We start from the raw sequence: 60081 nt of genomic DNA, 5'->3' as shown, positions 1-60081 counted from the left end.
TTACGCCTCTGATCCCCAGTGAAGATCAATGGCCCTTTAAGCTGTTCCAAGGTTCCACTACCCTGCTAAAATAATAATTTTTTCCTAATATCCATGTCAGCCTGAGATTTAAATAGCTTAAAACAATGACCCCTTGTCCTGTTTTCAGTACTAAAACTTCAGCCCCGTAACATCCTTCATTTTAATAAATTTAAATAACTGAATCATGTCCCCTCGGTCTCTTCTTTGCTCAAGACTGTACATTATATTTTTCTGAATGTGAAAAACTATTTTTTCGTCCATTTATACTAAATGTAACCGAAAATAATTCATTCTTTTTCTCTTTCCCTTTTAAGTTTGCGCTATCTAACATCATGTATGTAAATACATGTAAATAAAAAAGTCTATTCTTCATTTTTTTTAACGGAAACATACTTTCAACCTATTTATTTTTTTTTCAAATGTTTATTACAAATAAAAAAGAATGAATACGAAGAAAAAAGAGGACAATTCGTCAAGAAAGCCTCGCAACCATATTTTTATATTTAGCGTTGAGTACTCGTACAATTATGCACTAGATGGCAGCATGAGGGATAAGAAAGCAGAAAACGAAAATATTGCACTTTGCACCCATGGAGTCTCTGATTGCACCTTACGTCTATTGAGATTTAACCGAACGTGTTGCGCGTTTATTTGATTTTAAGTTATGAAGTGACAGCTCTTTTTTCAAAATTTTCCTTGTAATATTTTGTTTCTAAAGTTTTATATTACAGACATGACTGCTAAAGCTGCGTACTTAGCACATTACCTTGATAGTAAGTTTACGGCAGGCAGTAATTTTTATTGTTTTCATTCGTTTTGTTATGAAGTTATATTTTACATTCCGATACATTAGGACATCGCAATGCAAGAAATTAAGGTCTAAATTAAAAGAGTTTGTGAATAATAGCCTCGAATGTAGTTGAAATCAAAGTCATGCTATGTTTGGCTTGAAAATATAATAATGTGAAAAAAAAAAAAAGATATGTCCATAGTTTCCTTTGAGGAAAAGCCATATTCTTCTAGACTACAAACTTGATTGAAAAAAATTTAAACATGATAGAGAAACTTGAAGGAAGGTAAATAAGGTTGACGTTTCAAGTGTTTTCCCCACTTTGGAAAAATATAAGATAGTAGTGCTTCCTCCTCCAATAACTTCAATTGCAAAATAGGGCTGTATGAAGGGAGGTGAGGTACACTTGATCAATATTGGCCCCATCCAAAACTAAAACATATTTGCTACTGGGATGTTTAGTAGGATCTTTTTCTCTTTTTCGGGAGGCAATCCTTCAGGAAGGTGCTGTGTAGGGTAATTCAAAAATACATGTAAAAAAAAAAAGTTTCTCTGAGATAACAATACACCCCTCAATATTTTTAGACTTGTGGAAAGTAATATACTGGAAGAATTTTAGCTTCCTATTTCAACTGAAAGAGGGTACTCAATCCCCCCCCCCAAACATCATACGTATGGAGAGGGGGGATAAAAAAAAATACATTGAACTGAAAAAACAATGCTATATATTATAATATATGCCAGTAATATGCATATACAATGCAATAAAATAATTATTTGCAAAAAAACAGCTGGGGAAGGTTTCTAAATTTGTGGCATTTTTTATGCTACTACTAATGTTAAATTGAGGGGTCATTGAGCACCCTCTTAAAATTTGAGTAGAAGCTAAAACTTTTACAGTATAATGCTATTGGGAAGTCTAAAAAAAATAGGAGGTGTCCTGGACTGTAGCTGAAAAAAAGTTTTTTGGAACCACTCTAATGCTGTGCCATTGCTGTTTGGGGTGTGAGTGAATACTACTGAAGACTTTGAATATAAAAAAAATGGTCTTGGTAAGTTAGGTTTAACTCTAGGTACTTACAATATACCAGACAGCCCGGTTATTACATCCAGAGACAGCAGTTTTGTTTTTATTAGAACTCATCAGTCTGGATTAGTGAATAACAGAGCTGGAGGTAGATGTCATCTCATTGAAGGGGAGAGTGGCAACAACAGGCCCAGATCTATAAATTATAGGCTCCCCTACGAAACCTCTGTTTCCAAATCCCCCCCCCCCCCCCTCCGGCCAGCAGTGTATATTTGAAAACTTTTTGGTCTTAGTGCTAGTTTAAAAAAAAAAAAAATTCTTGAGCCATTGGACCCCTTAAGAACTTACCCCCCCCCCCCCCCCATGCACTGCGGGTACGCAAATCCACGCCTGACCAGCAAACTGGTAGAAAAAGTAATTTATCTCACCAGCAAATATACCCAACATGGTGGAGAGATCAAAAATAAGAATGAAAGATTGTGTTAACTAATGAGGTGAATCAAAACTATATTATTTTCATTGTTTTTCCATGTCAGATTGATTCCTTAATTAAATTTTTGTTAGTGAAAAAATCTTGATTAATTTTGAGAATTGTCTTTCTATTTTCCAAGGTTGTGTTTAATTAGGATTTGGTTAAGCATAAATGGAAATTTAAATCGTAGAGCCAATGAACGTCTGCGGAATTGAATGTCTTTTTTATATATTGCCTGGAATCATTATCAACAGTCGAGTTTGCTTTTTTGCAGAAAGTATCGGATATATTTGATATTTTTAAAAATATCATTCATAATCATTGATTGCATAGTTAAAATATCAAAATAAATTATAAGTATTTCTTTTTAGTAGAAAATAGTAAAAATATCATTCATCCATTTCTTGGCAATGTTTGAATTCTAGTGCAATGTCAAGAAAAAAATGTTCCAATCGTTGGCCATAACTTTTCAAAGTAGAACCCCCTCGCACAATAGGTGTGAAGCTTATTGTAGATTCGTCCATTGGGAGTACCTCTGGCATGACTTCTCCCCTCCCTGTCCTCTGATTGGTTGGCAAGTTTATCATGCCTTCAAAGTGGTAATCCTAAAGCTAGCTTAGATGACTGAGAGACGTCGAAGCTCTTAGTAGCCAGGAGAAACTTCGCATAAAAATGAATAGACATCATCAGAATAGGAGAAGTCGAATCGGAATGGAATACAAGTACAGAGCGTTTCTTCTAAACTTCTTTGACAGTAAGTTTACTGCATGCATTTTGATTGATTTCAATTGTTTTATTTATATGTAAAAAAATAAGAGAACATAAACCAGTTGTTTTTGTAAAATGCTAGCGCTAAAAGTGTTGAAAAATCAATTTAAAAAAAAAAAAATTAAAAACATATGTATAAAAATAGAAATTAATTATTTTTTTTTGATTAAAATCTGATTTTTATAAATAAGTTCATTTACTCTTACTTAATGTATAGTGTTTATCTCAAAATTAGATTGTTGCGTATTTTTATTTGCTCACTTTCCTGTAAAAGTAAGTGTAATTTATTCACTCTTGATATGAATAATTACTGTACACATTTCAATATTTGCTCTTTAATCTTCAAATTTTTTGCTTTACAAGGGTTATAAAACATGTTTTTATTTTAGTATTTACCTGTACAAAGTTTAAATTTTTTTTTTCTAAAATTGATAACTGTATTTGATATTTTAAAATTTTGTTTTTTCATTTTATATTAATGTGCGTACAATGTAACAATCTGCCTGCCTCATTTGCCACCAGTTTTCTTAACAACCCCCTTTTAGTGTAACATTTAGATTGTCTGGGAGTGTTTTAATTAACCCTGAACGGGAGTATTTATGTCTGATCATTCTTGGGTGTAAACTTGCAGGCAACCAAACACTGCCCTTTGATTGTCCTCGAATAAGTTTTGATGAGTTTTGTCGTGACATTTTTTTCTATGTGTGAGCATACGTATGTACCTCACATAATGCAAAAACGTTAGTCATAGTAGTAGGATAAAATTTTGTATATAATATATGCTTTGTACAGCGTCAAGTTTGGCACTTCCCTTTTAAATTGCTATCGGATATTCCAAAAAAACTTCGTTTTTCCTTTGAGGCAAAACAATGTTTTAATTTCAAGTTATTTTTTGTATCAACCAACTGTCTACTTTCTCCAAGGCTTACTTAATCCATCTCTAAGAGTCAAAGAATATTTCATGTCACTTGGCAAGTGTTATTGACGTAAACCTTTCAATTTCTTTTTATTACCTTATTGTATATTAGTAGGGAAGTTCTACATCACAAAATATTTCAATTTTCAGATTAAAACAATTTTTTTCTATAAAAAGTATACCTTAAAATTAATAGCAAAGCACCTCGGATTCAGCGGAACCTCAGATTTTCGAGACTCTACTGTATAAATTTTTTTTCAAACCTAGAAGGTGGGGTAAATTGGTCCACTTTTGATCGCCCCCCCCCCCCCCCCAAGTAATTGAAAAACTTTTTTTTCTTAAATCTCAATTTTTATAACAATATTCTAAGTTTTGTATATCAAACATTCATTTCATGTTACACATGTTTGAAAATAATAATAAATTAGAAGAAAAAAGCTAAGGTATATTTCCTAATTATTTAACAAAAATTATGTTAAAAATATTTTACCAAAAGATGTATTTCATGTCTGCATTTTTTTACTATTCATCTTTTCAAAATCCATATTTTCATTCTTTTAAATTTTTCCAAACAATTGTTAAAGAATAAAATACATAATACACATTAAAATAAAATTCCTGTATTAAAAATAAATTTTTGCCAGACAAGCTATCTACATACATGAAAACAAAATAAAACTAATAATTGATTGAAAGCAGAAAAATGTATAAGCGTTTTCTTAGGCTTATCTAATTTTATTTCTGATATTTAATTTTAGAGCACAAAGATATATTACAGTCGAACCTCCATGTATCGAACTTCCACAAATCAAAATTTTCTATATATCGAATAGCAAATTTCAATGTTCATTACCGAGAAAAATTGTTTCTATATACCGAAAAAACCTCTATCGAATTTTTTTTTCGAGACAATCGTGGATTTTATTTTTTCACTGTAGACTGTTTGTCTCACGAAAAATGAAGGGTTAGGGGAGAAAATTATGTTCGCACTAAAGGTTGCTACGAAACTCATAAGGAATCTGAGGTTGAGGGGTGTGTAAGATAGTTCGTTGTTAAATCCATGAGGTCTTAAACTCCCTCAAATTTATTTCAAAACTTAGTTGTAACCAGTAACACTCTAAAATCAGGGTCAAGTTATAACTTTTGTTTGTTAGTTATCATTCCTAGTCTTTTTTGCTTCAGTTAAGCAGATTGATTTTTTACTTTTCTCTCAATTACATTGTAAAATCGAAAATCCCCCAATTTTGCGGATCAAGTTGAATTACCGAAGAATGAAGATGTATGAAGGCGCAAAAATGTAATTTCCGTTAATTTTTTAATTATTAACTTTCATTTAATCCGATACTTCTATAAATTAGAAATTGGGTTTAACACACAAAAATAAGCTCTAATTTTAATATTTTAGTTGATTTTTATATGATAAAATAAGATCGTTTCTATGTATCGAAATTTCTATATATCGAATTTTTTTCCGGCAATTTGCTACTTCGATATATGGAGGTCCGACTGTATTACTTAAAGATGTCAATTTTAATGTACTTTTTCTCTGAAATATATAATTATAACAGAGTTCTTGGTCTTTTTCGAAGTTTCATGCAAGAAAAAAAAGCTTTTGCCCTTGGCAAATATACGATGTAACTGTGCAATAAAAGTGACACATGACGTCTTCCAGAACCCAGTGTCTGCTCAGGAAGTAGCACTTTTATGTTCCCAGATATTATTTAACACATATATTTCGTTAACTTTAATCTGCATTTATTTTCTTATCAATATTCAATAATGAATTTCTCTTTTGATCTTTAAAAAATAATTATGCACTGGTAGTGAATGCTTATTGCGGTTTTTAATTAAAGATAGTTTAGGAATTAAAATGAATTTAATATGTTATATTGATATTTAAACTTGATTTTTCATTCTACACACAAAATAAAATGAGTTAGTTACAGTATTGGATAATATTTATCACTAAAATTATTTGCATAATACAATCTAACATGCCCCTTGAGGCGAACCAACATACACACCTTGTGCATGGGGCACGTTGGTCCTCTTTACAGGGTTCCATTAAAAAATGAATATAAAAAAGTTAACAAATTCGACATTTTCAAAAGAAAATCAGAGATGATGATAAATGTTTAGGGAAACTTACTGTAGAAAATCAAATTGCTCATAAAAATTTTTGATGAAATAATAATGAAAAGTAAAAAACCGGACCAGCATGCCCTATCTCCTCCTACATCATCCTTTTTGTTTGAAAAATTTCTGTCTTGGAAGTTTTTACAACTTTCACTCCTGGGTGAACTGGCTATTGATAAAAAAATATGGTGACTTACTTAGAAGCATCAACTTACTGCTAACTAAAAATAAACTCTCTGTTGTAGTAGTAGGAACTTACAGGGATACCCAGAGCTTCCAACTTTTGAAAATCCAAAGTAGTAGCAGCAGTGGGAAGGGGGGGAGGGGTACTGTTGCTGAAACAGTGAAGAATTGTCTACAGCATACAGAAAAAAAAAGATATTTAACAAATTTCAAATATGATACAAAAAATATTAATGTGAAATAATTCTTCACGGAATTTTTGTCAGTTTTTCCGCTTTTTTGCTGAAGATTCAATGACTGGATCTCTTTGCACCATGCAACTTTTGAAGAGCGATGCTTCTCAGAGACCGTCAGCCCAAGTTTAGAAGTTTGATTTGTTGAACTTAAAGGTTTAGTTTTCATGCATATTATGTTTTTGGGGGGGGGATTAAAAGTTTAAAGAAAAAAAACAGAAAATCGTAATTTTTGGACCCGCTTTCGTAGAGTCATAGTTTAAAGCTGTAATTTGTAGAAACTCTGATTTTTTTCATAGCAGTTGGTAGCTCTGGGGATACACATGAGGCAGGTGGGGGGCAGTCTGTCCGTGGCACAGACTGTATGTCATTGAAACTTTTCGGGGGAAAGGGTAGTTAAATGGGTCTTTTTCTGTTTTGGGGGGATGGGCTGATGCTCCAGCATATGTCTACCATACTCAGTGGCCGATACAAGAGGAGGGTCAAGACCCCTCTAAACCGTCGACAATAGTATCAGTCCACATTGTGTTCAAACACTTTATGAATAAAATGTAAACGATTTAGTAGTTTTTCAATTCATTAAGTATTTTTGAAAGTAAATATTTGAAATATTACTTCCTTTTGTTGCTTGTGAAACTAATTCGTAATGTTTATGCCTTATCCCTGGACAATTTGGTGCTTTTTATTGACACCTGAGTAGAAAAAGTTTTTGTACCCAGAACTGTAAAGTTTGTTCATGAGGGAGGGGGGATCATTCTTCAGAATTACCCCCCCCCCTAAAATGATAGTCTGTCTAAGGGGTCTAAAGGGAGTGTGGGAAATTATAGACCTGTGAGTCTAACTTCGGTGGTTTGCAAAATTTTTGAAACATTGATAAAAATTAAGATAGTAAATTTTCTAGAGACTAATAATCTATTGACTAGTTTTCAGTATGGTTTCAGGAAAGGCAAATCTTGTGCAACTAATTTATTACATTTCTATGACAAAGTTACCATGGCTTTGGACACTAAGAAGCCTGTAGATGTTGTTTACATTGATTTTCAAAAAGCTTTCGATAAGGTACCGCATGTTGCTCTACTTAGCAATTTAGCTGATATAGGAATAGGAGGGAAAACTTTCATTTGGGTAAAAAACTGGCTGACCGGAAGGAAACAAAGGGTAGTTGTAAGGGGAAATTATTCTAATTGGAGTGAGGTTTTAAGCGGGGTTCCTCAAGGATCAGTGTTTGGGCCTGTTTTGTTCATTGTTTTTATGAACGATATTCACAAAAATATTTCTGGGAACATGAATTGTTTTGCTGATGATGTCAAAGTTATGGGGACTGTAGATAATGAAGAATAAGCAAAACAGCTGCAAGAGGATCTAGATCATATTACGGAGTGGGCTGATAAATGGGGTATGGCTGTTAATGTTGGGAAATGTCAAGTGCTACATTTAGGGCATGGAAATAAGTGTACAAGTTATTATTTGCAAGGTTCAGTCATTAGTCAGGCAGACAAAGTTACTGATCTGGGGGTCTTAATAAGTCAGGATTTAAAGTTTAGCCAACAGTGCAGCATTGCTAGTAACAAGGCCAATAAGATGCTTGGGTTTATCAATAGATCTATTTCAAACAAATCTAAAGAAGTTCTTCTGCCCTTATATAGAAGTTTGGTAAGACCTCATTTGGAGTATGCTGTTCAGTTTTGGTCTCCTTATCTTAAGAAAGACATTAATGTATTGGAAAGGTTTCAAAGGCGAGCTACAAGGCTAATAAATGGACTTTCCCACTTAGACTATGATTCCAGGCTTAGAAGGTTAAAAATGTACAGTCTTGAGCAAAGAAGAGACTGAGGGGACATGATTCAGTTGTTTAAATTTATTAAAACGAAAGATGTTACGGGGCTGAAGTTTAGCACTGAAAACAGGACAAGGGGTCATTGTTTTAAGCTATTTAAATCTCAGGCTAACATGGATATTAGGAAAAATTATTATTATAGCAGGGTAGTGGAACCTTGGAACAGTTTACCGGAAGAGGTGGTAATGAGCAAGGGAGTAGATAGTTTTAAGAGGGCCATTGATCTTCACTGGGGATTGTAAATTGACTAGGACCAGTCTAGCTGGGCCCAGAGCCTGTTGCTGGTTGTCACTTTTGTATTTGTATTTGTATAAATGTAAGTGTACAGTCAGACCTCGATATATGGTCACCCACTTCGAAGGTCACCACGCATATAAGGTCACTTTTCTAAAGTCCCGGCTTGCTGAATAGGAATTCTATGTTATGTATAATCGGATATATGGTCAGGTCATAATACATTAATCGCTTATAAGGTCACTTTTGCCTGACTTCTTTAAATGATTTCATTGCCTAATCGATTCACTTCCAAGAATTTTACGCGATATACGATCCTTAAAAAGTGAAAAGTCATTTTTCCTATTAACGTAGTAAATTAGCAGTAGAAAGTGAGTGTTACGACAGTGATACTAAATATGAAGCAGTAACGTGAGCACTCAGTATGTACATATCGCAATTTTTTACCAGTCATTAGAAGCCGAAGAAAATTTTCAGAAGATACTTAGAAACCATTGTGCTTAAACTAAAGAAAAAATGCATCAGTCCTATATTAATGTAATTTTAAGCGAGGTAAGTTGCACATCAGTTCTTTGCTTGGGCATATTTGAATGCAGTTTTATTCTAAATTTAAGTTTTAAAAAAGCATTTCAAAATTTCTTATTACAGTAGAAGACCGTTATAACACCGAACTGTATAACGCAATTCTCTATTAACCACACTACTTTTCAAAAGTAAACAATAGGTTTTGAAATTTAAAAAATCCCTCTGTTTTGCTTTGCAAAAATAAAAATTGTTAGGCAAATTAAATTTTGAAAGTTTTTCATCTTTCCATCTTTTTTCAAAGTTTTTAAATTGAAAATTAGTACTCATTGTAAACAGAAAATACCAGATGGCTCTTGAAAATGCAGCTTTTATGCAAACCATGAAGCTAGCAGAAGTGCAGGATTTTGATTGTGAAACATATTATTTGTGAATAGCTAATTGTAATATTGGAGCTTTAATACTCATTGCAGATAAAACTAACTCTGAAGTGCTAATATATAGATATATTCTGAATATTAGCTTTAAAATTTGAAATTATCTATGAAACGCAAAAACCTGTATAATGCAAAAACTCTGGTCCCAAGGTGTGCGTTATAACGGTCTTCTACTGTAATTCCAAAAATTTCAATTGGTTCAAATCAATTCAACTATTATAATTTAATTAACTGATGTTTTTGGACGAATTAAATTTTGAAAAGAATTAATGTATACATCCTTGTAAGAACATCCTTATTTATCAATAAATATATATATGAATCAGTTATAAGGTCACCCCGCTTATAAGGTCAGTTTTGTGAAGTCCTGTGGAGTGACCTTATATCGAGGTCCGACTGTATTTTTGTGAATAAATATTGAGCTAAGTAGCACAGCCAGAAGTAAACTTCTGGGAGGTGAGGTTAATAACGATTCTGACATGATGCAATAGATAATATTACTTAAAACCAAGGTTTCTGGGAATTTGGAACATACCCCCCCCCCCACAAACACACGACTACACCCCTCACTCTGACCATTAAAGAAAAAATGAATTATTTCTCACACTATTGTATTTTCCTGCAATGCAGGTAAAAAGGAAATAACATTGAAGCAAAACCCCTCCCTTTATGAAATTCTGGGTACGTGCCTGGAGGAGGTATGCCTTTGTTGTGGGAGGGGGGGTGGCAGATGAACACCACTGAAGAGTTTCAATCTAAATGAATAGTCTAGGTGCTAAGTATAAACCCTAATCAAAAGTAAGAACGAATGATTATATTGATTAATGAGGTCAGTCAAGTCTATATTATTTTGAGTTCCTTGACATATATGAGTGAATCTTAAATTTTACTTTTTTCTTAATACGCAAAATGTGCTGAATTTTTAAGAAGGTTTTTCTATTTTCTATGGTTTTATTTTATAAAAATTTGTTAAACATAAAGCAAAATTTAGATTTGAAGGCTGAACTCCTGTGTAGTTTTATGTTTATAAATTTTCTGGAATTGTTTATCAGCAGTTTAGTCTGCTTTTCTATCAAAATACCAGATATTTTTTGATATTTTCGAAAATATCATCTACATTTCTTGATTACATAGGTTAAAATACAAAAATGAACTATGTGCAGAAAATCTTTTTAGCAGAAAATGGTAAGTCTGATTTATTCCCCTCAGCAATGTTTGAAGTTTAGCATAACATCAGGAAAAACAATTTCTCAGTTGTTGCAATACATTTTACAAACCTGGTATCCCTAGTGCAATACTGAAGTCATGATATGCACTGGAAATCTCAATTTAGATTCGTTGAGTGGTGGCAATTCGGGGGGGGGGGGACACTTTTTATGGGGGGGGGTTCATTTATTTGTTTTATTTTCCAATTTAGGAATGAAAACTAGAAACTATATAAATAAGCATAAGTGTCAAAACTTTCAGATCATAATTATTTGTTTTACTTTGTATATCTGTTTACGAAACATTGTTTAGGTATTAGTAAATCAATACTTTAATTGTTAACATCAATTACCACTCATATGCCCTAAAAACCAGACTTAGTAAATTTTGTATACTTTATTTTATCTTTTTTTTTTTCCCTTCATTTTTTTTTTTTTTTTTGCAGTAGCTAAAAATCCTATGGCTTTTAAGTGTCATTTTTTGCCCCCTACCCCCTTTTCAGTCCCAATCGCTGTATTCGATTGGGAATCCTCTGGATTCGTGCATTGGAAGAACCTGAAGCTTGGCCTCCGACCTCCTTGATGTCCTCTGATAGGTTGGCAAGATTGTCATTTGTTAAAAAGGACAAGCTTAAATGATAGACTTCGAAGTGATTCTTTTCATACTTAGCTACCACAGAGGTAGGCGCACAATGTATTCTGCTCATAATAAAATTTGATTTTAAAGTTGATTTAAAGTCAGGTATGCAAAAATCATGCTTGTTTCAATTCATGCATTAGTTTAAAAGTATTCTTATTAATGTTCAAACTGTATGATACCCTAAGATGTGCAGTTAATCGGAACACCAGGTGAAACAAAAGGAAACTTCACATACTAAGAAATTCCCCATAAATGAATGTTTGGATATTTTTAGTTGCCAATATATTTTTTGGAAGATAATACCATGAAGAGTTAGTTAAATGAAATTTTGTCACTCTAAAAACACAATTGGATATTTAACAAGACTGCACATGTAAAGCCAAGTAGCCTCACTTTTTCATCACCAGCAAAACTCTGTATGGTCAGGCTAACATGAATATTAGGAAAAATTATTATTTTAGCAGGGTAGTGGAACCTTGGAACAGCTTACCGGAAGAGGTGGTAATGAGCAAGGGAGTAGACAGTTTTAAGAGGGCCATTGATCTTCACTGGGGATTGTAAATTGACTAGGACCAGTCTAGCTGGGCCCAGAGCCTGTTACTGGTCGTCACTTTTGTATTTGTATTTGTATGTAAATACTGACCTTTTCGTGTTCTAAACTTAAGGAAAGTATTTTACTAGGCACAGACCTGCACAACAGTCTAACATCTAAGAATATGCTGCATCATAAAAAGTGAAGCATTCCTGACAACGCCACAGATTTAGGTTTTACAGGCAATGTGTTTTTTTTTTTTTTTTGTTCTGACTCTTTCCTCAGATCATTGCAAGGGTTTATTTGACCACACAATAATGCTTTCAAGTTATACGTGAAAATATATGCATCTAAGCCCAATGAGGAGGGAGGGGTTGGAGGTGAACCCTGTACCGAAACTTTATTTTTTAAACCATATTGCCAATCCTTGTGTGTTAGTTTTTTGAATGTATGAGCCTGATGCCCCTCTTTTCCCCTCAAAAGACAAAAACTGGCTGATGTCTTGGTTAAAGTTTGTTTTAGGAGAGAAAAACAGAAAAAAAGGTAAAGGAAGCAAAAAAAAAATACTCACAGAAAACCATCATCTAAAGATACCCCCCCCCCCCCCAATTATTCTATTCAGCAGAAGCTCCAAATATCCTATTCAGTACATTAGCTCCAAAAGGTTACTAAAGTTCTTGGGAAAAAATCTTGTACCGACTCTGTGTTGCCAAAATCCTGTACCCAAAGAATGACAGATTTGTGGAAAAAATTTATAAAATGATGTACAATATCTGGATACATTATCAATCGGAGGAGGAAGTAATGTGCTTTCTGGACAACATCATAAAAAAACTTCAGTTTGGCTGTACTTCAGCCAAATGAAAGCATTAGAAGTGTTTGCTCACTTCAAGGACATGATAACTTTAATAAAAGACAAGAAGAATTTTATTTATTAAACCTTTATATTTCAAAACTCAAACACATTTTTCTTACGATTTATTTTAATCTTAATTGAGTTCTGAGTTTTTTTTCATATTTTTTACAAATGTCAAATAAAAAAATAACCATTTTATTTGACAGTTACTTCCTCTTCATTATTATTTTTTCATAACTTTATAAAAGAAGGCTGAATCGTTACAGATAACGATTTTTGCGCCAGGCCCGTGTCCAGGATTTCACAAAGGGGGGGGGGGGGTTAAAGATCTTTTAAAAATCATTTCGCTCAGTGGCATGAAAACACGCCTTGTACCAAATATTCGTTTCTGTTTTATGGTTATAATCAAGCAACGGAGTACTTTAGGGGTCAATGTCACATAGCCATTGATTTTTCTATTCCTAGAAAGTGATAACAAGTGAATCGGTTATTTCAGAAAGGGCGTAAGTCCTACGGGGAGCCATTGGACTTGTGCCCTTTCTGAAATAATCGATTAAAGTATAGTATTATATACAAGTAGGGACGTTTGGGTTTCTCCAATTTGGTAAATTCTGGCTTCGCTAGTGGATATAATATGTTGTTTTTCAGCTTCTTCAGAATCAAGCCTTTTTATCTATGAAATACATAGCATATTGCAAAAAGTATTAAAAATTTGATACTAATATTTTGTTCATACATGCTGTGTATACCAAACAATATTTCGTATAGGATGTTTTGTATTGTCGGGCTATTCAGTGGCTCTTTTGCCACTGGTTTTCTAAAATATAATTTTAGTCAGTGAAGAGTGGGCACTCGTAAATTGCAGAGAAAAATCGAAGAAAATGACTTAAAAAAGAACACTGATATAAACATTAACTCTATAACTAAGTTAAATATCATTTTCTTCATATTGCTTTTTATCATTATTTTCCCCCAATGGGAGGGGTTTAACCCCTAAAAATCTCCCCTTGAACATGGCCCTGTTTTGCACTCCAATTCATTCCTTTCTCTGGGGTGAGTTGGAACACCACTAAAAATATGCACGTACAGTTACAAACTGTTCAAAATGTTTTATTTTTGCTTAAAACTACAAGAAAAGAAACAAGACTTATGTTTCTGGTTGAAAATTCAACTTTAAAAAATATTTAATTTTTTTTATTGCCAAAGCTTGAAAAGTTCTGATTCACTCCATTTATTGGTAAATTTAGTCTTGAATTTTGTTTAAACACTAAAACATTGTCTTCTTTTTGTAGAGTAATTGCAAAATATCAACTCAAAAAGTATGTGAACAAATCTAATCAGATCATCATTTACTTTTTACATTCGCTTGTCCAACTTTCAGAGTAACTAATGGGATTTTTTTCCTTTTGGCTAATAATAGAAAAAGAGGATGTTTCTTTTTTTTTATAGAATTTTTGGAAAAAACTATATCATTGATAAATGAAATGTTTGGTAATCGATATAATTTGCCAATGAAAATAAAAAACAGAAATAATTGTTCTGGTGGTCAGTTTGTTATTTGCCGGAGAGTAATTGAAAATAAAATTTACGAAAACAAAGCAACAATTAGATGGGGCTCCTTTTTCAGTTTGAGCAAATTGAAATTGGGAGATTTTTTTTTTACTAATGAAATAATTATTAGTAGGGGAAAGAGGGGTAAAACCGGGACCAAGGAATTCTGAAAGGTTTGCAGCCTTTCAGAAAGCAGTTTTTACCATAAAGGAACAAAATTTTGCAAAAGTATGCACTACCTATCTGTTAATGCAACCACAGTTTCAAAAATATAAGTTTTTTTTTTTTTTTAATTTTATTAATTTTTTTGTAAAAAATGTCATTTTACCCGGTTTTGCCCCAGGGGGGGGGGGCAAATGTGTGGAAATGGCGATGTAATGTGTGGTAGACATGTTATTGCTATGAGAAAATAAAAATTTTAAAAGTTTCCACAAAATTCAAGTTTTATTTAGTGACATATATTGGTGGAAAAGCACACAAATAGGTTCAGATTGAAGAAAAGAATTTGTATTTACAGATTTACATGATATTTACAGACACACGCTACTTGCTGGCGAGCACAGCAAGCGAGAGAAACCACTACGAGGCAGGAACGTTGCCAAATTACATAAACATAACTTTGCAAGAACAACTTGTTGCCATATAACTAACTTCGTACAAATGTTAAATTAAACTTACAGTTAAGTAATGAAAGGATAAAAATATTTTTTAAACAGTGTAATGGGCATTAATTTAACACGCCCCCTTGCAAATGGCGCTGTTTAAATACTTGTACCCTTCAACTTGGCAACAAAAAAAAAACATAGACAAGAATATAACCATAAATTCTACATCTAGACCACATTGAGATTCACTAGTTATGCAGCATAATATGAATTAACAATTTCACTTCAAAAAACATTATTTAAAATTTTTAACTTCAGTAAACTAAATAACTTTTTGCATTTAAATTGAAAAAAAATAGTTAAAGTTCAAAAAATGATTCTTTACATATGAACACCAAAGTCAAAAAATCTCACTAATGTGAAGCAAGTCCTTCAGGATAGGAGAAGGTTTTGGCTCGTAATGTTCATTTGTCAAGGTATGTAGCTGCATACTTAAATCTCCTTGAAGAATCTTCTTCAACACCTGCTTTGTGAGAAGGTCAGCAAGATATTCACTTGATGGTATGTACTCAAACACAATTCTTTTCTCCTTCACCAAGTCTCTCAAAAAGAAATATTTTATGTTGATGTGTTTACTTCTCTCGGAAGTCACAGGGTTCTTCGCAGTAAAGATGGCTCCCTGGTTATCGACCAGTAACTTTCTGAGGTGAGGACATCAACTCGTTGCATATTTCCCCTAAGAGATCATTTATCCAGATAGTCTCCTTGGCAGTGTGACCCATTGGCTATGTATTCGGCCTCTGTTGATGACAAGGCTGTTGTCAGCTGCTTCTTGCTGGACCAAGAGATTGGAGCTCCCTCAAGTAGCATTATATACCCACTGTAGGATTTTCGGTCTGTTCTGTCACCTCCCCAGTCAGCATCAGAATAGATTCGCAGTGGTTCGCCTGTCTTCATAAATTTCAGCTTTCTGTCTCAGGCTCCCATCAAGTACCTTAGGATGTGCTTTACACCCTGCCCATGTTCTTTAGAGTGCCTTTCATTGAACTGGCTCATATAGGTAGATGAGTAGGCCATATCTGGACGAGTACCACAGGTGAGGTACAATAGGCTTCCAATAGCTTGTCTATATGGAATCTCTTCACTTTCCTCTTTGATTTCTTCCCATTCTTGGTCGTCTACTTTGTTAAACTTTATACTAGGATCTAGTGGTGTGGCTGCATGCCTTGCTTCAGTCATCTTGTAGGATTCTAAGATTTCTTTTACGTATGCAGTCTGATCTAAAGTGTAGGATCCATCTTCTTTGTTTATCTGCATAGATAAAATTTATTTTGCAGGTCCTAGATCTTTCGCAGTAAGCTTTTCTTTAATTTTTCCTTTGAACTTGTTTATTTCTTCTATTCCGCCAATGATGAGGAGGTCATTAACGTAGACTCCAATTATGATGTTTCTTTCATGGCAAAATTAAATACAAGGGTCTGCTTTAGCTCTTATTAATCCATAATAAGTAAAATAAAAGTTTAGTATAAAAGTTTAGTCAACAGTGCAGTATTGCTAGTAACAAAGCCAACAAAATGCTTGGGTTTATCAATAGATCTATTTCAAACAAATCTAAGAAAGTTCTTCTGCCTTTATATAGGAGTTTAGTAAGACCTCATTTGGAGTATGCTATTCAGTTTTGGTCGCCTTATCTGAAGAAAGATATTTTTGTATTGCAAAGGGTTCAAAGAAGGGTAACTAAATTAGTAAGGAGACTCTCAGAGTTAGATTATGATACCAGACTTAATAGGCTTAACATGTATAGACTGGAGCAAAGGAGAGTCAGAGGGGACATGATTCAGTTATTTAAATTTATCAAAATGAAAGATGTAAATGGGTTAAATTTTTGCGGGGAAAGCAGGACAAGGGGGTCATTGTTTTAAGCTATTTAAATCTCAGGCTAACTTGGAAATCAGGAAAAACTACTACTTTAGCAGGGTCGTGGGCACTTGGAATAGCTTACCGGAAGAGGCGGTAATGAGCAAGGGAGTGGATAGCTTTAAGAGGGCCATTGATCTTCATTGGGGACTAATTAATTGACTAGGACCAGCCTAGCTGAGCCCAGAGCCTGTTACTGGTCGTCACATTTGTATTTGTATATAATCATTAGGAAGTCATTCAAACAAGAGTTCCATACCCTTCCTGATTGTCGGAGACCATATATACTCTTTCAGGTGGCAGACAAGATGCTATTACCTTTTTCAATGCATCTATCAGACTGTGCCACATATAGGTCCTCTTCCAAAATGCATTTGAGATAGGCAGCTGTTATATCCATTTGGTGGACTTCATGATCCTTTTGGGCAGCTATTGCAAGTAATAGTCGAATGGATTTAAGCTTGATGACAGGTGCAAAGGTATCTTGGAAATCCTTGCCAGATACCTGAACGTAACCTTTTGCAGTTACTCTGGGCTTGAATTTGGCTCATTTTCCAGATTCATCCTTTTTTCTGCAAAACAGCCACCTGGACGGTATTATCTTCACTCCTGGTGGTCTTGCAGTAAGTTCCCATGTTTGTGCTTGAGTGAGATTTGCAATTTCTTCATTCATAGCCTCTCTCCACATGTCTGCTTCAGGGGATTGCATGGCTTCTTTGACTGTCACTGGGTCTCTCTCATCATGGTGTGCCTCTTTGGCATTGAAGAGATAGTAATCCGTAAGGTGTTTGGGAAGATTCACAGACCTTGCACCTATTCCTCTCTTGCTACCACTGTCCGAACTGCTATTTGGTGCTTCAGTAGTAACATCATCATGTGTGTCAGGCACGTCTTCAATATCTCCAAGTGATTCATTTAAATTTTCACACTTGTCATCTGGGATGTCTTCTATCTGTTGATTCGAGTGTGCTTCAGTGCATAAGTCCTGTGATTCTTGATGATTGAAAGGCATCTGATTTTCTAAATTTGAACCATCAACTTCTTCAGATGTGTTCATGCAGTCTTCATCTTCAAAATTTTTAATGCTAAGAATAGCTTTCTGCAGTATCATCACAATTTTCTACCTTTAAGGGAAAAATATTTTCTTCAAAGATTACATCTCTGCTTATGAAAAACTTTTTTCTTCAAATCATATAACTTGTAGCCTGTCCAGTTGGATAGCCAACGAAAACCGCATTCTATAGCCTTTGGGTCAAGTTTGCTTTTCCTTGAATGTGAGCGAGTATGACTCCATGCTCTGCATCCAAATACCTTGAGGTGATCTATTTTACTTTTAGAGTTTGACCAAACTTCATCGGAGATCTTGCCATTTATTGCACAGGATGGTCACTTGTTGTTTAGGTAGGCTGTAGTAGCTGCTGCTTCGGCGCAAAATTCATGGCCTGCTCCGGATTCAATTAGTAAACATCTTGTTGTGTTTATCAACGTCTGATTCAATCTCTCAGATTTGCCGTTCTGCTGTGTAGGACTCGACCGATGCATCGGCGCCGATTGTTCAACAATTTATCCATCGGCATCGGCATCGGCGGCCGATGCTAAATTGCAGGAAACATCGGCCCATCGGCCTTAAAAACATCGAAAAGCCGATGGAACTGGCCGATGTTTTTGAAAAAAAAGGACCTTTGATGTTTTACTTTTTAATACAAAGTAAAGGTTGTTTTCATATAAAATTGTTTACTAAATTTCAGTATGAATTTCTATTTTAGTCACCCCTGAAAGAGTTTTTAATACTGCATTCAAGTACCAAACAAGTTTATTATTGCGTTGTTCCTTGCTGCTGGATGTACGTACATACCTCTCATAAGTCATAACTCAAAAATCGTAAGCTGTAGAAGGATAATTTTCGCATGTGGGGTGTGCACTTCCAGTTGTGCACTTCCTTTTTTGTTTTCGATCGGGTGTTCTGAAAAGCCTGTTTACTCATTTTTTGTGGCTATTAATTACTTATTTCAATGCAAAACTAATATAGTGTCTCAGACTGACGATCATTTGGTAATATATTGCCGAATTGGACCCCTTGGAAACAAATATGAGATGGCAAAACCGGTTTTTGTGTCATTTTGTTAGATTCCGGTTGAGCCGACGGTAATTCTTAATTTTTCGATATCTATATACATAAATGGCTACTTCTGTGGGGATGTCCGGGATAAACTTCAAAACTACTGGACAGGTTTTAACCTTTTTTTCACCATAGATTGCTACATCATCAGGGAGCATTTTAGGCTATAATTTATTCCTTAAAAACTTAGTTTTAAAAAGTTATGGTGGAAAACATTAAATTTCATGTAATTTCCCCATGTTATGATTAACTATAAAACCTATTGTTAGGAAAATTCGTTGCCTAAGAACAGCAATATTAAAAGTAATCACAATGAAAATTTTGAATCAAGGCTTCTCTGGAGCAAGCATGACATTTATTGCTTTCTTAGGAGTTGTATCCTCATCTTTATACATAAACTAGCTGTACCCGACGCGCGTTGCTACGACAACAAAAAAAAAAAAACATCATTATACTGATTTTCATGACAATCGGTTGAACGGGGCAGAAGTTGCTACTCTGCAGTGCCACCTGGTGGTGAGTGGCTTCAATGAGCATATTATGCACCTTCTCCGTGGAAAAATACACATATATAGCAATTTTCATAATAATCGGTCCAGGTATCAAGTGAAGCCGTGACTATACTCAAATTTTGTACTCACGCAGTTTGCAAGATCAATCAATCGCTAAAAATATCAAATAGAAAAAGTTTTAAATCCCCCCGTTGCATGAAAAGCCATAAAACAATAAAGAAAGAATTTATTTGTTCAAACTCAAGAAAAATTGCAACAGTTAACTTCTTATCAATGAGATCTTTCACGCGAATTAATTTCTGCAGCCGATAATTTTATTCGTATTTATCCAATGGATTGTGACTTAAATTGGAATAAAAAAGGAACTATCGATCGGATTTTTTTCGAACTGGTCTATAAACATTCCCAGTACCAAAAATAACAAACGGTGAAAGTTTCAGCCAAATCTGCCGGGTAGTTTTTGAGTTCATGGATGACATACAGACAAACATTCATTTATATATATATATATATATATATATATATATATATATATATGGCTGCTTCTTTGGGGATGTCCGGGGGTAAACTTCAAAAGTACTGGACGGATTTTAATAATTTTTTCAACATATATAGCTATATTATCCGGGAGCAACTTAGGCTACAATTTATTCCTTATAAACTTAGTTTTAAAAAGTTATGGTGGAAAACAGTAAATTTCATATAATTTCCCCATTAAATGATTAAATTCGCAGCTCCAATAAACTATAGGGGGCGCAGAAGCGACTGTCTAATGGCGGATGAAAAAGGTAAAACAAAAAAAATACCGTAAAACTTGCTTTGACGCGTAGTGAATGACATTAATTTTTCATCGTGTTTGTGAGAAGCCTTCTTTTCTATTCTTCTGAAATTACATTACACCACAAACTGCTAGAAGCCTGTAGTTTACCCCAAAGAAAACACGTGGAATGGAATGTTTTACCTTTTTCTTTAGCATTGGTTTTTCACCGCAAGGTAGCGTATTCGAGCTCTGGAGTCGCGAATATAAAACCCATTGTTACAAAAATTCGTTGCCTAACAACAGCAATAATGAAAATTTTGAATCAAGGCTTCTCCGGAGCAAACATGAGTTTAAAGTCATTTAACTCTAACTCTACTTTTTGCACCCTTAAAGAAACCTAGTAGAGAGCTTTTTTTTTGTGTGTGTGTACTATTTAATTAAATAAAGCGCACGGTTTTTTTTAGTGATCTTTGTTTTTGTTAGTTCGTATTTTGGAAATTCTTCAATTTTTTATATGCTTAAATTCGTGCTTTCGTTTCTAAATTAATATTCGTTCGTTCTTTATACTTATTGCTATTTTACTTTTATGGGTAAGGAAGAAGCTCGATTTTTAATCACGTCAAAGCGATGTGTTTTGAGTTCTTTCAGTTAAAACAGAAAACGAAAGAAAGTAGCGATTGTTTCTCGCAATTATGACTGACCCAGGCAACGCCGGGTATTTTTGATAATTTGTAATATAAATCACAGTAATGCAGTCTTTTCTGTATCGCTTCGGCGGAGTTACAAGTTTGGGGCCCGTCGAAATACATTTTGGGGCCCTATTTCCCTATCACAGAAGTTGTAAAACATTTATCACAAGCATTTTTCTAACTCCTACGGTGCCACTATGGTTATGGTGCCTCTCGCGCAATTGCAACAGTTGCTATATTTTAAATCCGCCACTGCAAATCAAAACAAACTCGGGTGCAAGTTTTGAAAGGGTTTTTCTGCTCAATGTTTATGATTATTTTGAACTCTATTTTTTACGACTATTTTTTGAATTTCCAAGAACACTTGCGCGTCCCTCCTCCCACTCCCTCAATTTTTGAAATTAAACTCTAGTTGTACTTTTGAGTTGTTTAAAACTAACACCATTCATAAAATTAGAGATTTTTTTCAAAAACTTTATCTATTGTTTAGAAAGAATTTAGAGCATTAAAATAGGCCGAGGTTGGGGCCGAAGTGTGAGTTACTGCAAAATCAGAGGGTGACCCCCCCCCCCCCATTTTGTAATGCGCCATCTTTTTTGAGATCGATTTTTTTTTCTGTCGTAAGTAACTATTTTAATGTATTTATATAAAATCAATGAATAACTTATTTTCGTTTCTCATGGAAAAGTTTCAAGGATTTTCTATTATGGAATTTTTTAAATTTCAGAAAATTATTGTTATATTGAACAATTTAGTTTGAACATGTTTGTAAAGCTTCATAAAAGATTAAACAATCAAATTGTTTAATATTATGTGGGCAAACAACAGATCAAGTAGTAAATGTATTCAGTTATCAACTTGGTGTAAATATTGAGTTTGTTTATTGTAGCTGCGTTTTAAGAACCTCGCTCTTTTCATGGCTTTTTCTTTTTCAGCAAAATTTATGTCACTGTTTTAGTTTTCTGAAAAATGCAAAATTTTCTATTCATACATTTTAAATAAGTATAAAAATATTCCTATTATGATTTAATATTGTAATTTATCTGTTACCTTTTTTGTTTAATTTGATGACTAAAAAATGTCTACGTGCAATCTTTCCACTTTAATTGCGTAATTTGTTGAAGGTTTCATTGTTTTATTATTATTATTTATTTATTTATTTTTTTTTTTTTGGGGAATGATTAAACAACATAGTTTAATGTTTTTTAACTATGTTTAGTGTTCCTAAATCCATACATCATTACAATCTTTTTCTGAAATCTTAGTTATATGTTCAATTTGTATATATATAGGTGACTACTTTGTAGATCGATGTGCTTCGGTAATGTGAACTATTCAGGGTAAGGTTTTATACAACTTGTCCTCTAACTTTTAGATCATAATACGTACAGATGAGTTTTCAACTTACTATTTCATAAAGTTTTTGAGTGACGCAAGTTTACGCGCATGAAGACATCACTAGAGAATTTGCGATAATTAACTGAGGAGGCGTTCAAAATGGATATTTCGGTCATCTATATGTTCTTAGGTACATATGCATGTACAGCAGATGTGCCGAAAAAACTTGTGAAGTTTAAATTGGGTGATCGTAAAATAGAAATTTAGGTCAAAATCTGATTTTTTTTTTCTTGTGATTACAATTCCTTATTCGTAGAACGGAAGTAAAGTGAAATGAATCAACGATCTTTTAAATCCCTGACAATTTTATCAATTTATTTCTGTTTGATTTTTTTTTTTTTTTTGCCATCGGCCAACGGCATCGGCCATCGGCCAACGGCATCGGCCATCGGCCATCGGCAATCGGTCATTTGGAGGAAAACAATCGGCCATCGGCCATCGGCCATCTTTGAACAATCGGCATCGGCCCATCGGCCAAAAAATGCCATCGGTCGAGCCCTACTGCTGTGGTATTTCCGGCACTGTGAGCTGTCTTTAAATCCCATGCATTGTGAGGTACTTGTCAAAACTTGTATTCTTGAATTCTCCCCCATTGTCACTTCTCAGAATCTTGATCTTCTTGTTCTGGATGTTTTCAACTGTGCGGCGGTACTCGTCAAATTTTCCCAATACTTCATTTTTGGCTTTCATAGTATATAATGTAGTATAATGTGAGTAGTCATCCGTAAACGTGACAAAATAGCTTGAACCTCCAAGAGACGAGGAAGAAATCTTGCCAACAACATCTGAGTGTATTATTTTAAGGAGATCCTTGGCTCGTGTACTGGCGGACTTCGGAAACTTTTTCCACTTCATTTTTCCTTGAATGCAGATGGTGCATGGTGTATTTGCTGATTCTGATGATTTTTTGTCTTCATCAAGAGGATCCAAATTTTTGATGGCACTGTAATGTGGATGACCGAGCCTTCTATGCAACAGTTCAGTTCTTTTGGTTCTAGTCACACAGGCAGTTTCTATCTGTTCTTTAATGATGTAATGTCTTCCTTTTTTCTTGACTGACAGGAGTATTTTTCTCTCCCTGTCGATTATTCTGGCTTTGCTGTCTGCAAATTCCACTTTGAAGCCTTTTTCTTCTATTCTTCCAATAGACAGTAAATTTCCTCCTAGATCTGGGACAAATAAAACATCTTGAATGATAACGTTTCTTTCTTCGCTTTCTTCATGTGTGCAAAATGAAATATTTCCAATCCCGCTGACTTATATCCTTTCAGAATTTGCCACTTCAACTTCATATGCATATTTTCTCAGACTTCAGAATTTACTTTTGTCAGAAGTCATATGTTCTATGGCTCCACTGTCCAGTATCCAGAAGTTACTCTTCCTGGGTTCACCTCCATCCGCAAACGGTGCAATGTTAGTCTTGAGGTCAACTGCTGTCTTGGCACTATTTTGGTTTTGCTGCTTTGCTTCTTCGCTATACTTTGAGATGTGTCCCCATTGACCACAACTAAAGCATTTAGTATTTTTTCTTCTGTTTTCAAGCTCTTCATTAATTTTTCTTCTTTTTTCAAATTCTTCGTGATTTTTCCTTCTGTATTCAAATTCTTCGTTATATTTTCTTCTGTTTGTTTCAGGCTCTTCATTATTCTTCCTTTGTGTATACTTCTTTGTGATTTTTCCCCATTAGAGGTTATCTCTGGTTGGGGTAAAGCTTCTTGTGTGAAGTGCCTGTTCTTAATGGCATTCTTTCGGCAGATTCTCATTTCTTGCTATTTTTTCTTCAACTAGCAATTTAGCCTTTACAAATGTAGTTGTCAGGTTTGCTTCGTCTTTTTCAAAGTTCAGAATCAACTATTCATATGCCTTTGGTAGTCCTAACAGCATCACTTGGGCAACTTCTCTTTCTGTAAATGCATAGCCTGCATTGGCTAATTTTCTGTGCAGATCCATTAATCTTGCAAGGTAGGCTTGAACAGATTCTATTCACCTTCATTACAATGTTGAAGAATTCCCTCATCAGCTGGAGCACATGTAACAAACCGAACCATGTGTGCATCTCTTTTAACGAGTTCCAGGCCTCTCTGGCTCAATCTCCAATATCATTCAAAAATGAATCTTCCACGATGAGGAACAATAGAGTGAGGGCTTCATCATTTTTCTTTTGCTAAGCTTCATCCATTTCGTTCCCGATGAAAGAAGCAAGTCGATTGCATTCTAATTTAATGGCTGCTGCTTCTTTATCAAGGTGGAAGGTAGTTCCTCTCTTGCCCATGCGATTGCAGCGCTTACAGGGGCTAGAAGGGGGTACCCAGTTTGCTCCCAACTTCCCGGTTTTATCCCACTTTCCCCTAAATAAAATATTTGGAAACAGCATTTTAAAATTATTTCTTATTTTCAAATAAATAAGTTTTAGAATTAAAAAAAGAAAAGGATATTACTAGTTTTATTTTTTTTTTAAGAGCTAAACATACATTTGCCACTACAGCATAATATGAATAACAGCAAAGAAAGTAAGCAAACCAAATTTATTTTTATCTAGTGTTTATTCTGAACTATGCATCTTGTATTTTTGTAATATTCACAGTCAACTCTCAATAACTGGAAGTCCCAAGGGACCGACTAAAACGTTCGCGTTACTGGTAGTTCGAGTTATGGGAAGTTTCTACAACAATCTCAAGAGTTTGGGACCCAATGAAAACTTTGAGATAAAAGAATATTCAAGTTATAAGATTCGAGTTATTGAGATTCGACTGTATGCCATTAGTTTATATGTTATTTCTTCTTTAGGTATAGAAACTTTGCCAGCGGAATTACGGAGAAACTTCACCTTAATGCAAGATCTGGATCAAAGAGCCCAAGGTGAATCTCATTTATTATTTCTGTCGCTACGCAAATCTTCCTTATTTTATAATCAAATTCCATGAATTACCCCTCATTTTAAAGCATGTGACAAAAAATAGACCCATTCTATTTTTTTTTTTTTTTTTCAAAAAAAGAAACAGTTTTCTGTACTTTATTACACATTAATTCAATAAATAGCATTCCAAAATTTGGACACAATTGCTTGGTAGGATGGAGCTTCATGCTAAAATCCGGAAGGGCACAAATTCCTATCCGGGATGGAAATTTTCATTTCAATGTTTTTTTTTTTGTTTTTTTGTTTTTTTTTGTCTTCAGCAGAATTCCAACCAAATTTTCCAAATTTTTACCAGGACTTTCAAAAAAAAAAAAATGATTTTGCATTGCCTGTTTTTTCTTTTTTTTTTTTAAATAAAGGTTAAAAGCAGTGGACTGAGTTGTTTTGTTAAATTAATAAATTTACCTTATATTGTGAATGACATAGCTGAGTAGCTCAATTGGTAGAATGTTCGGCTGTTAACCAGTTGGGCTGCAGTGTTGGCATGGGCCACACTATCTGCCAGTATTAAAAAAATAGATCAATGTCATGCATTCCATGTACACATAACATAAAATAAATAACACTAGTAAGGCAATAAATGAAACCGGAACTCTCCTTGCCAGTGGCGTAACTACGTACCACACGACCCCGCAACGTGGAAGGGCCCGGAGTCAGAAGGGGCCTGAAAATTTTTGAGCTCTATATTCATTCAATTTTATTACATTCTTCCATGAATCAAACTTAGTTCGAGATTCTTACTTTGTTTCTGGAATACCAAAACTTTGCACTTCTTTCCAATGTAAGTAGAGATAGAGCCGATTAAGATATCGGGGGCTCCAGGCCGAACGCTTTTTTGTGGCGTCCTTGTAGTCAAATGTCATAATTTTTGCCATTTGATAATAGTTTTAGCCATTTGGAGGCCCCCAAATAACAGGGGCCCTAAGCTATGGTCTAGTTGGCTTGTTCGGTAATGAGACCCTGAGTAGAGAGGCCCCCAACCTCCATGCTCGAAAACCAAACCTTGGCCCAGGGAAAAAAAATTAGCATGATGACCCCACCCCAAGTCATCTGCCACCCAAGGATCTGGATTGGGGGCTCAGTGTCAGCATTATGCCCCAGTCTCCTGCACGACACATATTAAGAAAATTCTCAACAGAGAGATTTATGCTTCCGGAAGTTTGTCAAGGTTAAAATAGGACCCGCTTAATGAGTGAAAGGGGCCCAAACCAGACCAGTCATCTGGGCAATCAAGGAAGTCAGGGAATTTAGAAAATAGCAATCATGCATTTTTGCTTGTATTTTGATGTTTTTCCCCAGCAAAGTGCATTAAATTCATACCCTCCCCACCCCTTGGAAAACTTTAAAATGACGGGCCCGGCCCGATCTTAGTAAATTTCAACAATTTATAGTTAGTGCTAAAATTTCATTTAAAAAATGAACACAGCTAAAAGTTGGATTGATGTCATTTAGCTACAGCATGAAGCCGATAAGGAGAGCTGGGCTATCCCAAGTTTTTAAGCAAGTAGCTGAAAATTAGACTTTGAAGCAAAAATGAAATTGTGAGGACCTTCAGGGTTCCCCCACTTTCCTTGATACTTGGCGGCCATGATAGAAAAGTTGATCATCGATAAAAGTTGATCGTGAAAAACAGAAGAACATGAAAACACAAATGAAATGATAATATCTTGTGTTCTTTTCTTTTAATGTACTCTTTAGACCTTACACAATGAAATATTCTTTTTCTCCCTGTTCTTTTAATACCATATTTACTGTCTAAGAACTACTCCAATGCATTAATTGTACCTTTTTCTATGAGAACTTAAAAATAATAATAAGATATCTGATTTCTTATTGATTGCAATCAATCCCATGGAAGTACAGTGTCCGCCGCTTATTAAAATCACAGTCGTTTTCAGTACAGTTGATTTTATAAAGCGAGTTTATAAACCAGCATACCTACACTCAATTTGAAAAAATGAAAGATTTTGATAAAGAAGACCAAGAAATGAAGGAGAAGGTCTCAGAAGATGAGGAAATCTCATTGCCAAATTCCCCCCTCAATAGATGTCAAAAAAGCGCTGGATGTTATACGATGCACTTTAGAAGTGAAGAAAAATATAATGTTTACAGTGCATAAAAGCATGCATGTAAGCTTCAAAAAGCTTAAATGCTCTGAAAACGAAATGAATTACTTCATTTATTTTTGTTTTAGAGTTTTTCAAAATACGGTCGATATTTTAACATGAGGTAAATCTTTTTATTGGAACAAAGGTATTAATTAAAAAGCAATGCGCCAATATTTGAATAGAATTGGAGAGTAAAGATATAATGCATTTTGTGAACTTTCAAACGATATTGAAATTTTCAATCTCATATTTTTCTCTCTGCTCTAAAGTGCATCGTATAACATCAAGAGCTTTTCTGACATCTATTGAAGAGAGGAAATTTGGTAATGAAATTTCCTCATATTCTGCGACAGTCTTCTTCACTTTTTTGTGCTTCTTTATAAAATTTTTATGCAAGATGTCCAAAAGTGATTTTATAATATGGCAATAGCGATTTTATTAAAGGATGGTTTTAGCATGTTTTGATATTGCAATGATTCTTTTCTTCCAGATCTGATTTTAAAAAAATGGTTGATTTTAGAATCCAGTAATTTTATTAGTAGCAGGTACTGTATCTACAATTTATCAAAGCTTGTTTTTAAAAATATCCTGACTCAAATTTACAAGTTTTCTTTCTCCTCCCCCCCCCCTTTTTTTTTGAGGAAATATAGCAGTAGTAACGCTTGCTTTTAAATTCTTTTCTTATTTCGATTATTAATGTGAGATTCTTTTCTTATTTCGATTATTTATTTCGGTTATTAATGGTAAAAAAAATGAGGAAGGAATAGTTTGCGACAGCCTTTCATAAATACTGAGTTGAATGGGACATCCCAGTGCGCTTTTAGTTATATTCATGTAAATGATCTTTAGGGAAATATGGTCAAGCACAGTAAGTTTTGATCATTTGTACTCACTTATCTTTCAAATATTTCTCCTGCTCAAGCGACTTACATCCGTGGACTCAGAATGGGCACTAAATTACCAGAAGATAAAGGGATTGACAAGTGAAGGTAATTTTCTGTGTTATTGGTTATTTTGAGGTGTCACAATACACCAAACGTCACTGCAGAATACTTTTTATCTCCTTTGAAAATAAAAGGAAGTTTTTTTTCTCCTTTTCTTGTTCTAAAGTACGTCGGACGTCCATGGACGGTGAGTTTCTTCCGAAAAGTGCTTCTCTGGGATGCGGCACCTCCTCTTTCATCTTTTCCCTTTCTTGCTCCTGCTCCTTTGGGATGCACATTAGGGCAGTGAAGGAGGACTGGACCACAGAAAATAGATCTATCTTCTATGGTCCTGGGAGGGGAATTTCAGTTGCTCTAACTCGAATAACAGAAAGTTTATTGACTGCTCTATGGAACTGCTGAAATGATATTCAGTTTTTACCCTTTATGATCCCGTACCTTTTAAAAATTTCCCCATGGTTTAGCAACTGATTTCGGCTCCCACCCCAAGAGAATTTATATTTACTGCATTTTAGATGAATGAGCAACAAGCAAGAATTCTTTTATTTGTCAGGAAACTTGAATACATCAAAAGTGACCGGTAAGTACCTCTTCTCATTTAGAATATCATTCAAGACATTCTAAATTCTGTATCGTGTGTAAACAAAAGAACTGATAATTTTAAAAGAGTTCGAAACGATGTACAATGTGCAGTGACTATGATGTAGGTTTGTGTATTGTATTTTTCGAAAATTCGTCCCAGAACAACTCTCTGCAAAATCGTAAGTAGTTTTCAAAGCTATTTTGTTCATCAGTTTGTTGAAAATTTTCCTAACATGAAATGTGATATCAACTGTACATCTATGCACATAATAACTTATTGAGATATTATTAGAGACTAGGTTCTATTATATTTTGTAAAAGCAATGAATACTACCAAGTTACATTCAAAGAAATAAACAAATTAGATGAAAAGTAAATTTAAAAAAAAAGTGAATAAATAAGAAAGAAAACAAATATAAATAATTGATAAAATGATAATGTAAAACATAAATTAAATTAAAGCTATGAAAATTTATTGTTTTTTTTTTCCATCCTTTATTACTATTTTCTTCTTTTTGTAATTAGTAAATTCAATCGCTATTGACCAAACAAAGTGGAAAAAATGCCCCACGTACCAGTTCAGTCTAAAACATTAAGAGTATTTTTACAGGTGTCGCAGATATGTGTATTTCAAACACATTAAAGTATTAGGGTCGAAGTGTTGGTATCGAAAATTTCATCATGAAAAACCAATTGTTTTCTTTTTAAAAAATAAACATCACTGAAGAAGGCAAAGTCAGATTTTGCGGTGGAGCTGAAAATTTGCTAGTTAGTTTAGAAAAGTTACGCTACTTCTCCTTGCTGTTTCAAAACCTTGATGCAGCTTGCAGTTCTTATGCAGTTAAATTGACTCTTGTTTGCTGATTCTAATGCAGTAAAATGGCCTTCAATTGTATAAAAAAAAAAAATAATAAATTATGCTCCAAATAATCCTCTTCTAATAGCAGATCGTAAGTACAAATAATAGTGGAAATCATTTTGAATTTCAAATCTCACTCTCTCTTTTTCTTTATTGAATTGAACCCTACAATTTGTCGCTTTCAGTTGCTGATCTTTTTGCTTGTTTCCAGAAATTGCTTAGAATTTTTTATCCTGCTACATTCACTCCCTTTACCAAACTTTTACTATTTCAAATTGAAATTATGAAGTTTTAAATCAAATCTGTTTACACCAGTTGGGTATCCTAGCCCGAGTAGACAGTGCTGCCCAATTTAAGGCAAAAAGGTATGGATTCCATTTTCAGAGCACCACTAAGATGGGAAGTTCAACTTGGCGCACACCTAAGTTCAACTTAGCTTACACAGCATATGATAGATAGAAGCACCAACTATAAACATATGAATAATTTTGATCCAAAGTTCAACACAGCACACGATAGGTGGAAGCACCATTTTTCAAAATGATAATTTTGATCCAAACCGGAAGCTAAACAACTCCTAGTTCAGCACCCCTGGAAGAATTGATTTGGAATGGAAACTTACAGAACTTTGGGATCAAGACATCAAGGGAAAGAAGGGTTGCCATTCTCTCCCTATAATTATTTTTTTAAAGTGAAGTAAATTTAAGGTTATCTTTGGTGAAATCAAAGACTTTTCCCTTTTCAAATTACTGTTTTGCAAATGCAATTTTAAACATAATTTAGTCATTTCTGATGTTAAAGAAATGAGAAAGGTTCATATGCTCTTTTCGTAAACTTTTTGGGAATGTAGTACTAAAAGCATATTTCAAAATGTTTTTGATGATGTTAGAAGAATGGTCTGAACTCAGGAGCTGTTCCAGAATTTTTTTTGATGTTCAGGTTTCTAAAAAGTGATTTTAAGATATGATGTGTTGAGACATTCAGTAAAGGAATGATTCTGAATTAATACTTAATCTTTTCAGGTGAACTATTTTTTATTTATTTTTTACATATAATATTTCTGATGAATTTGTTATCTGTTAAGAGGTACATGATGTATTAATCATATTCCTCATACCAACGAAGATTTATTAAGCTTAAACACTTACGCTGTTGTTACTAATCATAGCACATTAACTACTACTATTATTGACTAGTTTTACTCTGTAGTTAAATTGTGAAAAACTGATGAAACACATTGGTCTCAAATGTTGAATAGTTGAGGTTACAGACTGCAAAAAAATGGAAGTGTTTTTCCCTTTTCGTTTGTCTTTTTTATACCTAATAAAATTATTGTTCTGATTTTAGATGAAATGCAAAAAATTGATTCATTGACTGTCAATTTTTTGGAAAACATTAATAGCTTATCAGGATCTGACAAAGCTGAAGAAATGGTTAAAATCAAAAAACTTTTTAGAAAAGCAATGGACTATGGGGATGATAAAGTCGAGTTGGCTATGCAAACTTATGAAATGGTGAGTGTTAATATAAGTTAATCTTTAACTTCAGTTTTCTTGTATTATCACAATTAAAGATTGAATTTGGATTTGACAAAATTAGGGGTACATCCTGCGTCATTCATTGGGTAAAGATTTCATTCAAATAGGTTCAACTCGTTTCAATTTCAAAAGCTTACAGTATTAAACCTCATTTAAAATTTGTCCTTTAAGATGGTGCATTACCCTTCTAACTCTGAACAGTGCATCACAAATTACCTGTGTCCTTCTTCTTTGTAGAAGTTTTGTTGTCGTATTCATCATCCAGGAATCTGAATACTTCCTCCCATGCATTTTCTTGTTTCGTTTTGTTTTTGTAGTGACCATGCTGTTTGTTCCACAGGCAGGGACATTGTTCAATGAGCTCACACAGCACAGTGACATCGAATTTGTGAGCCATCTCTCCTTGAAAATACATATACAGATTAACAACACCAGCAAAACAGACAAATGGCTATCTGGCCGACACAAAAAGAATGACAGGTGCATTCAGATAAAAATTGTCTGATAAGCGATATTGGCTTAACAGAGATGACACAATTGTCATCGAATCGGTAGGCGGAAAAGGGCATAACATATGTTACTGCATTTTACGTGCAACCATATCGGATAGCGACAATTGTGCACACTCTATCACTGTGGTATTGGTAAGTGGGAAGGGCTCTAACTAATATAGCTATTCAGATCCCGATCTGTACGTTTTGCCCTCCCCCCCCCCACAAAAGAAATCAATAGTGCTGTTAGCCACCAACTGAATTTCCCCTTCTCCAACACATAAGTTTTTCTGAATTCGTAATTGTTTTCCGTTTTTTACTGCTTCAAATTTCTACTATAATTTTAGTTCATTTGTTTTAACATTTTGATTTGTTATTGTAATTATTTTAAGCGTTTTTAACTGCTTGCTTAAGTGCTTCCGAGGAATTATGTAGATTTTTTAAATTATGCTATTTGGAAACTCGTTTTATTGATAGTTATGTACAAAAACAGCAAATAAACAAGTCTTGTTTATCTTTGCATTGTTGAAGTTTTAACCAATCTTTTAATCTCAATCCAGTTTCAATTTTTCCAAAACTATTCTCCACTTTAAATCTTGGTGTTTTAAGGGTGTCCACATAGTATGGAATGTACTTTATTTGGTTAATAATTCAGATTTCATTCTGTATTTCTTTACAAACTTGGCACACGTTTTTGCAATTTGCGGGTTGAAAAAAATGATTGTTGTCTGATGCATGCATTCTGTATCTAAGGAGAATGTCTGAACTAGTTGTGCAATAGTTGATGCTTTGTGCTGTGACAGAACAGAAACAGTGGTCTGAGTTGCCATTGTGAAGGTTATAAGTGTTTGCTTCTTTTCTAGTTCGAAAAGGTTTTACTGAGCTTTTGTTACATCACTTCATAATCAGACTATGCTGTTCTTATCTGTTAAAAATCATTACTTTATAAGCCATAATTTCTTCTAAATTAGCATTAAATACATATTTATTTAATTTCAAGCATAATTAATGCATGTGATTAAGAATAAAAATCAGGTCGGAGATCAATAATTGCAGTAAAAGCAATTGAAGGATAAACAGATCATAGCTTTTTAAAGATACTGATTTTTATTGATTGTCTCGTAGTGTGAACAAGTCTAGTCTATTATTTGAGCTAGCTATTTTAATTTCATGTGTTACTTGACTCTATGGCTGCTATTATACGATGAATGATTGATTAGTAAGATCTCTAATAGTATAAAAAGTTTCCAATGAGGTAAAATAATTAGAGGTATCAGAATGAAAGAAATTTATTACTCTTACAAATTATAAACTCATTTCTCAAGATAGTCATAATTAATAGCTACACATTTTTTCATTTGTTCTATCCATTCCTTCATTATGTCTATAGAAAAAGATTTCAGTTAGCTGTGTACCCATTTGTGCATGGCTGCTTGAACTTTGGCATCGGTTGAAAAATGATTACCTTTCAATGTTTCCTCCTATTTTAGGAACAACCAATCACAACTGCTTTCATTGGCCTATGAACTTCGACTGGAGCACACACCCTCCTAGTGTCAAAAACTCAATGTGTGAACGTCTGTTAGAGTTCTCATTACTCATGGCCATGCTCAAAGCCTTTGCTAGCTAAAATATCTGGGGGTGTGTGTTGACAATTGGCGGCCCCCGTTGATCATTTAAAAGGGTCTATTGCCCCCCCCTTCCCCCCAGGTATTGAAAAATTAATGTTTTTACATATAAGTGGGTGTGTTTTTCATTGTTTTCCGATTAAATTTGCATTGAGTATACACCCTTTGTCCCCAACTCTTAGAAAAATTTAAACTGATGGGCTGGGCGGCCTAAAACAGCTCTACTGTTTTCAAGTATATGCTAAAAAAATTTCAAGTGAAATGAAGAACAAGAACCGTTGGTACGAATATCATATAATGCAAGAAGTTCAAAAATTTGTTTGTTAAAGTCTTACCCTTTGGCGTTTTGTCCTGAGTATATCCTAGAAGACTAATCAACATTGATAATCATGAGGCGGCATCTTTTTTTTCATCTTTTTTTTTTTTTTTGCTGTGATCTTTTATTGAGAGTACATGCCATAAAGGAGTGAAAGGCTTTAGAGGAAATGCAGATAAGAGTTCAATCGTTGAAAATGTTTTGGAAACGTAGATCCTACTGTTATTGGCCCACCCCCTGTTAATTTATAAATAGAACAAATCTGTATTAATAATAATTTAATCCTAATTATACCTAATTAAGATTAACAGAGCATTTTTTCTCGATACAATGTCCCCCACATACATACATACTTTTTTACGATTGGATTGGGAGGGAGGGAAGTATCAGGAGAGGTTTTGAAGGACGACCTTAAATGCGGTGTAAAATACTCATTTTGAGGGGGTCCGGGGGTAAAATTTGAAAAAAATAGATGTAAAATCCTGCGTTTTGAGGCCTTATCCAGCATTATTCGAACATGAAAAACATCAGTCAACGAGCTGATATGTGCATCACATGACTTCCTTTTACTCCAATTTAATGTCATTTCCCTATTATTGGCATTTTTAATGTAATTCAATAGTTTATTTTCTAAATATCACCAATAGTGGCTAAATTAAAACCTGATTTTAAAAAAAATCGCCAAATTTGTGGCCAAGTTGGCAACAAAACTTGGCGACCAAAATACTGGTGATCTATCGACAAGTGTCTGCCAAATTATAACACCACTTGAGTTTACATCGAAATTAACAATGATTCCCACCCCCCAAAGGAGCAAAAGACCCCTTTAGAAACACCCGAATGCAACCAAAAGGGGAGGTGCAGAACTAGACCTCACTAGGAGTCTACGTACCAAATTTCAACTTTCTTGGACATATCGTTCTTGAGTTGTGCGACTATTACATATGCACATACAGACGTAACGAGAAAACTCGTTGTAATTAATTCGGGAATCGTCAAAATGGATATTTCGCTTGTCCATACGTTCTTAGACACTTACCCACGTGTAATCGAGTCGAAAAAAAACTCAACATTCATTCAGGGGCGAGTTAAATTGAAATTAAGATCGATTCTTGTGTGAAAATGTTTTCGCGAATACAATACTTCCTTTTTTGTAAAAGGAAGTAAAAAATAGGCAAACCAAAACTTTTTACAAGTTTCACATTTTTTCGCAAATTAAGAAAATGCAAAATATGTTTTTTTTTTTTTTTGGTTTGGCAAATCATCAACACTGATCGAGAGAGACGATAACGGACAACGTATCGTCACTTGCTCAAATCGGCCTTTGTTAGAGTTAATTTTTGATCATCCCCCAATTCAAACATATCCATTAATTACCAACTGAATACAACTTATTTTAATGCAGAACAACTTCTGGCAAAACAGTCACTAGTTAACAGCCAAAATGACCAGGAACAGTCATTGTGTCACAAGTAATCGAATTCTAATGGATAGGGCAGCTGTTTTTCACCGTGACGAACTGAGCTCGAATTCGGGCATGGATCATGGCAATAGTTTACTACTTCTCTTGTGATGTATGACAATTCTAAGAATTCGTTCTGAAAGGTAGGTACAGTAGGGAGTTGTTGGAGAAAAGTACTAACTCGTGAAATTGTCTCTACACATGATTTTTTTAATTGAAAATTTAAATCGTAAAAGTTGAATTTTCCACCAGAAAAGTTAAAAAAAGAGCCGACCTTTAATTTCGAAGCATTTTATATGACCCCCCCCCCCCTCCTTCCCTTCTCTCCCAAGGAAAGTTTCTTGATGCACCATTGTGGCAGTGCACTGAAAATCTGAAAATGTTTCACTTATTTATGCAATACTTCTTTTTTCAAACACGGAATGACTGATTTGTAATATCCCGTTCACGCGGCCCCACTTAGCGATTAATATTCGTATTTTCCGCATCGAATTCCGCTCGAAAAGAATCTTGGTTGTTTTTCGCGGCACCCCATTTATAGTTTTTTGATAACTTAAAAGTACCGGATGTTTTAGATTTCAGGTTTACTGATATTGCTAGTTATATATTTTAGTTATTTTTTTTTCTTCTAAATTTCAAATAACCCTGCAGCAGTTTGAAACAGATTAATGTAATATTTCTACATATAGAATTGATTCATGCCTTCTCCACTCAACAGATTTTACTGAAAATGTTGGCATAGCTTTTAAAGTTCTCGCACGTGTTTACACTGTACTTTTTTTTCTAATAAGGGATGACCGATATGTAATCGTTCATGTGGCCCCTCTTGGCGATTTATATCCGTATTTTTCTCAACGATTCTTAGCTGTTTTTCGCGGCCCCATTTATTGGGATTTTTTTTGGCGAATACCGCTTCGGTAGCTGAAGAGTACCGAATGTTTCAGATTTTAGATTTACTGATGTTGCTAGTTATGTTTTAATTATTTTGTTTTTCTTCTAAGTTGCATTTAAGAACCCTCCGCATTTTTTCCTATTTGCGGTTTTATTCCTTACATTTCAAATTAATAATGACGTAAAATCGGCGTCCCCTGTCTCCAGAAAAGTGGAGGGGTGTCACACCCCCCACACCCCCCGCTTACCGACGGCCCTGGCCATGCTTACTTACAGGCTTTCAACACAGAAGTGACTTCACACAGGAATGTACTCACTATATAGACCACTGAACGCATGCACAATCATGTTTCTCTTCCCACTGCTAGCGACATTTCTTGATAGGAGACCTTACTTATCAATTATCCCTTGTATTATCGGATGATTTTTTTTTAAGAATAATGCAAAACAATTTTTCAGGAAACTTAATTTCTAAATATATTTTTGGTAATCTTGTGAACAAAATAGATCCCTGTAACTTAATTTATGTTTTTCTACAATTTGAGACATCATTTCAAATATTTGTAAACTGATTCACTAAGAAAACCCCATAAGGAAAAATTTATACTGTTCATGTGTTTGATTGAAATTAATAATAGCTGGGTCGTTCTGCAGAAAACTTAATTTTTGAACACAAATATTTTTCAATTTCGAAACCTTTCGTTTTCTTTTTCATTCTTACATGAAAGTGGTGCCTACTAGAAGTAACCATAAACAATGACCCAGCTAAGTTCCAATTATTTTACTCATAAATAAAAAAAATAAATAAAAAATGCCTTGTTCACAAGAATAAAATTTTAAAAAAACTTTTAATATTTAAAAATCGAGGCCAATTTAATATCAAAGTAGTAATTTTGTTAATTGTGCAAACTATCAGCTATTTTAATGATTAGTGGGAATATAATATTAAGTCCCCCTTAATTAAAGTACAGCTTAATTAGTAGTTTCAAACGTATGTTAAAAAATAGTATTTAGTAAATTTGAGGATATACTGGCAATTTATAGTTTTGGTAGAATGCATATTATTGATGTATTTCCCCTCCATCAGTTATGCCTCACCTCAGAAATAATGACATTGATAAGGCCTGTCACGGAGGTAAGGCTCTTTCCCTCAATATAGGCCTAATAGATACATTTTTCATGGAAAACTTTTTATCTTCTTTGCTACAATCTGCACGTTAAGCATATGAAAACATGTTCACTTCTTTTTTTACATTAATTTACATTCCTGAAATTCAAGTTCACAAAGTTTTTAAAGCAAAATCTATCTTTTTGTTTTTTGACGAAAAATCTCACAACTTCAACTTTGGCAGAAACTAAACAAGGGACCCTTGTGTGATGGAAAATAAAATTTGATGTCATTACTGCCACGTGTTAATGAGGAATGGCATTTTGCGTTTAGGTAACGGAGGTGAGAGTTTTTCGTGTGACATAACTACTTATCCTAAAAAAACAAACTAAAACACAATATCAAAAAATTGAATGTACTTAAACAACTAGTATTTGAGACTCTTGTGAAAGGAATAATAAATAAATAAACATACACTTTCAACTAAACAAGTTATTAAGCAACATAAACAGTCACACAAGGTGTGTGACATGCCACGGAGGTGAGAATTCACATGTTGCGAAACAAAAACATACTGAAATAAAAATTATTATTAAAAAATTGTTCGCTGGTTTAAATCGATATTTTTTTTTGATGAAATTAAAAAGCATTGTTAAATGAATTGTTCCTTTAAGTTTTTTCGGTAAAAGGGGTATGACAGAAAAGTTACACTTTTTGGAGAATGACTCACCTGAGAATGGAATGTATACTAGTAGAGGGACATGTTTAATTTTTCTAACAATTTTTATGTTAGCAAGGCAAAACAAAGGGATTTTTTAAACTTAAAAACATATTGTTTACTTCTGAAAAATTGTGCGGTTTATAGAGAATTACGTTATATAGGTTGGCGTTATAAAGGTATTCTACTGTATCAAATGCAATGTTATGTTTTTTCAAATATACTTTTAACTTGTAGCATGCATGAATAAACTTGCAGGTGGACAAGCATATTAGAAGGTTGGATGCTGACCTTGCAAGATTTGAAGCAGATCTGAAAGGCAAGGCTAATCCTGATTTGGTTGATGCAGAAGTTGCACTTAAGAGTAAGTGTTTATGTACATGGTAAAAGTTATTTTAATATAAGTTCTGATGAATTCCATTTCTATTTTATTTTTTTATTTCCTTCCTGAGGTCATTTCATTTCTACTACAGTTTGCCTCTGCAATTGCTGCATTATTTTTAATTTAATGTTGTATTCTGAAATAAAAGAAAATATGTGCCAAAATAGTGGGTTTTAAACACATATATGAAATTACCTAAAGGCAACATTGTATTTCGACTGAATTGCACTTGCACTAAAGAACTAAATTTCACAGTACAGGGTTAAGACATTGTTAAACTATTGGTGCATAACATAAAGAAAACAAAGCATCAATTTTATTTATAAACTGCACTCGGTAATAACATGTTTTACTTTTTAATTTTCCTATAAAGTATTAACATTTTTTTTTATGGTATGGAAAATTTTTCAAATCTCATGTACATATATATATATATATATATATATATATATACTGGAAATGTAATTATGAATAAATAATATATATATATATATCAATATAAAATATGGATATATATTTTATATATGAATATACAAAATATGAATATATATATATTCATATTTTATTCATAATATATATTATTTATTCATAAATAATATTTATGAATAAATAATATATATTATGAATAAAATATGAAATGTAATAATGAAATTATGAATCAGCAAATTCATAGACACCCTATATAACTATGGTACAGCAAAACTTACATTTTATTCAGTGTCAGTTAATGATAGTGATTCAGTACAGTACACAGGGTTCGTACGGGTCATGGAAATCCTGGAAAGTCATGGAAAGAAAATAAGAAAATTTCAGTCCTGGAAAAGTCATGGAAAATTGAAATTTTCACTGAAGGTCATGGAAATTTATTTCAAGTCATGGAAAAATGTCCTGGACAAAGAGAAAGTAACAGTATCTAAAAGAGCATTAGAAATCTTGAGTGATATAACAATATAACACATAAAAGCTATTAAAAGTGGAGAATTGAACGATCTTAAAATCAAATCTGAATTTTGAAATCTCATTGCATTCACTTCTGTCACAGCCACTTGCTTTTATTTGCCAGGTGATTTTACTGCTTGAGCATAACTCATTTCGAATTTACTATTATTTTCAACATTTCTTATGTTTTATATTCTGTAGTAGTGAACTTGCACTTTCCTGATTTTGCCACATCCACTCAAAAAACGCAATTCAATTGCATCAAAGCTGGTTTCCATCATCCTTAAAAACTTTATTGTTAAATTTATCAGAATTTATCTTAATTTGTTGAAGGTTTTAGAGAATAAAGATCTTTATTCAGGCAATAGAAGACAGAAAAAGGGAAATTCTAATACTCTAAACATTAGTGCCCATACATACGGCCTGCTAAACTAATCCATACGGCCCACTGCTACGTTCAATGTCAGGACTCGAACATTATGTTCTGGAAGTTCTGGACCTATTAATTTATTTGCATTTGAAAATGTGCAAATAAATAAACAAAGCAAGTACTTGTGAATCTGAAGATTTTTTCAGTACTGAATGTTTTTTTTACACCAATATCTGGTTTTGAAACATAAAGAACTAAACTATGTGGCTTTACTTTACAGAACCAAAATGCTGTCAAGTTATGTGGATGATTAAATGCACTGTTGACACTAAAACGCAACGTTTGAAGCAAATTTATTGAAATTTAGTTGATGCTAATTCAACTCTTGTCCCATTCATTATCAGTCTGCCTGTCTATAACAAACATATTAGACATTTAAGCATCATCATATTCGATTCACTGCATTTTTACTTTACTTAAATTTATATGATGAAGGCAAATAAGAATAGTTTAGTTTTTTTAAGTGTAAACTGATATTTTTTCCGCTATGAGTAAGTGCTTCAATGAGACAAAGGCATTCATGTAGAAGTTTTGCTAATGCTCATTTCCAGAAATTGGCAAGTTTTATATTAAATAGTGCTATTCTCTTCGTATAACAAGGTCATGAAATTTTTTATTGAAGTCATGAAAAAGTCTTGGAAAAGTCATGGATTTTTTTAATCGAAATAGAGTATGAACCCTGAGAACAGTACTAATAAACCTTGAATTAAATAACTAGTGAAACTTTATTGAACTCACGTCACACATTATTGCATATAGAACATTTTAATGTAATGCTTTTAAATTAAAAGGTACAGAAAAAATAACAGCACTTATAGCCTAAATTTGATTGAAACTCATAGTGAAGGATAACTAGAGTATTTTCTTAAAACGTTACAAAGTGCGTAGTAGAATGCAGAAGTGATGTGTTCTAATGAGGTCTACTGTACTTCTGAAATATATACTACGAAAAATCTTGTTTTTTTATGTTTTTTCTCTTTTTTTCTTTCATTGATCTTGTGTTTGAGTCTCCAAATTTAGTAACATTTCTTCTGCCGACTTAGATTGAAATTTTGATATTTTTAGTGTTAACATTTAAGTAATTATCAACATTTCAGCTTTACTCATGTGAAAAAATATTTTGCAATATTTATCCCACCACTGTGCACATAGGTAGAGAGAAGTGCATATCTACATGTTAAATAGTAAAATGCAAAATTATTCACTAGATGTTTTGAAGGAAATTTTATTTCCTTCTATATCTTTCATGAAATTAATATAAACTACTTATATGTTTTCAAATTTCTGTACTAATTGATGCTGTCAGGTGAAAAGGTAGAAGGTAAAAAAAATGTTCGCAAAAATTTTGTTCAAGTAAAAACTTTTGTAGTTTGTCTCTCGTAAAAGGATGCATGGCCTAGGACTCACTCATTTATGTTGCATTAAAAGAGGAGAAATTCTTAGATGGGGCAAAACGCTAGTAATTGTTACCATCAAGGCAAAGTCATAGTTTGAGAAAAGGTTGTAGCTTTCCTCACACCTATTCAATAAATGGAAAGTTGAATCTCTCATCTCTCTTCGTCAAAATCTTTAAAGTACATTATCTCAGGAACGGTAGAACATATTTTGGTGCGGTTTGTTTTATTTAAAAGGATTTTTTTTTTGTTTAAAAAATATGCAACATTTTAAAACATGTGCTTTAAGGTTTTTTTTTTTTTTTTCAGTCTTTTGAAAAAAAAAAGTTTAAAATAATATTCTTTTGATCTTTTTCAAAAATGCAATTTTAAAAATTTTCATTTTTTACAGTATATTAGTACCACTGAGTGCTACATTTCTTGTAAAGGAGAGCTTCCACTTTTTCGTTTAAGAGATTTCAGCGGCATTTGAAAAAACAAGGGGGTTTTAAGGAACTCTTTACATAATGGCTGATCTGAAAATTCAAAAAAAAATTTGGCAACCAGTGGCCAGAAAAGACTTTTGATTAAATTATGTAGCGAAATTTTTATTTTGAGTCGCCATTTTATTCAGGATATTGAAATTAGTGAGAACAAGATGGAAATGCACTTAATGATTCTTTTGGTGCTACACTGAAAGGTTGCGTGGGGAAATACAGCCAATCGGCTGGAGAATGCATTCTTGTTTTCATAAAAAATAAAACTCCTGGATAAAGTGGGGACTTAAAAGTGTTTTCTGGCCACTTGTTGGCAAAAAATTTTTTGAATTTTCAGGTCTGCCATTATGTAAAGAGTTCCTTAAAAAACCCCATTTTTTTCAAATGCCTCTAGAATCTCTTAAACAAAAAAAGTGAAAGCTCTCCTTTTCAGGAAATGTAGGGTTCAGTGGTACTAATCAACTGTAAAAAAAATAAAAAAATTTTAAATTGGCATTTTTGAAAAAAATAAAAAAAAAATTATTTAAAATTTTTTTTTCAAAAGACTGTGGAAAAAAAACTAAAGCACGCATTTCAAAATGTTTCATATTTTTTTAAACAGAAAAAATATCCTTTTAAATAAAACAAGCTACAACAAAATATGTTCTACCATTCCTGATATCATGAAAGGACCGCCATCTTTGGTGACCTGTATCTCATGCCAATAATTTTTTTGGGCAAAACAAAAAAAAACATATTTCTTAAGTTTTTATGAATTTTAACATATGTTAAATTCAAAAAAAATGGAGACCATCTTGTTTCCCCATTGTTGAATTGAGATGTAGTGTACCGGAATCATTTAAGTTATAACCAATTGAAATTCAACTTATCATAATCAGACAAGACACTTTTCCAGAGATTTTGCAGCATTTTACTTTTATAATACAATGGATTTAAAATCCTACTAGATGAATCCTAGTTTTTTTTTTTTTTTTTAATATATGTTCTTTAATATTTTTAAATTGAAACATTAATCAAATTTGTCTTTTTGTTCACAATTAATGCATCATATTTGTTATGTATAATTGTATTTTTATCTTAGAAAAAGGTTCTAAATCCATTGAAAAAGAGAAGAAAAAGGGCAAAAAAGTAACTTCTGATAATGATGAAATTCCAAAGTTCATTCGTAAAAAGGGGAAAGTACCAACAATTACCCAGTAAGTAAAAAACTGCTGTTTTGTGTTATTTGTTATTGGTGTTGTAATGCAGTATTTCCCTTTTTTTTTTTTTTTTTTGAAATTTTTCTGTACTATCGCTGTATAGCTTACTATAGCACTTGCAAATCAATTCTTCTGGTACAGCCTGCTAAAAAATGTTTATTTTAAGAAAATCAGCACCAAATCATTTTCCAATATGAAAATCAATGTCATTTGCTGCACCTTACACGAACATCACCAGTTTTTTATTTTTTACCAGTTTTACTGGTATTTATAGATTTTAAAATGATTTTTATTTTTTAAATATGCACTCTTTTTTCCCAAAAGCAATAATTTGAAGCTTTATAACCCATCATCAATATTTGCCTCGGGAAAGGTAGCAGAGAATGGAGTCTTATTGTATAGGTCAGTTTCTGCAAATTCAGTCTGAAGTTCAGCAAGAACTGAATAGAAAAGTTTTCTAGGCTATTTTTTTTTTCTTTTGCTCAAGGGCTCCCAAACTTTTTTGATTTGTGATCCCCTTTGACGAATTGGAATTTTCCCATGGCAACCTAGCTTATCTCTGTTATATATATTAATCAATGGGTATTTTGCAGCACACCTTGCCACTTCGTGCAGCATTCTAGGGTTCCATGCCACCCACTTTAAGAAACCCAACCATGAAAGTTCTCATAAATTTTAATTATAAATTATATTCTTTCAACATTACTTCTTGTTTTTCAGTACATAGAAGAATTCATGAGCTATATGAATTTTTTTGGAATTTTCCGTAGCTTTTCCAGGATCGGGTAATTTTGTGATTTTTCCCAGTTCACTACAGTACCTAAGCAAGAAAATGACTGAAAATACGAAGTTTTGTTGGAAAACTGGGTGGTTTAAGTTCATCATGTACATTTTCGTGTCTGAATTATGTAGATTTGTGCTCCTTGAATTTTTCTCTGGACTAAGAGTGGGAACATTGAAACAATAAATACTGTAATGCATCTCTTTAGCTGTTTGCAATTTTTAATAGATGTTTTATTTAAAACGTGGGAAAAATTGAGACTAAAATTTGGATCATTTTCTTCCCCTGTTTTCCTTTAAAACTTCAACAGTCATAGAAAGCCCTTTAAAAACTGTAACAATATTTTAAAATTTGAAGAAAAAAAAAGATAAGGTTCTTACATTTTTGTAGGCCTGAAGTTGGAGCACTGCCATCAACTCTGGCTATTAACCCTCCTTCTGGTGTATTGGACATGCCTGTTGATCCCAATGAGCCTACTTACTGTTTCTGTCATCAGGTATCATACGGAGAAATGATTGGATGCGATAACCCTGATGTAAGTGATACTTAGTATCTAATTTAGTACTAAACAATATTATTATTACTATTTGATTCTTTCTTAGGTATTCTAAAGTTGTTACTGCTGTTTGATCATTGTCAAGTTACTATCTAGTATGGTAGATGTTTACTTCCTTGTAAGTGTTTCATCACTGTCACATTTCCTGTGCATGTTACTTATAGAAATTTGCATAACCTCTCAGGGGAGTAGAGAAGCTGGTATGAGGATTTTTTACTCTTCACACAAGGAATAAAATTTTGGCAATTCTTCTCACATTTAAAATAACCAATTGAAAGAACCAAATTTTCTGCATCTGGTAAAATGTGTTTGAAACTTTCAAGTCATAGACTTGAGAAGAACTAAAGAACATCTTTCAAGAACTAAAAGATGAAATAATGGTATCTAATAACGTGTAAAATGTTTTTTTTTTCTAGTAATTTCATTAATTGAAATTCTGATATGCTCATACCCAATAGTTACAATTGTGTATTGTATCAATACAGTAAAACCTGTAAAGTTGACCACCCTTGTAAGTTGACCACCTGTCTATGTTGACCGCTTTTGTCAAGAACGGAATTAGCCCTATCTCATATAATGAGGGAAAACCTCTGTAACTTGACCACCTCTCTATCTTGACCACCTGTCTATCTTGACCACTAATGTACGCCAAATTTGGGCTGGAGTATTGTAAAAAACCCTTTGTAAGTTGACCACTTGGTTCATTTTCTTAAACTTTCTTCAGCATATTATTTTGTTATTTATTTATAATATTTTTTTTTTTTTGATAGCTTTCAAAGAATGTATTTAATGCTTTGATGATATACTAGCATTTTACTAACTAAATAGCAGCATAAAGCTTATGCTGCTCTTTATTCTCCAAACTTGTTTTTCATTTGTTGTTCTATTTGAGATAGCTTTTTGTACTCTGTTAAATGAAAATGGGTGTCAGTAGAAAAGTTCAAAGTCTTTTCTTTCAGGTGCAATACGTTGTGACAACACAGGAATTCTGCTAAAAAGAGCAGGAACGGATTTATACATTTTGGGGCCCCTTGCAACAAAATATGTAAGGCCTCTCCCTAGTGGCTAGCAGTATTTATTTGAAAAGGGAATAAGCCTTAGTGCTAGTTTTTTTTTTTTTTTTTCTATTTCTTCATCAATATCTAGGGCCGTTAGCCCCTTTAAGGAGGCTGGCCCCTCGCACTGCAGGTACGCAGATCTGGGTCTGCTAATGAGTAATGAGTAAAGTTACATGTTTCTGGTGCAAAGGGTTAAGAGATAGGACATTTTAATTTCGCCTTTATGAACTGGGAGAGTCGAGCTTGTTGCTTTTTGTGCTATACGTTTTACTTAAAAAGGCTTCAAAAAGAAAGTGGAACTTGAGATTAATAAAAAGTATGAAACATTAAAAGTAATTGAAAATGGAGAAAGCCAGAGAAAATTAGCTGGCATATATGGAATTTCTGAAACCAGTGTCCAATATAGTTAAAAACAAGGGGAAAATAACAAAAGTATTTGAATAGTATTTTTAATTATTGTTTCACTTTCAATAATGTTAAACAATGAAAGTGGAGTTGAACAGAAAGAGTAAGAGTGAATTCCTCAAAAAAAGAATACATGGTGCAAGAAATGACAAAAAAATAAAAATAATAATAATTACCACCCTTTATAAGTTGACCACCTGTCTAAGTTGACCACCAAAGTACTGCACCGCGAGTGGTCAACTTACACAGGTTTCACTGTAACAGTTAAAATCTTAATGACTTTTAATAATATGTGTATATCAAACAGCTTTTGATGATCCAGTTATTCCTCTACTTATATGACCCTGAAATAGTTACAGAAGAGAAATATCTGCCTTTGGTGAACATCTGATTTTGTTATTTATATTACTTTCTGCTATTATCAGGGCTTAATTTGCACAGGAGCTCACCAGAGCTAAGGTCCTGTTCTTCATTTTTATTTCACATAAAATTTTACATTTTGGACTGAATTCAGGCAGTTTAAGCTTTAAAATAAGTTTTGAAGTTCATGGAGCTCTTGCATTTCTTTTGTTAGAAATTAAGCCTTGACTGTGATAGCTACAGTGGTGATTCTTATAATCTTAATTATTTCTTATAATCGTCTTCAATTGATTATATCAGTCATTAGACAAGTGGGCTTCTAATATTCCCTAACTATAGATGGGTTTTGCATTTTAAAGTTAGAACTTCTGAATAAAAGTTATGATACGAGGTAGGAACTAAAAACTTTGGGACAGCGGTCACTAATGACATGTAACTGAAATAAATCATTTGAAATGTATTCTACTGCTCTTCCCTTTGCTTTTGGATGGTTTCTTCTATTTCATGTAATTGAGCCGCATGTTGTAATTGAAAGAGAGAAATTTCGATTCCTTATGGCTACTTAGTAACGGTGAGTACATAACTTTGAAAACAAAATAAAGAAGGGGGAAAAAAAACTAATATAGAAACAGAAAAAAGAAAAGATTTTAGCTGTTACTGATTAAGTACACTATTACTGTAACTATTAAGCATTTATGTATCAGAATTTCAATTAATGAAATTATTGGAATTTTCTTTTTCATTTTACCTTCACGTCATAGGAGATAAGATCACTTTCAAAAAAATCATAAATCATTTTCTGAGCAAAAACATGGGATTTGGTGTACATCCATTTGTTCTCTATCAAATCAATCGTTTAAATCGTTAATTGAAAGAGGTTCAAATGAGCAAATTTTTAGATTTTTGAAAAATGAGCTTTTTGCATAATCTCACTTCAAAAGTTGTTAATTTTTGAAAACTTTCAAAATTTCAAATCTTATTTCCTATACTGTATGCATCTAAATATTGCTATAAAATATGCTATGAAACTACTATGTAAAGGCTTCAGATTTCTATCCCCATTTAGTAAAAAAAAAAAAAAAAGATTCTTTTCCATCGAGAGTTAAATTATAAAATCGGTAAACATGCAGTTTTTTCAACATAGAAATACTATCAATAAACCCAACTAAATTTTCAAAAACAATGCTTAGGCAATGTACAGGTTTATTTGTAGAAAAAAAAATTTCTAATAGGTTAAACAATTTTGAAGTAGAATCCTTTTCAAATCTAGTATTTCGTTTATTTCTTTTTCAAAATGGCTGTCTGTAATTTAAAAGGGAAATCTTGCAAAATCCTTTCAGGATATTTCATATGCCTTTAGTTGTACCTACTGTAATGGTTTGTTTTGTTTTTGTTTTTTAAATTGGCGATGATCATGTGACAGGTTCTGCCTGACACGAACAAATAAATTTATTTTCTGAATACTTATCAATACTACTTATAAAAAATTTATAGAAGTTGATGAAAAAACATGAACAAACCAAAGTTATTGTTTCACTAATATATTGTTAGTGTTAAATGCATGAGAATATTATTTAATTGTAGGGATTGTTGTAGATTCAAGAATACTTTCATTTGCTTTTCTAATTGATTAATGAGACACGTGGTTTATGCACAATTATTGACTTCAAAAGTTATTTTTAAATTATGCATTGAATCAATACATCTAAGAAAAAGTTTGGAAATTTTATTTATGCTTAAGATTGTTTTCTTCTGTAATTAATGTTGGCTGCTTCTGTTTCTACTCAGTATTTAATATACTTGAAAAAAAAAAAAGCTTGAATAGCTTGTGCATTAGGGTGGGCCAAAAAACAACTTTTTTTTTTAATTTTGATGATGGATAGTGTGGAAAAGGTGTCATTGGTGGAGCAAAGTGCACATAAAATGTTTGGATTTTTTTGAACAATTTCTTGATCTTCCGCAATTGGGTTGAAATTTCGAAAAAAATGCTGTTTTTTCATGTTTTTAGACAAAATTAGTAAAAATGGTATGTTTCTATTTTCGATAATGAGTTGCGTGGAAAAGGTGCCATTGATGGTATTAAACTCACATAAAAATTTTGAGGTGTGTAGTATACTTCTTTCCTTTGCCACAAAGGAGTGGAAGTTTTTGGCAGGTTTTAGTTTTTTTCACGTTTTCAATAGTAAAAATTTTGTTTTCGCCATATATATCTGCCTTAATTATATAGTTTTATCACATGCAACGCATTTTTGGGTACGAGGTGTGGCATAAATTAATTATTTATTGCACATAAAGTTTTAAGTTTGAAATGTGCTATTCGAAAACTTTGTACAGCTGCGCTAACAGCATGAAAATTAACAAAGAGCAAAAGATGGTGTGGATGTACGAAAAATTTCTGCTTGTACTTCCAACAGAGTTTGTTTATCTACACCATTTTAGGCAGTAAAAGTTTTTTTCTTTTTAAATTTCTGCATTTTAGTGCTTTTACTTCTGTTACAGTATTACTGCAATGAAAGCATCATTTCCTTCATCTCCATCGGCAAATTCCGTGCTATTTCAGTAATATTTCTATTTACTGCACACAGTTGGCGTAGGACTTCAGATTCTAAAATTGTTTTGAATTCTATGTTTATTCCAGTTTCTTGTGACGAAAAACATTTCTTGATTCAAAAATGGCTGATATTGGTTGAGAACCAAACCAGAGCATATCTTCGTATTCAGTTAACCTGAATTTCAATTTTGGAACCTTAAACCTCAAACACTCAAATTTCTCAATCCTTGTTTTTCCTTTGAATTGCTATCTATTTATTGAATTAATATTCATCACAATGTTTTGAAACCTTGGTTTTCGTCAGTTTCCTTTGCTGGGTGGTAGCATTGTTGTGAATCCTTAGGATGACCATGTTATTTACTTTTTTAAATCCCTTTTGCGTACCCTGGTCGTTTCTTTAGGCGAATCATATGGGCAAATCAATTAATATTACGAACAGTGCGAGACATTGTAAGGCATCTTTGGGTTTGGAGGTACTTTAGTGCAAGTAAAGAGTTCGGTATGCAGCTGTGAGCCACCTAGACTATGTAATAGGCCCTTGTTGGCTGTCTTAAAACTCTGGAGAGCACAGTCCAGTTGAAACAGTTGCACAACTATCAGTTACGTGTTTTTAGTCTGTGCTCAAATTTTCCTTTTCTTTTGCAAATGTGGAAATATATAACAGAGGTAACCTAAAATGAGATAGCATAAGTAGGTTTTCGCATGCCATCAGCTTGGGTTTGATTAAGCCAGAAAGTTCTTTAGTTCAGTATTTTCTCTATCTTATTTATTAGGTGTAGGACTGCGAGTTCGTTCATATGAAAAGTGTACACCAAAAATGTTGCAGTTCTTTATTTATTTCCTTCTTTTTTTAAACACCTGCAATGACGCCGTTGTTTTTTGGTTTTTCTTTTCATGTTCTTACGGGAGTGCCATTTAATGTGACTATTTTCAGTTAAGACATAATAACTTTATTCTTATTTAAAAAGATTTACCAGTGATTAAGAATGAATTCTGTGCTACTCCTGTTGGTTTTGAACGCAAATCAAACAGAGAGATGCCCTAATTTTTCTAATAGCATATTTTAAATTAAAAAAATATATGTATACACAATAATTAGTTAATTTATACCACACCGCGCATCTAAAAATGCATCACATTTGATAAAACCATATAATTATGGTTGAGAAATATGGCGAAGACCAAATTTTTACTATATGAGAAAATTTATTCAAAACGTTAAAAAAAACTGAAAATTGCCAAAACCTCTACTCATTTGTGGCAAAGGAAAGAAGTATACCGCACACTTCAAAATTTTTATGGGAGTTTAGTGCCACCAATGGCACCTTTTCTGTGCATCTCATCATCACTATGAAACTTCAACCCAATTGCGGCTGGTCAAGAAAATGTGCAAAAAAATTCAAATTTTTTATGTGCACTTTGCTCCACCAAAGTCGCATTTTCTGCACTACCCATCATCGAATTTTTTAAAAAAAGTTGTTTTTCGACTCACCCTATTGTGCATCTGCTTCAAAAGTTATGATGAAAAACTTTTTAATACTTCTATTTCATTTAATTGCACAAAAGACTTCGACAATTCTCTTCAGTGAGGGAAAGAGATGCTTCTGTGAGGTGTCCCATGATCATGTGATGTCCAACGGGGGATTAATTATCATTAAAAAAATAATAATAACTGACCTGGAAACACTTCTTTGAAAAATGTTGCTTGAACTCGGGAGAAAAAAATTTCAGAATTTTTTTTTTTTTACTAAGTGCTATGTCCTAGAAAACAATTCCACAACCCCCCCCCCCCCAAAAAAAAAGGAAAACCAATCACTGTAATAAAATTTAACATAATCAGTGGAAAAAATGATTGAAAACTTTATCCATATTTTAGTTTTAGGGGGGTGACCCACTTCCCCCTACCAAACCTATCTTGAAATTTTATATGTGATTACTGCAATATCATTGAAACTGAACTTTTTTTTTCCAGTGCCCCATAGAATGGTTCCATTTTTCATGTTTGGGTTTGACAAGTAAGCCAAAGGGCAAATGGTATTGTTCTAACTGCTCTCCTGCATAAAGAAGAAATGAGTTCTTGCTTCTCCTACAAAGAAGAGGAATACAATTTGAAGAGCAATGTTTGTCTTAAATTTACAGTAAACAGGACTGATTAATGTTTGAAATTTCTAGAAATGTATGAATGTGTCCAAACATTCCAAATTTTGTCACACACATGAAGATGTTTTTAACAAAGACATTGGTATTTTAAGGGTTCTTGTGGTTTGTACTCAGAATCATATTAGTAATTTTCTTGTAAGAAAATCATAATTCTTCAATGTCTGATATCTTTCTTTTTGAAATATACAATGTATTTCACTTATCTGCCCATAACTTTTGTTTATCTTCTCTCAAACAACATTATAAGATTTTGTCTTTACTTAATATAAGTTTTAAAAAGTCTTCTCAAGCTCATGTAAATGTTAGAAAAATTATCTTTAACTTTGAATGTTTGGCTTCATCATTGAATGTTTTGCTTTTAGCTGTCGAAATTCATCTGTTTTGGATATGTCATTTACATGAAAAAATTTATTTAAAGTAATGATTATGTTACATATATTCTCAGACACGCACATATGCAGTTGTGAGTCGGCCCCTGCTATAATCACATTTGAAGGTTTTCAGTATTTCTGCTCTCAAAAATGAAGCGATGTTACAAATAAGATTGTTACAAGCGATTCTAAATATTACAAATCATGTATGAGAAGAAAAGTTAGAGAAAAAAAATATTGGTGCATATTTAAGATATTGCTAGTTTAATCTGATAATCAAAAGTTTTTTTCTTCTTTTCTCTGAAACCAAATATTGTAATTGTTTTTAAAAATCACTTTTTATTTTGTGTTAAGTGACTCATTTCATTTCTGAATGATACATATTGCTCAGCCCTTTTACACTGGTGTGATATTTTTATATATATAGTCCCGAGATTTTTAAGCTTTTCAATTTCTATGTAGGGGAAATGGGGCACATGGGAGTGAACATTTCTTTTCATTTATTTATTTTTCAAAAATCATTATCAATTTCTAAAAGGAAAAAGGTCCCCATGAGTGGGTAGTCTTTTCTTTGTATCATGGAAATTTTTGATGCTTTTAAAAATAGTTCTTTACTTCATGGTACTTTCAAAAAGGTCAATTTTTCACATGTGCTCTTTTATAGGGGCACATGAGAATAAGCCTGGGGCGCAGGCAACACAATTAAAAAAGCAGAACAAGCATTATATATCAATGAAAAACTCTTTAGTGTGAAACACATACCAATTACATTGAAGAGATTTTAACCTATACTGTGTCAGTTTAAATTGTACAGTAATTGTGTCACTAAGAAAATATTTTTTCCAAACTGTATAGACAAAATAGTACAAAGAATGATTTATTATGTAAAGATTTTTCTTATATGCCTCTTTTAAACTGCATACTGAATATGATAATGCATTTTAAAATTATTTTAAACTTCAGTTTTTAATTAAGTTCAAATATTTTTTTTTCCTGAAAAGTATTAGTTAACCCTAAACTGTTGATGAGCTATTTAGTAACCAAAAAAAAAATTAAAGATAAGAGTAATAATAAATACATACATTTAAACAATAATAACTAACAAGAAATTTACAAAACTGACTGTAGAAAATAATAGCTATAAATATTTACACGAATATTGTTACCACTTAAAATACCCTACACTAAAATTAATATTACTGAGAAAATATGGGAATTGTTCATGTGTGCTCCTAGATGTTGTGTTCACAAGTGCCCTATCATCTACATCAGAACTAACTTGCAAAAATAAATAATTCTTAATTTTACAAAAAAAAAAAAAAAAACTTTGCCGTAAATTTACTTGAATGTTTATATAATGGTTTGCAATAAGTAAGTTTTTCTTATTAGTTAAATTAAAAATGTTTCCATGTGAAGAAGACGGTGATAAAATTACATACAACACCTGCAAAAAGAAAGAAATTGTCACCACAGAAAGATAAACTGGCTAATTGCTCGAAAAGTTTCGCAACAGGTAAGACTGGAACTCATTGCTGAGATTTTTTTCAAGATTTTTTGCTTGAAGTTATTCCAGTGAAACATACCACATTCACGTGTGTCCCCTTTCCCCTATTTAAACATAAGAAACAATTATGCATCATAAAATATAAATATTTTTTTAAAACAATTTGTATTTAAAAAATAATGATTTGTACATGTGGTTGCAATTGTACAGTCAGTTTTGGGCCATTTGAAATTTTTGATGGAAAGCTGTAGCTTCCTGAACCTTTTTAGTAATTAGGTCCAACTGATGACTAGTGTCATAGTGGTTTATGTTTTGTCCTTCATAGTGAGTTTTTGTCATTTATTTCTGCTTTTACAAATGCTCAAAATTCTGTGGGTGAAAAAATTATTCCTGCAGCATAAATATGAACCTTTGAGCCAAAATTCTGAAATAAAGAAACATAAATTTTGTTAATGTATTATATATGTGAAAGTGCAAATTCTCTACCTTGTTGTTGGCTAGTTTTGAAAAAAATATTTTACAGTTAAAACTTGTAGTACAGTTATTAAATAAGAAAAACTTTGATGAAGCAAATTTTATTGCTCATTGTTTCCTATTTTTGTAAACTAAATATCTTGTTTACTTACATTTATAGTATTGCGTATGTACAACCAATTGAGTCATACTTTCTCAATTTTTTTTATCTAACTCCTTAATTTTGTACCTCAGGAAACTAAAATTTTATATGTTCATGTAATTCTTTCAACTCCTAATCCATTAGGAGCAGAAGTGTCAAGGCATTTTTTCCTGCAAGCTTTTTAAGAGTATGAATTTTAAATTGAAGGTTTTTTTCTTCATATTTCTCTTTTACAGTTTTATACTACCTTTATTTTACATTTAGTATGAGCTTGTACTCAACTTATAATCTAATAAATTGAAGGTTCTTTCTTCATATTTCTCTTTTACAGTTTTATACTACCTTTATTTTACATTTAGTATAAGCTTGTACTCAACTTATAATCTAATAAAAATCTTTGCTTTCATAAAATCTTGTTTGTTACTTTGCTAATCTATAACGTCATATGATAATATAAGCTATACTGTTAAATTTGACTTTCTAAATATATTTTCTAATAAATGATTTTTAGAAAAGCTTTTGTTTCTTTTGTGTTGCATTCTATCATTTATCCTATTTATCTATTAACAAGTATAATTATCACTGACAGAGTATCTTTTTAAATAGTTTGAATCCTGCACAACTTGAGCTCTCTTCTCGTCCATCAGCATTTGTTAACATAAAGCCTCAAGGATTGTCTTGTGTAGATGTGTATTGTGGGTGTAGAAGTAATGTGTAATTCATAGAATTGTGGTAGAAACGAATTATGATGAACCTTAAACTTTAGAAAATAATCTCATTTACTTTACAGACAAGTCAATAAAGTGGATTTTCAAGTTTTTATAGAAATTATTTGAATCGGTAATCAACCAGTCCATCTTGAACCCATTTTCAGTCGATCGTGGCAAAATTTTTTACTTTTTTTTCTGTCAGAGTCCCTTTTATGAACATTGTTTTGTCTCATTTTCTAAATTTATTCGAAATTTTTTGCCACAATTTTTTATTTTCAATCTTTTTTTCTTTTGTTCTTGAAAAAATAATCTGCAAAATTTATAACAAATTTACAGGAAAACTTTGATATGAATGTTTTGTGATTTTTTGAGGAGGTATGAAACACTGTTTTGAATTGAATTTTGCATTGTATTTTTCTTTCACTTGTAAAACACCACACATGAAGGATTTTCTCTTAATGTAAATTCATCCTAATTTAGTGGATTATTATTCCAAGAACAAATTTAAACGAGCTGATCTGTGAGTCATACGACATCCTTTTACACCCATTTAATGATAATAGTAGTGGTGGGCAATCAGAGCCGGCCTTAAGCCGATTAGAGCAAAAGAGCCCAATGGGGCCCCGCTCTAAAATATAATATGCTTAACTGATATTTAATCTGAGGTTATGGAGCTACTTTCACTGCGATTAAGGGAGTAAGGGGAGTTTCTTGAGGCATCCTGATATGTTCAAAACTACTTGTCTGAAATAAATTTCCAGAAGAAAAAATAAAACATATAGTCAGTTGAACATTTTAAAATCCATATCTAAGGCCGTACCCGCTGTACCCTATAACTTCCAGTCAAGAGAAAGGAATTGGGTAGTGGGGAACCAAAGTACAAATTTTTAATTATCAGCAATGAATACGGTACATAATAATGTAAGGGTCAAGAGCCCCTATCTCAGGATCTTACTATCAAATGGGCAATGCGGAAATTTCTGCGAGACTCTTAAATTTCAGGAATTTTCAAAGCTATCATTCTAATTTATTTCATTTATATAATTACTTTTATTACTTTTTTACTCTATTTATTTGTGTTGAGAAAAAATCCTAAAACTCAGCAGCTATGACAATTTCTTTAATACATAATCAACACTAACGTAGGTGCAATTCTGAAAAATAAATAAATAAATGATAAACATCAAATACTTCATACTTAATACGCATAAAACATCTCCCTAACAATTCTAAAGAAAGCAAATTGCCATTCATCTTCTTACATTTATACATATAGCATAGAATTTGGTTTTCAAATATTCAAGGCCAAAAAATTCCTTGGGGCAGCCACCAAACCCTGACATATTCCCTAACGTAACTGAAGATGCGTTTTTAAAACTTTAATTTCAAAAATTCAGGAGAAGACTACTCAAACGCCCACCCTTACGTCAACTTTATCCCAAAAAACTGACAAAAAATTACATCATTCAGTGTTAAAGGATTTCCAAGGAAGGAAGATTCATAAGTTTCACAGCCCCCCTCCCCTTTTTCTCCTCCAACTTCTCCAAAGGTAGCCTAAAATGGTGTTTTTAAGTTTTAAATTTTGAAATACTTCATGGGGAAGGTCTCTGAAACCTTTTTAATAACTAATGACCCATTTCTTTTGCATTTTAGCAAAATAGCTTAAAATTTCCCTTTTAGAAAATACGACCATGAAAACCCTCAAACTCTTTTCCTTCCCATGGATAGCATAAAATTGATTTCAGTTTCGAAAAAAATCCGGGAGGAATCTCCTCCCTTTTCCTCTATCTTTACCAAAACAGGGCCTAAAATTGAGTTTTTAACACTTCAGTATTGAAAATTTTTCGAAGAGTCACTGAATCCCCTAACGTCACCAATGATAGTGTAAAATTACGCTTAAAGCCCTCGATTTGGAAAGTTTTCCACAGGAGATCACCAAATTCCTTTCCTTTCCATTTTCATCAAACATCACATAATTCTGACTAAAATTTTGGGAAAATTTTCTGAGTGGAGCCCCCAGTTCCCCCATTGTTACTAAAACTAATCTAAATTTATCTTAAGTTTTAAAAATAATTCGGTAGGCAGGTCACCTCCGCTTCCCTTCATTTTACATAAAATTGTCCGAAATTGCGATTTTTGACGTCAGCTTTGAAGACTCTTCTGGGGACCGTGGGTGATTTATCAGACCTCTAACGTCCCCCCTCCCCCTAACCTCATCTCCGTGACCAAAACTGCTTTTTTAAACATCCACTTCGAAACATTTCCAAGAAGAGCTCTCCCGTTCCCTGCAATTCCATTCCGTTTCTGACATCCCAAAGACGTCTGTTTTTTTGCATGTAGTCTAAAATTGCTTTTTTAGAACTCATAAATTTTGGTGCATTTTAATTTTCTATCTAAGCTATAAATTGCGCACATAGGCGGGTCGTACGGGGAGGGGGCAACCCCCCGCTCACTTCCAACAGTGGAGGGGCTTGCCCCCTCACTTCTCAAAGTTGCACAATGATGATCGATTAAAAAAAAATGATTTTTACTATGGGCGGGTTGATTTATTCTACGACAAAAAATGAAAATTCCAACTAAATGGACATTTAACATGTTATTTCGCGACAATCAAACTTTGAATTGGAGGTGGGAAGTATACGGTACACATCCGTCCCGTTTTGAAGGCCATATTCCACATTTTTTGGAGGTTATTTATTCAGTCATGTTAAAATCCCATAATATCGTCCAATTTTACGAAGAAAAAAAAAGGAAGAAAAATCAGCGTCAGGGGCTCCGTTCCCTAACTCTCATACTTCTTTCGAGCCCCCAATTCTCTTGTGCACCAACCGCATGTGTGTGTGTGTGTGTGATTGGGCATAAAGATTCTCGGGAACATTTAGGGGATGGTCAAAATGGATATTTCAAGGGTCCATATAGGCATATATGCACTTGTGGTAGGGTTGACAAAAACACTCAACATTCATTCAGTAATGAGTAGAGATGTAAAATTTCCGGAAATTTTGAAATGGTGGAAAAAAAACGGTTTTTTTTCGGAAAAAATGGAAAATTTGATTTTTCTATCCACATATCTGCTTGACAGAAATACGCATAAAGATTAATTAGAACAAAAAAAAAAACTTTTTGTTTTATAACTGAGAGCTTTCATGATTAAACACCAGAAATAAGTCACGTCGTCATTCAACCAATAATATTGGATAATGTGTGTCTAATCGTAACAATTACATTTTCTATTTTAGATTGCCTTTGAAACATGAAGCATTAATTGAAATTTTCGACCTTCAAACATGTTTGATTTTTTTTTTTCTTTTTGAAAGAAAAATAATACAATGTAACTTTACTGCATGAAAATGAAAGCTATTGAGTTTTGATTTTTTCCAATCCAGTCTCAGACCAAATCAAAACTAAATTGGTGTTTCTTAAGCTGAACCAAAACTACAGTTTCAGTTTATTCATACGGCCGGGCGAAGCACAGTAGTAAAAGTAGTCATACCAGCACTTTTGAACAATATTAAGTTATTATAACCAAGTTAATCTCTGTTTCGTATTTTACTTAATAAATAAAATGTTTTAGGGTCATTTGATCAAGAACTATTGTGTTGAAAAATTCTTTAAAAAAAAAACATCTGAATCAAATATATGGAAGAGCCACACTTTAAAATACAATATCTCAGCTTGAGCTCAACTGCAAATTCCCCTTTTTTTGCTTAGCACGGCAGTGTACAGGTTGCGGCAAAACAAATATCGGACAAAAATTGTATCATCGAATGGAAGAAAAGTAACTTCATTTTAATGAATGCCTAATTTATTTTTGTTTCTCACTTTATTAGAAAAGAATTTACAATATACTACCAAGTCAGTGGCGTAGCTAGGGAGAGGCGGAGGGGGCGGTCCGCCCCGGGCGGCACTTTCACACTTTTGATACGAAAAAATTCAACGCGTTTCCCCAATTAGTAAATCATGTTTTTGATTTTTTTTTTTTTTTTTTTTTTTTTTTTGAGTCAAAAAAAAGGTCTTTTAAGTCTAAGGCTGTGGTACGACTTTGACAATAAAATTACTTAAATACTAAACACGTTTTGGTTTTGTGGACACCTCACGATTATATTGTTTGTTTTTTCTCTTCCTGCGTCTGAAGCTACAGACTGAGGGCGGTGTCACATTTTTCGGGAAGAGCAACCGGAAGAGCCTTCCTATCCCTTAACGTCACCAAGCAGCCCAAACGTGCAGTTTTAAGAAACATTTCCAAAGGATAACTCCCACCCTATCCCTTTACATCTAATCTTTTAGCCTAATATTGAGTTTTTAAAATTTCAATACCAACAAATTCCTGAGGGCGGTCGAGCCTTGACCCTTCCTTTAACGTGGTTAAAGATAGTCTAAATAATATTTGTATTAAGGACATCAACTTCTAATTTTAAAATCCCCATTGCATCCAATGTCCCCAAAAATAGCTTAACGTTGGGTTTTTGAAATTGAAATTTTAGAAAAATACTAAGGTAGGGACCCCAAATGCGCACGAACCTAACGTTATCACAGTTGGCTCCAAATTTCGTTTTTAGAAATTTCTAAGGGAAAACAGCAAACCCTTTTCTTTTCTCAGGGATGAAAAGCTTAAAATAAGCAACTGTTTCGAAAAAGATTTCGGGTGGGAAATCCCCCTCCGAACTCTCTCTCTCTCTCTCTCTCTCTCTCTCTCATGACGTTGTCCGTCAAACAAAGGCTAAAGTTGCGTTTTTAGGGTCTCATTTTCAAAACATTTCGTAGGGAAACAGGAAAACCATCTGACTTCCCAACATTTTTGGAAATAGTCAGAAATTTATGCCGTGAAAGATAGCTTACAATTCCGTTTTTGAAACTTCGGCATCAGAAAATTTCTCGAGAGCTCGCGTACGTTCCCCATTCTCCTTAACGTCATCAAAGATAAACTAAAATTGATTTCAAATTTGATAATATTTTGGGATTAAAATCCAGTCTTTGTTGGAGTTAAGGGAGACCCTTGCACCACTAGATACAGGCTACATTTACATGCTTTTCAGTTTAGTTGAAAAGCTCACCGGACAGCGCCGCTGAACCTTCCCAATGTCTTCACGTATCCGAAGATAACCTAAAATTGCTTTTTTAAGACTTCAATTTCGGAAAATTTCCTTGCGAATTCCCAATCCCCCTAACATCACCAAAGAAAGCACAAAACTGATTTTAAAAAAATCTAGCCTCTTTTCCATAAACCATTACCAAAAATTGCTTAAATTAACAATTTTGACTTCACTTTTCGACGTTTTCGGTGGAGTTCTGAATTCTTTTTTTTTTTTTTCTTCTGCAAGAAAAATAAGAAGGAAAAAAAATATTTTTTTTCTTTTTCAAAATCTTTTAAAATCACTTTTGACTCTTTAATGTATGAACTATTTCCCATCAAAAGGGCGGCAAATTGAGGAACCGCCCCGGGCGGCAGAAAGCATAGCTATTGTTTTCGGCTTTCTTACAATTTTAAGCAAAATACCTGCTATTTTAAACTGTTTAACCAAGTAGAACGACAGTTCGTTTGCTTGTTGTCCCTGGCTTTTTCTATTATGTGTACTAATATATGCTGTTGCTTGTCGAGTTAGTAGTTTCGCGGATTTTCTCCAAAATGTTTATTGTTAGCAATTCGAAATAATTAATAAGTAACCGCTATGAAAATTCAACGATGTAACTTAACTGCTACAGCAGATACACTAAATGTCTTTATCTTCTCAATAAAATAGTTGAGTAGACGTAGCAAAGCAAAAAAAAAAAAAACGCTTGGAAAAGAAATCTTTCTGTGTGTTTCATGCCATGACTCATTACGTAAAAATATTTCGTTGGTGTTATTTCAAAAAAAAAAAAAAAAAACGAATGCAGTGTCTAGACGCGTTTATTTTTACACTATTATTGTTATTATTATTATTATTATTATTATTTTTTTTTTTTTGTCTAATTTCTATTTCCAATGCTTTTTTATAATGTGGGATGCCAAAAATTTGTTTTGATTTTAATGTCAAAAAAGTTCCTATTTAAAAAAGAAAAAAAGTGCTTTTTTAGATTATTTATGTTCAAATAGGATATTCAAATGTCGAACCATATATACGTATCAATATGTTACTCTTGATTAAAATATTTTGAACGTTTATGAAACGCCTGCAATTTATGAAACGATTTGATTTTTCCGTGATTGTAATATAACTGAATATTTTTGGCTGTGCCTGTAAATTATCCATAAATGCCTACACTCTTAATTTTTGTTATTATGCT

The 60081-nt window shown here is 33.0% G+C and overlaps 1 protein-coding gene across 1 annotated transcript; it reads left to right on the top strand.

Moving 5' to 3' along the window:
- Positions 1-754: 754 nt before the first annotated feature.
- Positions 755-50714, top strand: LOC129231390 (inhibitor of growth protein 4-like). The gene is made up of 7 exons (XM_054865693.1): positions 755-794; positions 25148-25219; positions 31118-31284; positions 38181-38286; positions 42625-42739; positions 43914-44058; positions 50426-50714. The coding sequence occupies exons 1-7, from the start codon at positions 755-757 to the stop codon at positions 50513-50515; spliced, it is 735 nt and encodes a 244-aa protein (XP_054721668.1). The 3' UTR covers positions 50516-50714.
- Positions 50715-60081: the final 9367 nt, after the last annotated feature.

This window comes from Uloborus diversus, chromosome 10 (genome assembly GCF_026930045.1).
Source record: "Uloborus diversus isolate 005 chromosome 10, Udiv.v.3.1, whole genome shotgun sequence".
Classification (NCBI taxonomy): domain Eukaryota; kingdom Metazoa; phylum Arthropoda; class Arachnida; order Araneae; family Uloboridae; genus Uloborus; species Uloborus diversus.
This window is presented reverse-complemented; position numbering and strand designations above follow the sequence as displayed.

Coding starts and splice junctions, on each gene's coding strand:
- LOC129231390 (XM_054865693.1), top strand. CDS start 755: ATGACTGCTAAAGCTGCGTACTTAGCACATTACCTTGATA. Junction 31,285..38,180: donor CTATGCAAACTTATGAAATG/GTGAGTGTTAAT, acceptor ATAAACTTGCAG/GTGGACAAGCATATTAGAAG. Junction 44,059..50,425: donor TTGGATGCGATAACCCTGAT/GTAAGTGATACT, acceptor TTTTTTTTCCAG/TGCCCCATAGAATGGTTCCA.